At 40.8% G+C, this 72,089-nt stretch overlaps 2 protein-coding genes and 1 long non-coding RNA gene across 4 annotated transcripts; 2 read left to right on the top strand and 1 right to left on the bottom strand.

Annotated features, from left to right (window-relative positions):
- Positions 1-19,428: 19,428 nt before the first annotated feature.
- CTR9 (CTR9 homolog, Paf1/RNA polymerase II complex component) lies at positions 19,429-48,161 on the bottom strand. Its single transcript, XM_050955025.1, has 25 exons — positions 48,044-48,161; positions 46,099-46,197; positions 43,977-44,216; positions 43,249-43,366; positions 41,618-41,707; positions 38,501-38,649; positions 36,007-36,114; positions 35,381-35,488; positions 35,001-35,237; positions 33,833-33,922; positions 33,584-33,712; positions 33,278-33,461; positions 32,724-32,812; positions 32,269-32,454; positions 32,014-32,101; positions 31,608-31,756; positions 28,699-28,815; positions 28,396-28,541; positions 25,110-25,181; positions 23,437-23,572; positions 22,920-23,060; positions 22,375-22,529; positions 21,941-22,037; positions 21,449-21,561; positions 19,429-20,654 (listed from the first exon to the last, which is right to left on the bottom strand). The coding sequence occupies exons 1-25, from the start codon at positions 48,086-48,088 to the stop codon at positions 20,210-20,212; spliced, it is 3,531 nt and encodes a 1,176-aa protein (XP_050810982.1). The 5' UTR covers positions 48,089-48,161; the 3' UTR covers positions 19,429-20,209.
- Positions 48,162-48,286: 125 nt separating this feature from the next.
- Positions 48,287-65,232, top strand: LOC127052026 (uncharacterized). Of its 2 annotated transcripts, XR_007774656.1 has the most exons (7): positions 48,287-49,929; positions 50,685-50,803; positions 51,277-51,366; positions 52,692-52,808; positions 56,268-56,404; positions 62,079-62,894; positions 64,546-65,232. It is a non-coding gene; the product is annotated as an uncharacterized LOC127052026 (long non-coding RNA). The 2 variants fall into 2 exon arrangements; XR_007774657.1 differs by lacking the exons at positions 62,079-62,894; positions 64,546-65,232 and adding an exon at positions 57,075-57,278.
- Positions 65,233-66,950: 1,718 nt separating this feature from the next.
- Positions 66,951-69,527, top strand: LOC127051996 (uncharacterized). Its single transcript, XM_050955131.1, has 2 exons — positions 66,951-67,503; positions 68,507-69,527. The coding sequence occupies exons 1-2, from the start codon at positions 67,135-67,137 to the stop codon at positions 69,374-69,376; spliced, it is 1,239 nt and encodes a 412-aa protein (XP_050811088.1). The 5' UTR covers positions 66,951-67,134; the 3' UTR covers positions 69,377-69,527.
- The last annotated feature ends 2,562 nt before the right edge of the window (positions 69,528-72,089 follow it).

Raw genomic sequence — 72,089 nt, 5'->3', positions numbered from 1 at the left:
CTGACACCCACTGTTAGCAATGGGTAATAGTAGATAAAGCCTAAAGGATGTCGATGCTAGTTCTAGTTTTATCTCAAATCAGAGTTGGAGGGGGACAAACTTTCAAGTGTGTCAGTAAAAATCTTTGGTAAATTAAAGGCTGTGAGGATACAATTTAGTAATAGGATAATTTGGTACAGAATTTGTTGGGGCCAAGGAGGCAGAATTTCACTGGACAGTTTAACAAACCAGTTTAGTCATTCTGTGACTCCTATCTTCAGTCTTCAGCAAGATCTCTGAAGCCATTGATTCTAGTGACTATTGTTTTTTAAAATCTCACCCCTTTCATCTACTCATTAGCCAGGCCAAACTCCCTTTATTAAGATCCAATTACTCTGAACCAGATCCTGTAGCACAAAGTCAGCTTAGCTGATTACCAGAAGAGGTCTCTACTCTCCCAGTATAAGGAAATTTTCAGATAGCATCGAGCCACAACAGTGGTCTCTATGCCACCCTTTCTCCCTATTACCAATGTATGGTTGGAGAAAGGTGAGTAGTTGGGACATCCTGGCAATTGACTGACTGTTGTTACAGCCCTGAGTAACACTGGTCATCAGTGCAGCTTTCACACAACTCTAATCCATAGGCATGGGAACTAGGGATGCAGGGGGTGCTGTCGCATTCTGGGGCTTGGGTCCCAGCTGCCAACCCTGTCCCCAACTGCTGGGCCTGCGGCTCCATGCCGGGGCCCCGCTCATGGGCCCCCATACCCAGGACTCCCCGGCCCTGCACCCAGGCTCGGATCCTGACTGCTGGCCCCAGCTGTGGGGGAAGGGATGGACAGGGGCAAGGGGGTTGGCTTTCAGCACCCCATTATTAAAAGGGTTCCAGCACCACTGCTCTAATCCATGCTGGGTAGGGGCCCAGTACCCAGCCAGCTGGAAAATGGGTTACACATGCAGCACTGCCCTCTTCCACCATTGCTGAGCTGCGTGAGTACTCCTTGGCCACAGCTCAGGATCTGCCCTTAGTTTTCTTCCTCACACCATTTCTGCCTGATACAAATTGGAGGAGGAGGTCTTGAGAGACTAAGGTGCTTAGAGCTTCCTGAAATCAATGGAAACTGAGAGCACTCAGCATCCTGTAGAATCAGTTCTAGAGTTTGGGAATGCTGAATCTAGATGGCTTGAGCTGTGAATGAGAAACAACTAAATGCTGCCTTCTGTCCAACAGTAGCCAGCTTTCCTGATCATTCATTAGAAGAATAAAGACAAGAAAGTCACAGAATAACCCTAAGATCACACTGTCTTGACTGTTTTTCAGCCACTAGCATAAATCCATTGCACAAGAATGCATTCATGGTTTTAGACACTGCACTGACTTCATTTGTTGTACATTTCCAAATGACAGCACATCCATGTAGACTTCATACGCTACCTGTCAGCACTCCTTGCTTTTCATTCATTTTCTGCAGCAGGGATTAAACAACAGAGTTGCTCTCCTTCCTGAAACAGGTGTAAAATTAGAAAGTCAGGCCAGCTCTGCAATTGTACTTCCGTTTTTTCTTGCCAAAATCTAGTCTTCCATTGATGTGTATGCTGTTTAAATCAATATTTTATATTCAATTTTGAATTTTCCAGTTTTCAGGCACAAAGCAGCGTATTGAATAACAGCAAATTAAGATTAGATGAGAATTATTGCCGATCACACTGCTGGCAAATTTCCTTAGGCTAGCTAAAAATATCCACATGGGAGAGTACCCTGCCCATGCAAATGAAGCTTTCATCTCACTGTATCCCATGACAATATGGTATCTACAATAGATCGGGTACCCAGAGGAGTCATACAGGATGTAATTAGAGCCCTTCCAGAAGATTTGAAAATACACTTAATGTAACCCTATTGCATATGATTTGACTAATATATGGGAAAATATGCTGCTAACTCAGTTCTAACTCTTGTTAGTTTAATCTGGGCATTTACATTCTGAATAAATTAACTTCACAGTTTGTCAATGTGTTAAACTGCCATTACAGTGGTTTGAGCATTGGCCTGCTAAACCCAGGGTTGTGAGTTCAATCCTTGAGGGGGCCATTTAGGGATCTGGGGCTTGGTCCTGTCTTGAGCAGGGGGTTGGACTAGATGACCTCCTGAGGTCCCTTCCAACCCTGATATTCTATGATTCAGTTATAACATGACATCATACATGTGTGTCTGGTAAATTAATTCACAGCTGCCTCTTTAGAAAAGGAATTGAAATCCCCAGAGGAGTAAACAGAGTTAGCAAGCTGGATAGACCAGCCATGTGTTCTTTCTAACCTAGCAGCACAAAAAAGGGGGAAGCGCTGAATGCCTCATTTTTACTCTTTCAGGATATTTCTTGATTTTACTCTCTCCTAGCAAATCAACCAGACAAATGTCATCTGATAACTCATTATTTTAAATGTGCACTGTGCCTTCTGACTTAGCATTTCAGATCACTATGAAGAGAACCATTTCCTCCCCAATATTTAGATATCTATCAGCAAAACAACAGAAGATATTCATTTCATCCTTAAATGTGAAGATATTGGTGCGGTGAAGAACTGATTCAAAGCTCAAGACTGCCTATTAACTAATGTCATACAAAGGAAACAAAATATTTTAAATAGAGCCTCTAAGTAGTCAAGCAGTAACAGAAATCACTTTTGGAGAAATACAGACTATGACAGAAGCATCATAAAACACCAAGGGAACTACTTCACTTTAACTTTCTCCCCCTCCCCAAAGTTAGTAAAGACCTGAATAGATGGATGCTCGATAATTAGCCAGCAAAAGTGCTAGATCTGGAGAGGAAGGATGGTGCAGTGGTTAGGGCACTATCCTGGGACCTGAGTTCAATTCCCTGCTCCACCAAAGGCTTTGGCTATATACACATACTACAGCTTATGTCGGTATAAGTTATGTCGCTCGGGGTGTGAATAAGCCACCCCCCTGAACAATGTAAGTTACGCTGACTTAAGTGCCAGTGTGGACACAGCTATGTTAGCAGAAGAGCTTATCCCACCTACATAACTGGAGTAATTAAGTTGACAGGAGAGCTCACTCCCATCAGCGTAGAGTGTCTGTACTAGCAGCACTACAGTGGTGCAGCTGCACTGCTATAAGCTCTGTAGTGTAACTATAGTCTTCCTCAATGTGGAGGAGGGTGTACGCAACTTCTTGCCCCCCTCTCCCCATAAGAAATCTCATAAACTGGATTATAACCCAGAAATAAATTTATTAACTATAACAGGAACATTTTAAGTAGTTAGGAGGTAGCAGACAGAACAAGGCAGATTACTAAAAAGTAAAACAGAGCACACAAACTAAGCTTAAGTTAAAGAAGCTAGTTACATGTAAGTTCTCACCCTAAACGTGGTTCTAATAATCTTCACAGGCCAGACGCCCTTCCAGCCTGGTTCCAGTTCTTTCTCCCAGTTCAGTCTTAGTTGTTTTCCACAGTTATCTTGGGTGGGGAAGCAAGGAAGACCTGACACCCTGGATTACCTCACTCCCAACCCTTAAATAGGATTTGCATAAGGTGGGAGTCCTTTGTTTCGTAGTTTGACACCCCACCGCCACTAACTTCTCGTGGAAAAGTACAGAATTCAAGATGGGTTCCAGTATCAGGTGACATAGTCACATGCCTCTGTAGGGCCCCTGTAGCCATTCTTCACAGGCTGACCCACAGGTTCACAGGAAGACTAAGCTCTTTTACAGTCCATTGTCTCTTGCTGATGGGCCATCAGCACTATCAGGCTTTTTCACTGTTGTACCTTAAGTATCAGCAGTAGGGGTCACCCAAAGTAGCATAGTTGAAATACAGATACATAGTCAATATTCCTAATTTCAGATACAGAAATGATACATGCATACAAATATGATAATCATATTCAGTAAATTAAAACTTTTCCAATGATACCTTACAAGAGTTATCTTGCATAAAGTATATCTTGGTTGTGTCATATTCCCGCCACAAGCATATTTTCATAAAGAATAGGGAGTATAATGCCACAGTAATGTCTGAGCTACTGTAATGGTTAGGTTTGTGGCACTGAAGTAAAAATCTGTCATGGAGCCAGCTAGCACATACAGGACACAACTGCACTACAGACAGAATTGTGTGCTAGGCGGATGGAAAAACATAGGACTGCAACTATGTTGAGAAACAATATTATACTTCCTATTACACTTCCCACCATAGTTATAACATAGATGCTCCTATAACTCTAGGTGCATATGAGATAGTTCATAGACACTGCAAACACTATTTTTCATGCTACACTCAGTTTCAAACTAGATTTAATGAATCAGTTTAAAAAACTTGTTTTAAGTCTAAACCTAATTTAGTTGGCCAGTCTGTATGGATTAGTTATCAGTTTTATAACCAGTATTCTAGCCAAGCTTTAAACTTTGGTCTAAGTTTAAACCATTAAGGGACTATTGCCCGACCCTGATTTCTACCCTAGCCAGCCCAACTGACCTTTCCTTCAGCATCTCGTTGAGTGATTCTCCTCCTCTCCCTTTTTCTCTTTTGGTGTTCTCCATTCATGCTCTCTATACCTCAGTGATGCTATCTATCATCTTCTTACCAAAGAACCCAACTCTACTTCTCCACTTTCCCCTGCAACCCTTTCTGACCATTCGTGCATCTCTTCTTGGATATCCCACTGCCACTTAAAAATCTCTCTCTATAACTGAGTTGCTTCATAATCCCACTTCCTCCAGGTATCCACTCTTCAGGGCTCGCCTTACCATGAGGCAAACTGAGGCAACCGCCTCAGGTGCCAGACGGGAGGTGGGGCATACCACTAGGACCCAGAGTGTAGAAAATTGTATCTGCTGCTGGTGCATATGTATTCTCTCTGCTCTAGATGCACACAGGTGGTGGAGTGCTGTGCTGGAGGAAGGAGGGCACAAGAGACATAACAGGCAGGCAGGAGAAAAGGTGAGAGGGAATAACAGAAAGCAGCAGGAGCTGCAGGGAGAGAGAGGAGGAGGAGCAGCCTCTTATGTACCTCTCTAGCACCCCCAGAAGCTTGGATTGATTAACACCAGCTGTTCAGGGAGCTTCCTGTTTCCTGCTGCTTCCCTGAACCCACTTGAGGAGAACAGGCAGTCAGCTGAAGTAGTGGCAGCCAGTTAGGCCCTTAAGATGCTGATATCTTCCCTCACTCAGGCCCTGCTACCAGCCTGCTTATTTGTCCCCTTCAGCTGAGTGTGGAGAGCCACTATAGCTGGCACAGAACAGCAGTTATGAGCGAAAGAAGAAAACTCCCCTCTGGGGCAGCATTCAGAAAAAGCAAGCAAGCAAAGGAAGCTTTTCTATCTACGCAGGAAGGAGCTCTCCTGAGATACATAGACACAAATGTTCACGTGAGCCTTCCAGCCTCAGTGAGGATGTGAGTAGGAAGGAGATCTTCCAGTTAGTCAGAGTGCAGGTGACCTGGCAGCTCCTGCAGCATCCATATCTCCATCTCAAATGGATGTAACCATGCAATTCCTGAAGAAAAGTGTAGATCAGAGAAGAGTGTGATGGAGGCACAAGAAACAGCTGCTGTTTCTTGCATGGCTTATGTACTCAAAAAAACAGAAGGTTGCAACAAAAACAGTATGCAAACTCTTCAAGTCTAGTGTTCCAGCCATATTCGGTTCTACAGGAACAAAGGACTGGGAAAATCTGGCTAGAAATCTGGCATGTCATGAGAAGGCAGCAAATCACCAGAGAGCATTCCATAGGTGGAAAGAGCTTGAGATGAAACTACGGTTAAAGGCCGCCATAGATGATCAGCATCAAGAGAAGATTGCATCAGAGTCTCTGTACTGGCAAAATGTTCTAAAAAGGCTCATTGCCATTGTGAGAATACTTGCTACCGAAAACCTAGCACTGCATGGCACTTCAGATTAGCTGTATGTGCCAAACAATGGAAACTTCCTTAAAATTGTGGAGCTGATGGCTGAATTTGATGCTGTACTCCAGGAGCATATAAGCAGAGTCACCATCCAAGAAATGTACACACACCCTTACCTTGGAAAATCCCATAAGAGACCCCAAACAACAATTCAAAATTGAATTCTTTAACCAGGTGCTAGATTGTGCAATACAGTCAGTTGAAGAAAGTTTCATGCAGCTCAAGGAACACAGCAGTATATTTGGGATGTTGTATGATATTCCATAACTCCTCACTACACCTGAGGAAGACTTACACCAGCAATGCAGGGCACTAGAGATACATGATGACATGCGCGATATTGATGCGAGTGATTTAGGTGATGAACTGAAAGCCCTTTCAGGATACATTTCAGTTTTTGTTGCACTACACATACTTCAAACACTTCCTGTAACAGTTGCCAGTGGAGAACGCAGCTTCTCTAAGCTGAAGTTAATAAAAAAACACATCTACACTCCACAATGACACAGGAGAGGCTGGTTGGCCTTGAAACTGTCTCAATAGAGCATGAGCTGGCCCAGACTGTGGACCTTCAGGAAGCAGTTCAAATCTTTGCAACCAAGAAGGCACGGAAAGCACCACTTTGATTATTCAAACAGATTAAATGCCAGTGTTTACTATGCAGACAAGAAAAGTTACATTTGCTGTTCAGGCGTTTGAAAGTTAAGTGTTACTTAAAATTTTTGAATATCCATAATCTTTCCTACCACCCCTCATGTGCCTCCCAATCTTTTCTCATTCTTGCTCCCTTCATTTCCTCTTCCTCCCAGTTTTCATGTGATCTTGGACCACTCCCCAACTTCTTGTCTGCCAAGCACTTCCTGTCTTTGCCTTCAGAGATTCATACATTTTAAGACCAGAAGGGAGCATTATGACCATCCAGTGTGACCTTCTGCCTAATGCTGCTAAAGGTTTCTAGAACATCTTTTGAGCACACAGAAAAGAATATTTAAAAAAATCTTTTGTCAAGACCCATGGTACTTAATTGATTGTATATTGTATATCCATGGTATACTAATTTATTTTATCTGTCTGTTTTCTCCTCTTGAGATCTCAGGAACATTGTGTGTTCATCCATAACTCACATTCTCTCCTCTTCTCTTCTGTCACATTCCAGTAAACATTCCCCCTTTTGGCCTCATACTTAGGCATGGTAACTTTCTCTAAAGCCTCTTCAGTGCTGCCTCTTTGCATCATTGAGATACTTCTCTGGAAAACCAAAAGGAAACAAACAATATAGTCATTTTCAGAATAACCATAAAGGCACATCTGTGCTATAAAATAACCAGTACTCTCCCAATACACTATCCTGTAAAATTGCTATTTTTTTTTTACTCTCCCTCATATTTTCAGAGACTACAGTATTGCCAACCCCAAGCTTTCAAAAATCATGTATCAGGCCTAAAATACCCAGGAGACTAGCTGAAAAATCTTGACATTTAAAAAAAAGTAATAAATGTTGGCTTCTTTTTATTTACCTTCTTTCAGAGCCTCTAGAGTGTTCTCTCCTCACATTTTCCAACTTCTCTCTGGAACTACTAGTGCTAGATGCTTACTTTTTAAACAAACGAAAGCTGAGATTCTCACGCAAACCCCTGATTCTGGCAGCTAGGGCTCTTGGGAAAATACACCAAATATCTTTAGACTTATGAAAAAAATCAGAAGAGCTGGCAACACTCAAGCCATAAAATTTGAGTCATGGTTCTTCTCTCATGTACAATAGTGTAAACTAGGAGTAACTCCTGTGAAGTAAACAAAAAGTTACACGAGTGTAAATGGGAGGAGAATCAGGTCCTCAGCCTTTAAGATAAATCACAAGATACACAATACAAAGGTAAAAAGTATGAGAAAGAAAAACTCACTTTTCTTTCAATTCAGAACTTCCCTTCATTCCTTCTTTCAGCTGGTGCTTCATTTAATTCCTTTCATGCGTCAGATGTCTATTTTCTTCTATGATGATTTCTCTCACCATAGTTATTCTGTCTACCTTCATCTTACTTTCAAAGTGATTCTTTTCCACTTGTGCTAAGAGCAGTCACATTGCTGTTAACTACTATGGCAAAGAAAGCTCCCTTTTGTCATTTCTAAAATTCCAGATGGGGGTTTGATGGCAGGTTGTGGAGAAGAAATTTAGTTGTCAGTCACAAGTGCTGTTAATGTTTTTTTTACAAATAATAAAAACTGAAACAAAACAAAGAAAAAACCCTTTAAGTGTCATAAGAATGGCCATACTGAGTCAGACTAATAGTCCATCTAGCCCAGTATCCTGTCTTCAGACAGTGGCCAGATCCAGATGCTTCAAAGGGAATGAACAGAACAAGGCAATTTTGAGTGATCCTGTCATCAGTCCTAGCTTCTGGCAGTCAGAGGTTTAGAGACTCTCAGAGCATGGGGTTGTGTCCCTGACTACCATGGTAAATAGCCACTGATGGACCTGTCCTCCAGGAACTGACCTAATTCTTTTTTTTAGCCCAGTTATACGTTTGGCCTTCACAACATCCCACGGCAATGAGTTCCACAGGTTGACTGTGTGTTGCATGAAGAAGTATTTCCTTGTGTTTGTTTTAAACCTGCTGCCTATTAATTCCATCGGGTGACCCCTAGTTCTCGTGTTATGTGAAAGGGCAAACAACACTTTCTCTACACCGTTCATGATTTTATAGACCTCAATCATATTCCCCCTTAGCTGTCTCTTTTCTAAACTGAACAGTTCCAGTCTTTTAAATCTCTCCTCCACATGGAAGATGGTTCATATCCCTAAACATTTTTGTTACCCTTCTCTGTACCCTTTCCAATTCTAATACATCCTTTTTTAAATGGGGCAACCAGAATTGCATGTGGTATTCAAGGTGTGGGCATACCGTGGATTTATATGGTTGCATTATGATATTATCTATCTTTTTATCTATCCCTTTCCTAATGGTTCCTAACACTTAACTTTTTTTGGCTGCTGCTGTACATTGAGTGGATGTTTTCAGAGAACTATCCACAATGAATGACTCCAAGATCTCTTTCTTGAGCAGTAACAGCTAATTTAGACCCCCATTATTTTGTATGTATAACAGATTATTTTTTCAGTGTGCCTCACTTTGCACTGATCAACACTGAATTTCACGGGCCATTTTGTGGCTCACCCTTAACACCTTTCCCAGACCTGAAGAACTCTGCATAGCTCAAAAGCTTCTCTGTCTCACCAACAGAAGTTGTTTCAATAAAAGATATTACCGCATCCACCTGGTCTCTCTAATTGTGTTGCCCAGTCACCCAGTTTTGTGAGATCTCTTTGTAGTGAGCTTGGCACTTAACTATCTTGAGTAATTTTGTATAATCTGCAAATTTTGCCACTTCACTGTTCATCCTCTCTTCCAGATCATTTATGAATCTGAACAGTGCACATCCTAGTACACGTCCCTTGGGGAATGCTGCTATTTACCAGAGGCAATGTGTATCTCTTGATTGGGGGGACAGAGGGACGAGGGGGACACACAATTTAAAGCTTCTGGGGGTGTACATGGCCACTCCACGCATCACCTCTGGGCCCTTCCCATGCTCCCTGTGCCTCCCAAACCCGCTCCAATCCAGCACCACCTTGCCCCCTCTCCTCTCACAGCTCCTTCCCCACATACTTCTCCCATCGCCTCTCGCTGTGGGCACGGCGTGGACCTTAGCGGGCTCCAGCTACCTACTGCTGAGCAGTAGTAGCATGTATGGATGTAACAGGGGCTTGTCCAAACCAAATCTTTTGTGGTTCTCATTCAACCATTAACATATGCAATATTTGATCCTGGGATAGTAGGTTTCCCTGATAATCTGTGTAATAGGTCAGCTGCCATCAGCATTCACCATTCTCTGAAACAAAGTATCCTTGATGTAAGACTTGTACCCTTCTCTTCAGCTGCAGCGTTTCATCTTTTAAATATCGTTCTCATCTCCTTTTGCGCTCAGCATTGCTGCTCCTGGGCTTGAACTTCTCAAGGTATTTCTCTGCCTCCGCTTGGGTCAGCAAAGCCTCCGCAGTGAGTCACGAACAGAGTTGCCTTCTGCTGAGAAGCATGTAATTTCTGCTTCAGCTGCAAGGGATCCCAAAGATTATATGAACAGTTCTACAACCAGGACTCAGAAACAACTGAAAAACCTGAAGAGAAAACATCCCAGAGACAATTGTTTTAGCGAGGTGCCTTTTCAAGGGAACTCCAGAGGAAGCATCTCAGCTGAAAGATTCAGCTGCAACAGGTTTTCATGCTGTGCCTAGGGTGACCAGAGGTCCCGATTTTATAGAGACAGTCCCAATTTTTGGGTCTCTTTCTTATATAGGCTCCTATTAACCCCCACCCTGCCCCGATTTTTCACATTTGCTGTCTGGTCACCCTAACCATGCCCCACATTCAGCCACTTGGCAACTGGAGTTCCACAGATACAGCCCAGAATCCTTTGTACCAATTCTCTTTGCAGTGCTTCAAAAGCAAGTGTCAGGTCTGCAGAGCTTCAAAGAAGGAAACAATATACTGGTTTATGGCAGTCTTACAAATTTCTCACGCAGTCACTTACCTGGGCAAATTACAATCATTTTAGGACCAGTAAGATATATTTTTCTCATTATAATCATCAAGTTAAAAGGGTACATGCTTAGGAAACTAGATACCTTAGAAACACAGCAAGTAGGTAAATATATTAGATTTATTGTATATGTCTGCACTGTTATATTTTCAGGACAATGTTGCAAAGCTGGTTTTGTTGGTCTTAGTATCTGGGAACCTAATGCAAATCACTGTGCAAATTTGCTTCAGTAGAATTCCAGAAATATCCTGAAATGGGAATCAGTTTATTACCCCCTGGTTTTTCTGACAAGGGCCAGTTTTGCACTGAGGTGGATTGTTGATCTCCACAGCGCTACAGTGGAAACATACAGGATGTAATCAATTTCCCAGAATGTGCAGCTATGAATTATATGAGATTACTGTATTTTTCATTCTCATATTAGGCTCCAATTTGACTGTTCAATGGAGCATTGAAGAGAGACTGGCCACAATCTGTTGTGAAAAACCACCCTTTTATTTGCTACATTTATGCATATTGTCACATTGGATTTTCCCAGAAAATTTTTAGACCATCTCCATCTAGAAATCACAAGCTGCCTCTTTAGAAATGTATCTAAAGGAGGACGCTGTAACAACCACCACATGACCAGGTTTTTCCAAGCAAATAGGATGAACACTAGCCTTCTCCTGCTCCTAGCCTGGAAACTCTTCTAGCTCTTACATAGTCCTCTTCTCTGATAGGCAAGTGCCTAGAACATATTCCAAGTGCTTTAATTTAAAAAATAATCTTGGGTCAGATTCTCTCCTGTGCCGAGGTCTACTTAGCACTGGAGAGGTGGGACAACCTGTAAAGGGGCAGCTATACAGTTCGATTCTCTGCTCTGTTCAACTCCAACCACAGCAGGTATTAGAGCAGTCTAAGCACCGCTGTAATCTATATCAACTGGCAGAGATCCTCAAGGAACCATCCAGAGTAACTCACTCTGGCCCCACTTCCTCCAACCCCCTGTATCAGGACTGGAAAAAGGTGGCTTAGGAGTTGGCCATGCTGGCTTTACAGCAATGGAAAGCTCCTCCATACTGTCAGGGAAAATTCTCTGCTGGCCAGATACAACCGGTCCTCGCTTACAGACAGCCCCCCAACCTGAAGCAAATACTCACCAGCAACCAAACACCGTACAACAAAAACACTAACCTAGGAACCTATCCTTGCAACAAAGCCCAATGCCAACTCTGTCCGCATATCTATTCAAGTGACACCATAATAGGACCTAATCACATCAGCCACACCATCAGGGGCTCATTCACCTGCACATCTACCAATGTGATATATGCCATCATGTGCCAGCGATGCCCCTCTGCCATGTACATTGGTCAAACTGGACAGCTTCTATGCAACAGAATAAATGGACACAAATCTGACATCAGGAATCATAACATTCAAAAACCAGTAGGTGTGACAGACGTTAAGGTGGCAATTTTGCAACAGAAAAGTTTCAAAAACAGATGCCTCAAGAAGCTGCTGAACTTTAATTAATATGCAAACTAGATACCATTAAACTTAGGTTTGAACAGAGACTAGGAATGGCTCGGTCATTACACTAATTGAAGCTATTTCCCAGTGTTAAAGTATTCTCACACCTTCGTGTCAACTGTCCGAAATGGGCCATCTTGATTATCACTTCTAAAGTTTTTCTCCCCTGCTGATAATAGCTTAATTAATTAGCCTCTTACAGTTGGTATGGGTACTTCCACCTTTTCATGTTCTCTGTATGTATAAATATCTTCTTACTGTATGTTCCATTCTATACATCCAATGAAGTGGGCTGTAGCCCATGAAAGCTTATGCTTAGATAAATTTGTTATAGTCTCTAAGGTGCCACAAGTAGTCCTGTTCTTTTTGCTGATACAGACTAACACGGCTGCTATTCTGAAACCAGACAATATCTTATCCCTTTGCACTCACACACAGGAGTCGGACCAGCGGGAGAGAGTTTCTAGACCCTTATGTTTTCAATCTAATCCCAAATTACAAACCACTAAAAGCGAACAAACTGCAAAACAAGACAGTGATATTTGTACCAGTGGAGACAGACAACATGAGAGAGTTCACCTACATTTGCTCCAGGAACCTCTGTGCATTCCCTGTGCCTATGTCAGTGGTTTGTAGGTGAAGCAGTTGACTCAGAGAAATAACTAAAATCACATTTTCTTTTTCTTGTAAGATAAAATCTCTGCTATGCCCGTGGCAAGATGGCAAAGCATTAACTAGGTTGTTTGGACCCTAAGGATGGCATATGCAGCCCTTTGAGGGCAGGGGAGATTTGTTGCAATGCTGATTTTATTTCAAAGCTGCTTTCAAGTTTGGAAAACATGCCTTTCAAAAGGAAAAGGGATTAACTGATTGATGAGAGGGCTTAGTGCTGAAATGAACCCTGAAGACAAGCAACACGTTTAATTTACTAAATTTAAAAAACTCAGCACATCTGGAAATGAATTTGAGGCTTATAAAAAAAGTACCATTTATTTTTCTGAAAGGTGAGTGACTTATTTCAAATAAACTATGAAGATTTGAATTTAAATGAATTATTGCCTCCTCATCACTTCCCTTCTCAGTGATGTGTCATTTAGACCTTGATCCTGCTGTTAAGAATTAATGTAAAGATTTGCACAAAGGAAGCCATTTGCAGAGTGCATATCAAAAAATTGTATTGATCCTACAAAACCCAAGAACTATGCTGTATATTCTTGGGCACCACCTACTAGCACCTTATCTATTAAATACTTACATATATGCAGACATCTCTTGTAACCCCTGTAATGTCTAGTAGCAGATCAGAATTGGAGGGATTACTGCTGCTGATTGGCTAAGATTTGTTCACAATGCTAGCCTGTGCTAAAACATCCTGTTATTTTTGTAATTTCACTCCCGTGCTTTGGTTTAGTTCATTCACGTGTTACATCTTGTCTTTTTTAGACAACAAGTTCTTTGGGGCAGGGACTGACATTTACTGTGTGTGGCTATAGTGCCTCGCACAATGGCATACTGCTTTGGTTGGGGCAATGTAAATATTAAACAATAAATATAATTATGATTAATCTAAGAATAACTAGGCACCCTTACTCATGTTGAGCAGTACTTATCCATGGGGGTAGTCCCACTGCTCCCAAATCAGGGTTACCAGCATGAGTCAATATTACTCAGCAGAGTAAGGATTACAGAACGCAGTTCTTCATCTGCACGATATTTCAGTTCCTTTTGTTTGTTAATTTATTTGAGGCCTCCAGCATACATGGTCACACAATTATACAGCATATCAGATAAAACTACTTGGCTTTTTAAACAAACTATGTACCCTTTCAAATTCTTGCCTATTCAGCCCTAGAGCTGGTCATGGCAAACCTGAATTTGTCTAATAATTGTTTATCCACAGGCTTTTTAAATAACCTTCCTATATTATTTTCCTTTGTTTCTCCCTACACCTTTTCTGTCCAAGTCAGGCAGCAGTCCTGAAGGATAGCATGCTGCCAAAATGTTGAATCTGATCCTTCCTGACATCACTAGTCATATAATATTAATCACTAAAGTTCACAGTGGGGACCTCTATGAAATCAAAGAAGGTGGGTGAATTTTTTTTTAAACACAAGAAAGAAGTTCCCTTTCTTTGCCTCTGAAAAAGATGATTATCAATTTTACAGCAATCACTATTTATTCTATGGTGAAACCTAAAATTGGAGTCCAGCTCAACAGTAAAGGTAGATAACCCTTAGTGTGTAATTCTTTGTAACAAAATCCTGGGTTGCAACATAACTTGTGTTAGTATCTGCCACCTAGACTGTTGCATTTGTTTCCTCCGTTGAAATCTGTTTGTTTTACCCCTTCTCTTCTTTGGATTAGAGCTGTGCCAAATCAGGAACCTAAAATCTGAACCTCAGGGATGTGAGGATTTATATTTGAAGTCTGGGAAGCAACTCTCCCTGACCTACAGGCTCAGATCCCAAACTGAAATTAACCTATTTTCTGGTTTGCACAGGGCAGAAATCTCATAAAAAGAGTTGTTTCATCTGAGACAAATGCCACTAGTAGAAGATTGATTTTCTTTTTTGGTGGTTCGGGTTCTGTAGTTTCCACATCAGCATCTTGCTCTTTTAAGACTTCTGAAAGCTTGCTCCACACCTCATCCTCTGAGATTTTGGACGGCACTTCTGATTCTTAGACTTTGGGTTGACTGCGGTAGCTATCTTTAGAAATCTCACATTGGTACCTTCTTTGCGTTTTGTTAAATCTGCAGCAAAAGTGTTCTAACATGAAAAACATGCTGAGTCATCATTTGAGACTGCTATAAAATGAAATGTATGGCGGAATGCAGGTAAAATAGAGCCAGGGACATACAATTCTCCCCCAAGGAGTTCGGTCACTAATGTTATTAACAATTTTTTTTAATGAGCATCATCAGCATGGAAGCATGTCCTCTGAAATGGTGGCCGAAGCATGAAGGGACATACAAATGTTTCGCATATTTGGCATGTAGATACCTTGCAATGCTGGCTATAAAAGTCCCATGCAAACGCCTGTTCTCACTTTCTGGTGACATTGTAAATAAGTAGTGGGCAGCAATGGCGTAGCCAGATTTTCAGCGTAGGGGAAGCAATCATAATAAAAAAGGCACCCTCCCTTGGCTTCTCCTCTGGCCACGCCCCCGGACTGCCCCCACCCCCACACAGCTTCCCATCCTGCGCCACCACCTGTCCCCGGCCTGCTCCCAGCGCTGGGCATGCTCCACACGGGGCTCGCCAACCAGGCGGCCTTATAGGCACAGGGGCCCTTTTGTCTCCCCCACTCCCGCCACATTAGCAAAGGGTGGGGAGCTCTTGGCTGTCGAGCCCTGAGCCAAGGAGCCGGCCCCCTCTTTCCTCCAGCCGCGTCTGCTGCCCCTGCACGGCTCCTCCGGCTGTGCTGTTGTCAGAGCCGGCCGGCAGGCACCGCTTCCGCGCCGGCCTGACACTGCTGCCCCACGGCTCCGCCAGCCATGCTGCTGGCAGTGCCAGCCGGCAGGTGCCGCTTCCGCGCCTGCCACCCTGAGGAGGAAGCGGCTGCTTCCACTGAACCCCACTAGCTACGCTACTGGTGGGCAGCATTATCTCCCATAAACAAACTTGTTTCTCTTAGCAATTGGCTGAACGAGAAGTAGGACAGAGTGGACTTGTAGGCTCTCAAGTTTTTGGACTTGTTTTGTGTTTGAGTGCAATTATGTAACAAAAAAAATCTACATTTGTAAGTCGCACTTTCACAATAAAGAGATTGCACTACAGTACTTGTATGAGGTGAATTGAAAAATAGATTTTAATTTTTACAGTGCAAATATTTAATAAAAATATTATGAAGTGAGCACGTAATATTGTGTTATAATTGAAATCAATATATTTTAAAATGTAGAAAATCAAAAATATTTAATACATTTCAATTGGTATTCGATTAAGTGAGATTAATTGCAATTAATTTTTTTAGTTAATTGTGTGAGTTTATTGCGATTAGATTTGTACTAGGGTTGTTGACTATCTTAGCTCTGATGTACACAAGCTCATCCACATGGGTTTCCACAAAGCTGAGCCAGCAGTGAATTTGGCTCCATAAATATAAAGCACTCTCCTTAAAAGAAGGGTTGACTATATGTAGGCTTGGAAGGATTAGATTTTTTTTTATCAATAAACATCAATTTTAATATACACACACACCTATTTTAAATACTACTAACCTAAGTTTACACAAAAAAAGAAAAATGCTGCTTGAGTACTTAAATCAAACTAAGTATATTCACTGTACATTTTGGAATATGATGTTGAAAATTAGTGTTTTAATGGTTATAAAGCTAACTTCTTGAATCTCAACATCTACTGTTCTTAAATGATTATCTGCCTCCCCTATAATTTCCCACAAGGGTGAAAATTTAAAATTTATAAAAATTGGAAAAGCTTAAAACCCATAATTTTTTGCAACTGAAAATTTAAACTCAAAAATGGAAAAAATGCTTAAATAGAAACATTGATATTACCTGTCAACATAATAATAAAAATTTAATTCTGCCAAGCCTAATTGCATGTTGGTAAGTTGCAAGTAGTTACTTAAGGGACTAGCTAGTCAAAGGTCTTATCTAGCCTGAGAAATTATATTGTGTTAGAATATGACCGAGTTATGGTTACTGACATGTTAAATATAATGGACTACCTACACAGAGTGCTAAGTTGCATTTAGCATTAGGTTGCAACAACTCCTCAGGGTTGCATCTAATGTAACCTAATTACCTTGTGAAGAGAAGCCCAGAGGAAGGAGTTGAGAAAGGTTGAGACATGGGATTTATTTTTTTAAACCTCATTAATGTTACAATTAAGTAAACATTTTCTGCATTTCCTTTCCCTTCAATTTATGACTGCTAAGTCCTTAACATGCAGGTAGCTGCTTTCTCTTTCATTCCAATCTCTTCTGGCCCCAATCTCCTCTGCTCCTGGTCCTTACCCCAAAAATATTTAAGATTTTACCTTAAATTGCTCCTTCTCAAACTTTTTCCTGCTGTGCACTATTTCTCAAGACAGAGATCTTCTCTTGGACTTCTATTTCTCAGCCACTGTACCCATTCCAAATCAACACCTTCCCTGCAGCAACTATTGTCTTCGGTTATATCATAATAAAATATTAGGAAAGTGATAGGGGAGACTTGATGTGAGGACTGTGACTATTTGAGTATGTTCCCTCTATTTTGTATCCATGGTTTTTATTTCTTCTCTCTCATGCTGGAGGAACTTACATGTTCATATCAATTTTTTTCTTGCTGAATACAGCTCCAGTACGCTTTCCAGGCAACTTTGGCATTTAATGCTGGTTTTCCATGTGTTTGCTACTGCCATTGAATTTGTAGATCAGCACAGGTTCCACAGCACTAGAGCAATGCCATCTCAGGGAAGACCAGGCAGGTCCCTTGCTGTAAGTCACATGAGGCAAAGAACCTGCAGCAGAAAGTGCAGGGCAGCTTCACTTGAAATCAGTGGGGGCTTTTTTCCCCATTACTGTCTGAGCACACTTCAACCTGAAGCAGCATGTGCAGCTATTCCGTTAAGAGTCTTCAGCTCTATTCTCCCCCATGGAACATGGTATTGTTGAATGTATCTGAAGCCAGAGAGACCCAAAGCCAAGGCTCAGGGCAGAAGGTGCACCTCAAAAGTTGCATACCCACAAGGTGCGTTTTCTACTTGAACTAGCCCTACTAGCCTCAGGTACATTAGTACTAAGTCAGGGGCTTAGGTACCATATCATCATGCTGATAAATTCCTTCATATGAAGGAAGACAATTTGCATATCACACTTAGGAAAAAAAGGAGTCATGGGGATTCTCAAACCCATAACTGTTGGTAGAAATTTAGCTGCTGTCTCTGTATTTATGTTAGAAAAGGCAAAAAAAAAAAAAAAAAAAAAATCAAAGAAAGGTGCTTTGCACTTGGAGCAGAATGGGGTAAGGTCTGTGATGGCCTTTAGTTCTTGGAGTTCATTTCACAGTCTCTGATAGCCCCGAGAAAATGCTGTCTCCAGCACTGACGGGCTTTACTCTTATTGTTGAGAGTTCCATTGTGCCAGAGGAGCATAAACTGCCTATCACAGTCTTCAGAGCTTTTAGATATCCTAGGCTCAAGCCCTGGAGAGCTCTGAAGATAGGGGCCAAGACCTTAAACTTGATTTGAGATTCTATGGGAAGCCAATATACAGTGTAGAGGACAGGTCTGATGTGTTTGCAGTAACCTGTATTGCTGAGGAGAAATGCTGCAGCATTCTGTATTAGATGGAGTTTCCCCAAGTGATGAAGAATTTATACCCAGATATACTGCATTGCTGTAATCCAGGTGAGAGATGACGAAGGCATGAATAACTGAGACCAGGGTCTTAGTCCACCAGACTAAGTTGGTAGAATGTTACTTGGTGATGCTATGTGAGAGCTCAGCATCGGTGAAGAATGCATGCGTACTCCAACACTATGGACCGAATTGACCAATCGTGAGCGTCCATCTTCAACCAAGACTGCACTGTGTCTACAACCTCTTCCAAATACTATCCAAATACTGTCCTCTGCCCACCAGCGTCACCCTTGTCCTGCCCAAGTTCTGCTTCTTCCAGTTGCTTTTCATCCAAAAACTGCTCTCATCCAACCACTGGGCCATCTTGGTGGGAGTGGTATTGTTGTATGTGGTGAAGGATAGGTACTGCAGTGTATTATCTGCAAATTGCTGGCACCTGAGTCAGTGTCAATGACCAGTTCACCTAGTGGTTACATGTAGATGTTGAAAAGGACCAGAGAGAACTGATCCTTGTGGAACAACGTAAATGAGGAGTCTAGTGTGGAGGTGCAGTTTCCCATCACTACTTGTTTGGTACATCCATCCAGAAAGGACTCAAACCATTTCAGTACATTACCCTGGACCCAGCACTTCTCTCAGGCGATATAGTCTAATATTATGAAGTTCTATACAATATACTTTGAGTGAGTGCCCATTTTGAGTAGGCCTTTAATACATGGTGAGGTTAGGGAATCAAATTGGTTTCCTTTTCCAAAGGATAGCTCAGCTCTCAAGTTTGGCAAACATTGCCACAACAACTAGAGTAGCAGATTGAAAAGTCTGCTTTTAGTGTCTACATACAATTTGGTTTGTACATGGTACAGACAATACTAGATGGAGCGTTTTTAAAACTCTTGAACGTGGGGGCCATCTATTAGAAATTAAAAATGACTTTAAATATCTGATTGCTGGCAAACTTAACTACATCTGAACTTCAAGATTTTCTGCTGCCACCATCATAATAGACTGCAGTGTGTTTGTTTCAATACTGATGGGTTTGGCAGATAGGCGTTTTTTTTTTAAAAAAAGAATGAAGTAAAATAGATCACTCCAAAACAGATGGTAGTAACTACTTTTTATTATTGCAACATTGGCAGATCTTTTCACTCTACCAAATAAGAATACGGAAAGTTTTCTACATCTTTATTTTTCACCTGTCAACTTAATATATTTGCATATTATCTACATATATGTAATGTTATTTCATAAACTTTTGTTTAAACCTGCATCTTTGTTGCTTTTTATTTATTTTTTTAAATTGGTATATCAGGAAAACAAGCAGGCACAAGAAGGAAAACTTTCAAAACTTAGGAGTTGCATCACAGTAAACTTATCCTCTAACAGAAAGCAAAAAAAAAAAAAAAAACCCCATTGATCTCTATTCAGAATGACACAAAGAAATAAATACCCAAAGTTCTTTGCACCATTCAATAAGATCTCATGAAGATTGACCTGTACCTATTTTGCATGTGGAAACATGGAACAAATACACCACAGTTTTAACCAACTCTTTGAACTTGGTGTTTTTGTTCTGCAGCGTTTACATACACCCCACCCTCATTGTGTGAGTTTATTACCACACACTGTACAGCATCTGTGATCTTCAGCTATGTTAGCTTCAATGTAAAAATACACCATATACACCAACACAAACAGCCATTAATGCCTAGTCATGTACAGCTTGATAGAAAAAAAATCATATGAAGCAAGTTTCACAACGGTTTTACTAAAACATTAAGCTTTCTTTAAATCAGTTTTCAAATATAAAAATTGGATTTTCCTCCTTATAACTGAAGTATATTTAAAAAACAATTTTTAAAAAATGGCTGTAATTTAAATCTAATCGCTATCATCTGATCCACCTTCTGATCCATGTTCAGACCCCTCAATGTTGGATGCCTCTGGTTCAGATTCATTGCCAGACTCTCTGCCAGAGCCCTCGTTGTCAGATCCTCTATCAGAATCTCTGTCTGAATCACCACTGTGAGAAGCTGGACGAGAGTCATTCTCTGACCCACCGGAGTGACTTCTTCCCGACTGTACAGAGTGGCTTCTCCCAGATTGCACAGACTCATTGTCAGACTGTTCTGAATCTGACCGTCTCTTCTTTCTGACTGACCTGTCACTGTCAGAATCCTCATCAGATGGATGAGCACTGGACCTCCGTGGACTACCTACCTCACTACCAGACTTGTTTCTGTTATCTGAATCACTGTCCGACATGATGTGTTTATTGCGCTGCTGTTCAGCGTCATCAGAATCACTGTTGCTGTTCCTGGCGTTTCTGTTTTAAAAAAAAAGCAGTATAATCAATTATTAAAGCCGCAAGCATTGCCTTACTATGATCAAGCGAGAATCCTGGATTTCACAGAGATGTTGACACTCCCACTGAGAAGGGAGAAAAGAAAAGGACACTCAAATAATTCAGAGAGGAAGATGGTATCTTGTATCATAGTGAAGTACTCACTATCTTCCCAAGTGCAGTGATTCCTAGTTTAGCTATGAAAAAGGGCATTTGGCAAATCTGTGTGGATCACCAAGGAAATATGGTAGAGAATGAAAGGTGAAACACAAAGAACACATTTAGACTAACATGATAGTCCTGACTTGCTGAGATTGGAACCCTCCACTTCTCTGACATCACTGAAGCAGCAATACCAAAGGAGACACGAGCATATGCTTTGACTGAGAATGTTTTTCAGACCTCAAAAGTACACACTTTTTGAGCACAGTATTTCAAAGTAATGACTGTTGAATTTTTGTCTGTTTAACAATAATTAGTTTGTTAATTTGAGGAGTGTCAACCCTATAGTTATGTGAATTTAGATTTGGGACTAATATATACTTAGTTTTATTTTAATCATCATCTTCAAGCATGGGTTTGCAACCTCAGGGACTGGATGTCAAGGGGTCACGATCTGCCCTTTACATATTGCTTATTTAGAGAATGGTGTCAGTTAACTAGGAAGGGTTGTCCCAATATGGCAAAGGTTGAAAGCCAATCTCAGAGCTTTTTCCAATCAGGTAAAAGTCAGCATTTGACTTTCAAAATGTACAAAAATCAATAAAGATTCATACCCATCATCAGCAATTTTGAGTTTATCCTCATCAGAAGAATCTTCACTAGACGAAATTATGGCTTTTGATTTGATCTTTCCCTTCATTGAAGGAGGCAGACGTTCTGGCTTTGCCTGTATGGGGAAAAAATGTGAAGTAATATTGCTTGTTCACTGGAGTAAAACGGATATCAATAACTGAGAGCTTAAAAGTACAGCTGTTCTAACATAACAGATAGCTGTTAGAAATAAGTCTAGTTTTCTACATCGATTTATAAATCTGGTCACAATTTATGTTCTGATTTCAAAATGGAAGAGGAGAGCTTCAGAAGCATCCCTGTAGCTACTGCTATATTAGGAGACATAAAATAAGGGGAAAGTATGATGCATGTTTGCCGCAGGAAGTATTTTCCATACTTCCCTCTACAGCAAATGTCACTTTACTGAATGCAGTCACACTGTAATCTTCCAAATGTGAACAGGCACTATCAAGGCATTACACTTTTAAACTTACAGCCTTTTTCCTCTCTGCTTTGGGTAGACGTCGTTTTTTAGGTCTTGGGCCATTTTCGTTTTCTTCATCATCAGTTCCATCATCTCCTTTCTGGGGTCTTAAAACACAAAAATCAAGTCAGAATTAATATTTAATTCCTGCATAAACAGTGTATTATTTCCAACAGTGTCAAAGTATCAATATGTTAACCTGACATTTCTTGTATTATAGGAATATGAACAGTTAGCATTTTGCTAACATTTACGTTTTATAACTGATGTGTATGGCCATTTACAACTGGGAACTTTCTTTTTTAAACAAAGTTGTAAGGGGGAGGGGAAAGCAAATCTACTTGGTCTTATTCTAACACCATCTGCAGGCACTTGTGTAAAGCATACTCTAAACCGATACTACAGAGTTACAAAAAGAATCAAAAAAGGTTTAAACTTAGTTACCTCCTCCTCTTTTTCTTCTTCCTCTCTCCATCTTCTTCTTCTCCATCTTGTTCACTACCACTGCCTTTCCTCCTCTTTTTCTTTCTAGACACAGGCAGATCTTCATCACTCTCATCATTGACAAACTCATCAAATTCTCCTCCTTTTCTGGAACGCTGCAATAAATTAAAAACCCATGCCATACCCGATTATTTGTAATCTGGTAACCAATCAACATATGGAGACTATAAGACTTTTCACAGTAATGCCCCAACTGTCCCATTATCTGTACAGACTTAGCACTAAGAAGCTGGTTCTTAAGATGAATATTAGAATATACAATTCCACTCACTGCTGCTATTTGTTGGATAAAATATTCATTTTTGGTACTGTACTCTTGGAGCAATATATAAAATTTACCTTCCATCTCAAAGGTGTCTGCATGTCATTCATGAGCACTCTATAATGCCCCACTAAATGTCAGGTGCTGATTAATTCCTGTCTTAATTCTTGTCACAGAGTAACTCTACATTATAAAAAAGTGTGGAAAAAACTCCATTCTGTACCCTTCCGCCACCACGTTTCTTCTCCTTCGATCCTTCTACTTCTCCAGTGAACATCAAAATATTCTTGGTCTTCTCCACATACTGGGCTCTTTGTTCCAGAAGTTTCTTCTGTTCTTCTTTCTCTCTGAGGCGTTTTTCTTCCTGAACGAATCAGAACAAACTGATCATTACCAGGACCCTGCACTGGAGGCATGGAGAAGCAGCTACTGCTAGTGTAGTTCATAGATCACAGTGACTATGGATAGCTTGGGGTGGGAGAGGGAGGGGTGAATTCTGTTCTCCCAAACACCACTTTCACCCTTTCTTCCCCAAAGCCCAAATGAACAGGCTCCATAGAGGAAACAATTTCACCCCTTTTTACATATCCCTAAATTTTCAACCCCCTCTTTAAGTGCTTACATTAAAAAATTCACCTTGAATATTACTCCCCGAACAGTTTCTAGGTATCAACACAGAGCTATGGTGGAAAGCATACCCATTTAAAACACATACACACAGTACTACAGGGAATATAAACCTGTTCTTTAAGCAGTTTTTGGCGGAGCAACTCCTTTTCTTGCTCTTGCTTGGCACGCAGTTCTCTCTCTTCTTCATCCTGCTTGCGTGCACGAGCCACATGATACTGAGCTTGACTCAGTAAATCAGAGCACTGCCTATAACATTCAATGTTTCCAATTAAAGGAAAGGAAGTTTCTAGGCACATCCTACATGCTAGAAAAAGAAACAGTTATAAAAAGAACACACATCACAATACTAAAGTTGTCCATACCACTGAACAAAATACAAGCCATTTGAAGTAACGTAACAACTAAGTGTTTAAATAATTCTATATACAATATAGATTTTTCCTTTTAAAATCCATTATAGTGGTATGACTTTTACTTCAGTTTATTCATTCATCTTCTGAGACATATGGATTTTCTAGTTAGCTTTTTTAATTTAAGCCTGAGGAACATGTTTCCTCACAGAATGCTACTCAAAGCTGTCTTGTTTGCTAAAAAGTTGAGCTACTTCAGTAAGAAAAAAATCCTTAATATAAAGAGGAAGAGTCTTGAACTCATCTGCGCAGCTCCACAAATACCCCTTACAAAAGCACCTTGTATTTAAACAGCTGTAATTAACCTAATCCAAAAATATATTGAGAAATTAAGATTGTATGTTAAGGGCCCAGATTTTTTAAACTGATTTAGGACTAAATCTCGGTCAAAGTGATTTAAGCATATTAGAGCCTAAATTCCATCAACTGTCAATGGGATTTAGGCACTCAGGTGCCCTAAATCACATTTGAATATGAGATTTAGGCTCCTAACTAAATCAGACATGGCAATGCTGAGTGCAGCCCTGTCTAAATGCCTTTAAAAATCTGGGCCTAAGTGCTCAAACATCAGGAAATGAAGTAGTAAGGGCTCTCAGTTCAACCCCCTTGTAAACTAGTGTTCATTGTGAAGTGACCTTTAATATTATGTTGACAAATAGTTTCTCAAATACAATGCAAAATATTTTTCTGCCCACAATTTTAGACATACCTATAACTTCTATTTGGTACTGTGGTCTGCACACGACAATCTGTGAAAGGCCTGAATTTGTAAGATGTGCAATGAATAAAGCCAAGTTTTGTCATTCAGTGTGCATCTTAGATATCTGTTTACTGCACACCTAAGCTAGATGGGCTCATATGCACAGTACTATATTATTTAACTTGGAGCACTGGTAAAAACAGCTAAGAAGCTGCATCCAAAGTACTGCGATTGCATGAACTCATTTTGAAGGCCTAACAACTTTTCAAATAACTGGTTTCACCAGCACTCAAAATGACTTCTCAGTGAAAGGTAGTTAGCTGCCAGATTTCATCATCTTCTGATCCCAAGCCCCATTTAAAAAAAAAGTCAAAGAAAGGGGAAAATATTTGCCATTTAAAAAACCCCACAACTCATTTTCACAATGTTTTGCTCAAGCTTCTCAAGCTTATAAACAAATATTCCACCAGAGGGCAGACACCAGGCCTGGAGAGTTCTAACCTCTCAGCAGTAAATTTTGGAAGATTATGAGCAACTGAAAAAAGGAAATTCTAATGGAAATGGTCACAGAGCCTTATCTATAGTTATCACTATTCCCCCATGATGATAAACTGACAACTGAGTTTAGTTCTGGAAAATACTGTTTTAATCACAAAAAAGGAATAATTTTTACCTGGCTTCAGTAGCAGCAAGAGCCAAATCAAATCTCATTTTATCTCCTACTTTACTTAAATAACTGAAGTATCTGGAGGGAAAATGAAAAACAAAAGCAGATTGAAATAGTGACATTTCATCTTCTATTCCCTGTTTTGTTTTACTTAAACACTCACCTAAACCAAAAGGGAACATGTCACTGCAAAATTTCATAACACTACTAATGTGATACGCTGACTTCTATATCTGTACACTGTGCATGGGCATTCTAGTACAACAGAAAGCTACTATATTGAAATTTAAGTCTGATATCCCTAAAAAACACTCTTAAAATGATCACTACAATTATTATTGCTCTTTTCCACCTTTAATCCAAAAAATTCATAAAACACTTTATAGGCTTTGTGTAGGGACTGATTCACTCAGTGAGTAGGAATGTTTAAAGTGGAACATGGCAGTCTTCTAATGCTGCTGACACTATCAAACTGTTTACAACAAGTATGAAAAAAAGAAACTTCAGCCAATTGAAACTGCTGGGAAAATGTAGGTAAACAGAAATTTGGCTGTGATAACTCAGGTGAACACCCTAACTATTGCAAAAAAAATATGAGATAGCATCTTTTCAGCACAGCTGGCTTGGTTCTATTCTATTTTAAAGTACTCAAACAGAACTACATCTAACAATCAAGTCTTAGACCTTTTTAAATTTAAAAATTAATTCTTAGAACTCCCATTAATAAAAGGCCAAACACAAATTCTCTATTTGCTTCTATACTGGAGGCAGGCCTAGTTTCTAGACACAGATGTGTCAGGTAGTTCCTATGTACTGTAATTCTCACACAGAAAGAAACTGAAGTCTCAGAAATAGAGATCTCTGTTGGAGACAGGCTTGAAAATAATCTCTCCCCCCTTACAGATTCCCTCAGCTTTCCCAGGAATCTCAGTATCGGCTTCTTCTGCACCTGGCTAACCAGTCCTGCTACCCTGCCATTTGTAGCCTCTGCTGATGACATCAACAAGAAGGAGTCTTTAAAACCTGCTCTGCTGGCTCCTGACTAAATGTGTTGTTGGACTAGTCACACTTATCTGTTTTTCATTCTACTGCAGACTGTGGTGACCACTGAAACTGCAATGAGAAAGGGAGGAAATAGAAAATATATATTTTTTCCTGCTAGATCTCTGCCCTGGCCCAATTTACATGTTCTCAACAGAAGCACAGTTCTCAGAAGACGTAGGAACGCAAATGAGTGAGGACAGAGCTACAGACCTTTAGAGGTTTTGAGGTCTATAGGTATAGCTTCTGGAAGGTATGCAATAAAGAAAGATTTCCCAACCCCATCCAAGATAACTTCTCAATCTGCAAGCAAGGATTTGTCTAGGTTTACTTGGTTTTGCCTCAGCACTGAGGGCTGGGCTTCATGATTTAGGAGTCCCTTCCAGCCCTACCTTTCTATGATTGAGAGGATTTCTATATTAGAACTTTTTTTCTGTGCTAGCATTCTACTGCAAAGGAAAAATAAACACTTTTTTTTCCATAAGACACACAAGATTCAGATTCCACCCTCAGGTTTATCCTGACAGACATGTCATGAAATGTGCTGGAAGTCTGAATTCCCCCAGATTGGGGCATCAACTCCACTTAAAAAAAAAGAAAATCTGGCTAATTTATGGGTAATCTTAGAAGGACCGTAATACTTTAGTGAGTACAACCAAGCAGAACAATTTAAATTCCACACCAATTCTGATAATTCAGTCATGTAATGCAAGCCATTTTCCTCAAGAGAAGAGATTACAGACTTTTTTTTTTTTTTTACAGGATTTCTAAATGGAAATTTGACTGGATTTTTGTATTACAGCATGCAATACAATTTTGAAGTGATTGCTTGTGTAAATAAGTTTTTTACTTTTCATTTGTGAGCAAAATAATTAGAAGCCTTTATCCTGATGAAGTGTTTTGGTCAATACTAGGAGCAAGATATTTCTGGGCATGAATGAGGAAATAGGGCAAAATGGCTCAAAGTAAGTTCCTGCTATAATAGAAGTTTGAAAAGAAACATCCACTAGGCAACTTTGCCTTGCATTTCAGAGTTGTGCTTAAGTATATAAAGCAAGTGACAGCACAGACTGTTTGGAAGTATATCAGAATCCCTCATGCCGATATGACTGGCTGATCTTCCTCTAGTTGGTCTGACTGAGCAAATTCAATGGAAATTGATTAGTAACTATGAATGAGATCAGAATTAGAGATGTCCAGTGGCAAAGTGAAGCCAGGACTAGTAAAAAAAAAAAAAAAGGTACTCAATTTGTAACATTGGTTGATACCTGTAAACAAATTGCTATCTACATAAATGTCTCACTTCTGTAACTGAACAAGTCACTTTGATAGGTATACAGCTTAAAAGTGAAGAAACATTGCGGTTTGTTCAAACAAACAAAAAAGTAACAAAAAGTTTGCCTGCCACCCAGTGTTTTGGAATTTAAGGTAAACTGCTCCTTGAGATCTGTGACTGGAGTAGGTTGGCAGGAAACCAGGATATAAAACAAATGACTTCATCCAAGATTTTACAACCAGAATCTGCACTGGGAAAGTGGGCAGGAAGAAAAGAAAGCTGAGGAAGGCCAGCATTAGTTACCAAGGAACAGAATTAAGCCTTAATTCCTATGGCATGTTCAACTGATTATGCTCACAAGTGCTGACAGTTTGATTAATCTAATTACACACAGTTCTCTTTATTAAAAAAAAATACAGTTTGTAAGATAACTCATGAAGTCTGATTAATTAAGAGATTTTGAACAAGTTCATGAAATGGTTCCAAAGCTGGTAGTTTTGTTTTGTTTTGTTATTTTCACAATTTCTGCTTTGGTTGCAAATTTTAACCAAAATTATTTATTTTCAGTTAATGAATAGTGGTTTGTGATAGATTTCCCCGCCTACTTCAATTGTGATCTTCTCCCACCAGAATGAACTACATAAGGTGGAGACATAAAACAAAAACAGAACTTCTTTGGAGATTAACTCATTAGCGTATCAGGATTTATGACATCAAAATTGGATTTGGAGCAAAGATTGGCAGAGCATTTTCAACTAGGAATGTAGAGAGAGATGTAACTTTTTTTTTTTTTTTAAACACAAGATTTTTACAGAAGACACTTTCACTCGTATCAAAATTGGAATTTAAGATACACACTGAGTATTTTCTAGAATAAAGTATTTTCTTTAATAACATAGTTAAGTAAAACATACTATAGCAATTTAAAAAAAGGTATAAAAACTTTTTTTTTTTTTTTTTACTGCATATTGTTACCTGTGGGCTAACTCCAGTTCTTTCACAGCATTTAGTACTTCCTTCAGGTTACTTTTTTCATCTTTCAAGACAGAGGTGGCTAGTCTCTGTAGCACTAGAGCCACATTAAACATAAGGACTGTATCACTGGGAGCTACATGTCTAGCCTGTGAATGAAATGCACATCTTTTAAATCGCAGAAAGTTATCAATGACATATGGATGGTAAGCAATTAAATGTACATTAATAACCCAATGATATGAAACATCATGCATTAAAAAATAAAATTACTTTAAAAACTGCAATATACATACATATTTTTACCTTCAGCAAAGTCTGTTTGCATTCCTGTAATTTGCCACATTTGAAGAGTGCTCGGGCCAAGTACAGCAATACTTCAGTATTCTGATGCTTATAGAACTTTCTGAGGCAGTTTTCATACTGAAATGGAGAGATCAATTTACTAAAAAAAAGAGATAGTGGCATTTTAAAGAACTCTTGTAGCGCTTTTGTATTGCAGACAATTCCAAGTAACTTGGGTTCTATTCATGAAAGAGATTTATTTCATTATTATTATTTTTTAAATTACATCATACTGCGTGGCTCTCTTCCACTTTGTTTACTGTATACCATTTTGAGTTCCCAGTTATTGTAAAAATTTGTAGGTCCCTCAGGACTCCTGCAAGTCCTTAGCTTAATACAATAGGATCCTACACATTTTGGAACGGACAACATTGTAAGCATGTACCATTCATTTACAGCAGTGGTTGCCTGGGGGTACAATGAGGTCTTCCGGGTGTACATCAACTCATATAGATATTTGCCTGGTTTTACAACAGGCTACATAAAAAGCACTAGCGATGTCAGTACTAACTAAAATTTCATACAGTGACTTGTTTTATACTGCTCTATATACTATATGCTGAAATGTAAGTACAGTATTTATATTCCAATAATTTTATTATATGGTAAAAATGAAAAAGTAAACAATTTCCAGTAATAGTGTGCTGTGACACTTTTGTATTTTTATGTCTGATTTTGTAAGCAAGTAGTTTTTAAGTGAGGTAAAACTTAGGGTAGGCAAGACAAATCAGAATCCTGAAAGGGTACAATAGTCTGGAAAGGTTGAGAATCACTGATTTACAGTAACCAGAGTAAGGGTACAAATTGTGTAAGAAAAAGAATTGTTGTAATAAGCATGTTCATTTAAGTTACGAAATTTGACATTCCCATTTTCTCTGTCTCTATTCATGTATATGTATTGCTACCATAACCTGAAATATACTTGATGTACCTCTTTCACCCTCCTGCCCCTTCACTATAATTTGTGATGAAAAAGAACAATCAGTTTTAATAAATGCTTATCAAGTTAGTTCTATCCAGCTAATTTAATATTCTTTGGCACAGTAACTTATCTAAGTGTTGCTGAAGTGTAATGCAGGTACAATCAGCCTACAACTGGGCTTCATGCTGCATTTAGGGTTTTATTCTCTGTTTCCCCTGGTCATTATCACCCTTTCTTGATCCAGTGGCAGGCCGTCATGTAACATGCCATTTCTCTTTTTCCCCTGCACACAAAAGTTATGCAGTTTTTCCTTGCTGTTTTTTTTATTTAAAAGCCTTGCATCATTTCTGATCATTTGCGGGAAAACCATTTGATTTGAACTTCTTCACTTTTGAACACTGGAGTAGAAAGCGTCTCAATCTCTATTAAATTGGCAGGAAGCACTACCCTCTGGGGTTGGACAGTGCTTTGTTTCTCAATTTCCACCTGTAGTTTATGGCCAAGGATTCTATATTCAGTGAGAAAGCTACCTTGGCTTTGCATATTTTCTGTAGAGAGTCAGCTACTGCAATAATTTTGTGGCTGTAGTAGGCTAAGTTGTTATATTTGATTTGCTCTTCCATAGACACCAATACTGGTGCTCTCTTAACGTGTTGTGCATTTTTAGTTCTGGGTGGAATTGTTTGTGTTGGCAAGACCACAGAGTGATAATGCACTTCTATTTGGATACGATCTTTTGATCTCCCTGTGCTTTGCAATGGAGGAACTCTGCTGTGCTGCTCTTAAGTTTAGCGTTCTTTTCTGCATGTTAGAAGGATACAGGTAAGTGACCCCCCCAGTTTGTCCCTGGAGTTCTAGTGCTCATAGAATACCTGCAAAAATGTTGAGGTAAAGATTCTATTAAGATTTTTGTCCCAAACAATACAATTGTCTGTTACAATAGGCTTGTGACTTCACTTTCATATAGTATAATTTGACTCCTACTGCTATCAAATAGTTTTATCGGTAGTTTCAATGGAGGAGTGTATCTAGTAGGTTTTTTTATGGCATATTAACTATGAAACCATATGGCATCGCTGTATCTCGTAATACTTTTATAGCCATTCTGAAGCTCCTGGGTGTGTTTATTCTAATACCCACGTACACACAATTTAAGGAGAGTTCTATTTCCATGTCTCTAATAATGTTTTTGTTTGTTCGGAGCTTGTCTCCAAAATATCATTCAGTTGAGTTTTGCTTGTTTTTGTTATTTTAAGTTTGACTTGTAGGGCACATGTTTTACAGTAGCAGTTTTCTAGCAGATGGATGTTTCTTTGGAAACAATTTTGTTTAGGCCATAGTTTACTAGATCCCCAGTATACAAAAGGCATTTTCTCTCAATTATTTAGTATGACTCTTGAGTTTGTGGATTCGGCCAAAATAGTTGGTAGGATCAACTGTGTGTGTGTTGAAAGGGCAATGAAGTTATAAACGTTTTCCTAGTAGTTTTGAAAGTGTGTCACATACACATAAGCAGTCACTCTGGGCCATGATTACAAAACTTTGTCATGAAGGAAAGACAGCAAACTGTACTTCTCTACTTCAGTTAGGTTCTCTTATAAATGACATAAAAGTGACTATGTTGACTGAACTACACACAATCAAAAATGCCTCCGAGTAGACCAAAACTCTAATCTATTTATATCTTAACTCTACTTAGGACAGTATAGAAAAGATAAATGTACAAGTTGATACATCCTTTGTTACTCTTGTCCACAGTTGGCAGTTCACTTCTAAATCTAGACATAAAATAGAAGTCCTTTTAGCTGCCAGGTTATTTTGAATAGGATCATAATTTGTTAAAACAGAATATTATTCAGAATAGCTGAAGCTGCCAGCAACGACCTCTAGCTATTCCTTTGCTACCTCATTCCAATATTTTAAATGGTTCAATGGTTATAGAGGTTACCATCTGCACAGCACTGATGTACTGCTTCTGTTCTACGTAGATGTGTGCCAAATTCAGCCACACATCACTGATATCTGCTGTTGCCTCTCTCACTTGGGCAAAAACATCACGAGCCTCACGGAAATATCCTTTGTGTGCCAATACAGCTCCTAAAGGGAAAGTTAAATGTACAGTGTAAGCTTCCAGGTTTAAATACTATCAAAGTTACCAGAATGATGTTAACAGAGAATTGAGACAATTAACTGCATGATATAGCAAGACATTCCTCCAGAGATCAGTTATGTATAGCCCCTGCAAAAAAACAAAAATGATGCTTGAAATGCTCTACAGATTATATAGTAAAAGAGCTAAATCCAAGAACCACCACTAGTAAATTACTAAAGGGAATTTAAGTGTAATAAATCACCTATGCCATTAGCAGCATACAAATTCTTTGGATCATTTCTAAGTACTTGCTTGTAGATTGCTAGTGCACGATCTTGATGACGCTTTTCCTACAAACATGAGTAAGAAAAAGATTAATCAATCATTCATCTGTTTGGTGACACAGTGCACCTAATATTTTACAACTGATGAACTTCCCATACAACATAAAATACTTGCGCCAGGGAGGTCAAAGGTTAATGGCATACCAATGCACTTCAACCGGTGTGAAATTTACCTTCTCTCTATCCCTGGTGGGCTGATGCAAAGTTTGCAACCAGACATTACCAAGAGCCAGCATGGAGTAAGTGTCATTTTGCGTGGATGGTTGTTTCAATATCCTTTCAAATTTCTTCTGTCCTGGACCCCACTCTTGTTTAGCCAAGTGAAGATTACCAATTAAAGACCAAGCATCCGGATGATCCTGAAACAAATTCCATCGGAAGTAACTTAAGGACTGCTTTCACTTATTTGGGTTAGACATCTAAATACAAGCCTTAATCCTTGTATTATTACACATGTATTATATGGAAATAAATTACATTTTTATGTACAGAAAACAGAGCAGAGGAAGTTAACTAGAAGAAAGGACTACTTTGGAGAACTTACATATATTCATAAAAAGAGACAGTAATCCAGTGAATCTAATTTGAAATTTTAGTTCTAAATTAAACATTTAAGAGTCTCACTCACCTGATTTATTTGAAGTGCTTCTTTAAACCAATCAGAAGCCTCATAAAAATTGCCTTTATCTCTAGCCATAGCTCCTAAGCGCAAATAGCCTAAAAACAGAAAATGACTTTACATAATCAGCTCGAATAGAATAAATTAGGTCAGGCATGAATTTCACAAACTATTTTTTTTCCTGATACATTTAGGATATCAAGCACCTAAAGACATTCTATATTTTTATTTCTACATATGGACACACATTACATATGATTTTTATTTAAATGCTGGAAAATATCTTTTGTTGGAAAGCTTATTCTATCTCTGACTATATCTTTTGTAAGTGTTAATAGTTAAAATTTGAACACACTCTAATTTGACTTATGAGCTATTCACTGAATAGAAGAAAGAAAAATTTAAAAAAAAAGGATACATCAGTTACACAAGACAATTGCTCAGCCTCCTGAAGTCTGTTATAAAACAAAAATCTCACAATACAAAGGGGCAAATGAGGGCCTCAATACAAAAATCTTTCAGTTTGAAGAGGATTGTTGAACCAAAATAGAAGAATTTCTTACAGTCAACATAGTTAGGATGTTCTCTTAAAATGTTTTTATATAGCTTTTCTGCTTCATGGAATTCACACATTGCCTCATATAATCTGGCAAGATTATAGGATGTTGTTACTGAGATAGCATTGTAGTAATGCTCATCATGTTCAGCTTCTGCCTTAGCACGATCCAGAGATGCCAAAAAGTATTTCTAAGGACAAAATAAAAAGAGAGGGGAACAGAATGCTTGGATGATTAAATAATTTAAAAACTCAGACTTTGGATAATTTCTTAAAATTAGGTTATTTAAAAAGTAGTAATGTGGTTTAGTACCTTTGCTTCACCTAGGTTTCCAAGCCTAAAATGGAGAGCACCCACATTATTCAAAATCTCTGGTGGCACATCAGCCTGCACTTTCTCCTGAAGGATGCGTGTTGCCGTTCCATAGGCTGAAAGGGCACCCTGTGCAATTGTAAGATTGAAGAGGTGGGAAGGAAATAGCAGGATGAGTTCTATGTATCACTTTGTAACTTAAATCAAGTGTACACGTTACACAATGTTTCCATTTTACAGCATTAATACCTGTATGTCAGTCTGCTCAAGGATTTGCGCTAGTTCAATCCACGCTTCTACGTCATCTGGATACTGTTCTGTGACTTTCTTCAAGTGACCCTGAGAAAATCCAAACATTACTTATGCATGCAAAAGTTTAATATAAACTGTCAAAAAATGCACCAGAGTTGGTTTTTCAACGTGTTTAGGCTTGAAAGCAGTATATTTCTCTTCTGTAAAGATATAAAACCTCAAATGTATGCATATGACTGAGCATGTTAGGCAACGAAGCCAACCTAGTTCATCACTTAACTCAACACTATGTATTTTCCACCCTTCCCGCCCCCGACATTTAGTAAGACATGGGGAAAGCCCTCAGGGTTCTAAATATTCAGAAGGAATATAAACTTCTTCAAAACTACCACATTCCAATAATTGAGAAATTAGCAGACTGATTTGCCATGAAACTTATTTTCAGTTCAGTCCCAATGTCATGCTTGTCTGTTTTCATTAAAGCTCAGCTCTGGGAAATGTCTGTGTTCCCTACCAAAAACATAGTATGTCATGATAGAAAGATATTATATACTGTTAAATTACCGATCAGTAAACCAAACCATGTTAACATACTGCCATTCAAAACTTGAGGGAAAAGCAGTGCTGACTAAATGCAAAGAAAATCAGTAGGAAAAGATCTAAGCATCAGAAAGATAAACAGACTTAAATTTAAAAAAATGTTGTATTAGTATGTGACAGTGTCCTTTCAGAATGTTAAACTGGGAGGACAAGAATATTCCCAGATATTTGATCTTCAAGTTGTCATTTACAGGCAAATCACCTTTTTTGTGCAGAGGAAAACGTGTGTTTTTCCATAAGCAACAGAAAACAGAATGGTTTTGTTAGCTTTAGTTAACAGGTCTCCTAGTGTGGTCCCACTTCTGTTCAGATGACATTACCTCCTTTGCAGTTAATAACATCTGCCATTTGGAAAAGTGATTGACTTACTAAAACTATCACACACCCAGTTCTATTTTCACAGCAAAGTAAACCTGATTTTTAGTGATACCATAACTCATATTTTCAGGGACAAATTTTTCCCTTGGATGCATGAATGAGGCATCAGCTGGAGTGACATACATTCAAGGTCATCAAACAGGTAACACTGAGATCCAAAGTTCAGCAAATAAATATCTGAACATACTTTTGCAATATCTCGTTTGTCTTGGTCTTCTGAAGCAGCATAAAGAGATCCAAGGATTTTCATAGTCTCATAATTGTTAGGATAGGCTTTCAAAACTTTTTCAAAGCACTGTGATGCATTCTCCTTGTCCCCCCGATAAATGTACATTTGACCCAATCCAAAAAACGGTAATACAAAAGAGGATGAGGCAAACTGTGTGGCTTGGTAATAGTATTGGAAAGCTTGATCATAATCTTCCTAATTTAAAAGAAACAAGAAAACAAAGAAGATGAATTATTTTCTTAGTGTTCTGTTTAGTTTTTTTTAAAATGTTGAATATATTTGAATATTACAATGTTCAAAATGTAATCTAGAAGAGGATTTTTAAAAATTCATTCTACCTGTACGTGAAAAGACCGGGCCAGCTGATAGCAACTCTCTGCCTGCATAGCTTCAACTTCTGTATTATGGAAAGCATGGAGAGCCAAGTGCTGGACTTTACCATAATCCTGAATGATGAAAATAAAACTCAGTTTGAAAAATCCCAACCCATTTATGGTGAAGTTTATACACTTCTGAAACAACAGGCCTGGACTGATTAATGCAGACAAACAAGCAGTAGAATTTGGTAAGTTAACATCAGTAGATTTAGTTTGACAAGTTACTGTTCTTTTCTCTATACCCCAGTTTTAAAAGTAGCAGAAAATAAATGTCTTCAGGAAACATAAGTAGGTTTAAATTAAGAAAAAAGTGTGTGCACTTTCTTGGCAGTCTTGAGAAAAAAGTAATAAGGGATTTAAAAATTGAAACTTTACACTTGTCTAACTATACTAAAAATTTACTCTGACCCTTTGGCCTTATGAAAGTCACACGATGGGTAAAACATTCTTTTAACAGCTGTACTTTAATACCTTTCAAAATGTAGGATTTAAAATGATTTTTGGAAGGCAGAAGCAGTAATGAGTTTGACACTGGAGCTGTTACTGTTTAGAAGGTTATGGAATTTTCCATTCACGTATTTTCTTACCTTTTTGAAGAAGAAGTGATTAGCCAAGTGGTTCAGCACCATTGGGTTACTGGGATCAATTGTGTAAGCTCTAGAAAGGAGTTGAACACCATTTTTGATAGAATCAGCCTAGATGAAATATTGATAGATATTAGCATTATATTTCAACATATTTCCTCAATATAACATCTTCAGAGCTATTCTTCTCACAAGTTCCAGGAACTGTGGCTCAGATGGGTCTTCCCATTGATGGCCAGAAGCAGCATCAGGACAGACAGAGATCCAGCCAAAACCTCTTTACTCCCCCCAGATTCACAACAGAGAGTAACGAGCCCTTTCATGGGTGGGAGAAAGGGGGACAGGACTTCCTGAGGTGGAGGTTTCCCCCTACCTCCTCACAGATCCTCTCATGGCTGGACTTCCTCTACCCACTATGGTACCTTCCCTAACACTCAACTACCTTGTTCCTGTTTACTCCCCCAGCCACTCCCAACATTCCCTTTCATCCCCACTCTGGCCACAATTACTAAAAGAGGAAACACCATGTATGCTCATCCTCATCTTGATTGTTTTGCTAATATGTTGTATCCTTGTCCCACCCTATGTGTTTTTATCTCTAATGCGCAAGCTCTGGCCATGTGTTCCTATGCCTTTGTACAGCAACTAGCACACTGGAGCGCCAAACTCAACTAGGGACTTTGAGCACTAGTACACTATAAAATATTAGATAAGCATTTGCTTTTTATAGTCTGCCTTTTACAAAACGAACGTTACATCATTCCCTTCCGAAGGGATCTCTTAATATGCAATAATTTAGTTTTCCTGAATACAGACACAAACTTTATTGTAAGTCAGAACCCATGACAAGTACAGTAACTTGCAAGCTGGCACAAATGTGAAATTGTTACAGGAAAGAAATCTTATCTCTAATTCTATTTTCTGCTCTACCATTGACTCAATGTATAATTTCTGGCAACTCATTTAGCATTTACATCTCAGTTTATCCATCATAAAAACGGTAAAATACCTAACTGAGATTAATTTTCATGAAATGCTTTCCGATGATCAGATGGAAGGTGCAACAGAAGTGAAAGCATTTTAAAGTCCAAAAATATATACGGCCTTTCCAAAGCTATCATAGCAATATCCCTGTGAACTTAGTTTAATGAATCACTTACAATCTCAGGTTTTAGAACTTTGTTTGGTTCTATAATTTGAACAATGTAAATTCTCTCATTTCCATATATGTTTATTTATACTGTAGATAAAGTTAAATGTGCAAGTGCAGGTTTGAAGGGATGCAAAAGGAAAAACCAGACAGGAATAGAATTACTATTTGTATTTTCAATGCACGCTACGTGAGGCTACATCTTAAATTTATATGAAAGCTAGAAACGGTGCAGAAGGTAGTCACATGTTAGTAAGTAGGGTGTCCAATTGAGAGCAAGGCCTGGTCTACACACAAAAAGTTCTATTGGCATAACTATGTTGGCACAGGGTGCAACTTTTACTGATGCTGTTATTTGGGTAAAAGCCCTTGTGTAGATGCACGTATATCACTTTAGCTCATTTTGCTTTGCCAAAATGGAATAACCTGTGCATGCAGTTATACCAGAGTAAAAGTGTATCAACACAGGAGGGTTTTGCCAGTGTGATTAAAGTGACAAACCTTTTACTGTGGACAAGGTCCATGTGACATTTGTGCTCCTGAATCTACAATAGTTACATGCAAACTTCAGACAGATGTTAAGGTATTGGTTTGGACTTATGAAGTCTGAATGGCCTGGGATCAGGCCACCTGAGAGACTGCCTTTCTTACCAAGACACTCTGCTACAACAGCAATCAGTGGAGACACCAACAGTAGATTGCTCCTTGATACAATGGTGAGGGAGCTACTGGTATAGCATTCTCCCTAAAGTATCCTCCTACACCAGACCAATTTTACTTGAGATTTGCAGACTTTCAGAGTATACTAAAGGACTTGTTTTTAATGCCTGGCCTTTAAAGAGGGTAAGGGAAGAATGCAGCAGTGGCCAATGTGTTGCATTGTTATTTGTATTTAGAGGTGCTGCTTATTGAAGGTGGTGAACTAATTAAGTTCCAGAATTAAGGACACATTTCAAACAATTAGCAATGTACTCAGACTGCGTACATGGGCACAGTTTACTATTCTATGTTAATAAATAAATATAGATACGTACATACACACACCCCCACATATATATTTAACACACCACTACAATTTTGAATTCATATCACTTAGTGTACATTTCACTTCTTAGAGCCGCTTGCATTTAATAAGCGCAGGAGAGATTAGCATTATTTACTTTGCACTCTTCATAACTATTCAGAATTGCAATACCATCAACATCAGTGATGTTGATTAAAGTGATTCAGGTAATATATAAAATGTAAAAAAAAAAAAAAATGATTTTCAGACTGTTGTGAGGCTCACTGTTTAACTAGAAACCCAATACAGCACTTCACATTCTCCTCATCCCAGCTCACACCTACCTCTTTGTTATTGAGTTCTAGAACAGCCAATCCAACCAAAGCCCCTACACATTTCGAATTGAGCTCCAGAGCCCTGCTGAATGCCAGACGAGCTTTTTCCAACTTGTTCAGTTTCACGAAGCAATGGCCCATGCCTAATCGAACCTCAGCTAGGAAATAAAAGCAAGTCATTCAGAATGTCAAAAATCAAAACTTTTTACGTGTATGTTTTTTACTCTAAACAGTGAGCTGATACAGGATTGATATCTTTATTATTTGATTCACACTGTATTTAGAGATAGTTATAAACAAGGCCCCGTGCTCAGTAGAAAAGATGACATTAATAGTGTGGTAAGACCCTGGTTTCTACTCTATTCCAATGGAGTAGGCTTCTATTTCTGAAGTAGTTTCAGATAATTTTTTTCATTAAATGAAATATGAAAGATTAGTGCAGTCAGTGTAACATTTATGCTTATTTAATATCACTTTTAATCTATTCCTAATAAGTAAATTTTTATTGTGCTGCAGAATGACATTTAGAAAGAACAGTATTACAGAATTGTGAAGCAGGAAAGCTGGAGGTTTGATCAGCTAGTAAGGGGACAGTTTTGGTACCTCACCAAGGGTATGAGATGGTTTGGGATTGAGGGATAAGCAATTAAGCTAGGTATTTCTTCTAAAATGATTAGAAGTGAAAGAGTTAACAAAGGCTGCTTAAATCATCATCCATTGGTATCAAAGTTCTCACACAGTTCAACATAAAGGGAGGCGTTCACACTACAGACATTGTTTCAGGCTCCCTGCAGACTCAGGAATAAACAGCCACATTTGTTTACAGTCATTGCACATTTAGAAGTTATCCTTGTAAGTAGTAAAAAAGTTTAAGAAAAACATCACTTCAATTTCTGAGCACATCTCTGCAGAAAGAAGTCAATTCTGCAGCTAATCCATAGCTAAAGAATCAAAGATTACATGTGGCTCTAATTATAACTCATGTTTAGGACAGAAAATGGTCAAGAAGCTCCTGTAGGTGTACCCCATCTTTCAGTGTTTTATTACACTTATTCCTCTATTAAAGGAATATGTGACAGCCTCTTCAAGTACTTCTTTAACTTCTAAACACTGCATATATAACTTCTGCTGCCTCTGGTAGTTTCCACAGAATTTCAGTAATAAAAATCCCATACAATACAATACAATGAACGATTAGCTCATCAGATATTTTTGTATCATTTGACACATCTTAGACAAATTTGACACATACATCATTTGTTTTGTTCAGAATTCTGTGACATATCCATTTACCTCTGTCTAACTTCATATTCAAAAACCTTAGAGCTAGTTTCTGTAATCCTTTTTGGACAATAGTCTTGATTCAGACATCCCTTTTGTACTTTCTGCACTTCTTTAATGGCTTTTAAAAAATCTATTGGTCAGAAATGTATGAAATACTATTTTGAACTTGGTCTCCTTAAGGTATGCCTACTCTTTGAACTAGAAGCATAAATCTCAGCTCAAAGAAATATATCTGCACCAGCTCCCTTTAAGCTAGCATACTAAAAATGGGGCAAAGCCACTTTGGTATGAGCCACTAGTCACCCCGAGTACATACTTGTCTGAGATGCTAGGCACATACTCAAGGTGGCTGGCCCTTCCCACTGGCAAAGCTATCCTCCTTTTGATGAGTGCACTATCTCAAATCATAGCCAGAGAAAGTATGGCCAATGCTCAGATATCTACCCTAAACTTATTCATCTGATCCTCACCCAGACCAAATTTTACATTCAACAACAAACACTTCAACCAAACCATGGGAACAGCCACTGGTAGTAGGATGGCTCCTCAATATACCAGCCTCTTCATAGGACACCAAGGAGAAGAATTTCTGGACAAATGCACCATGAAACCAATGATATACTGGAGATACACTGACGATATTTTCATCTTCAGGACAGAGGACCTAGACTTCCTCAGATTTCCACCACAACTTCAATCCTCCCCATCCATCCAAATTCTCTCTAGAATGCTCCCACACCAGCATCAACTTCTTGGACACCACAATCAGCTTCAACAACAGAACACTGCAGACAAAACACACAATAAACCCACAGATCACACCTATCTTCACAGATCCAGCAACCAACCCAAACACACCAAGAAAACTTATCTACAGCCAGGCCCTCGGATTCTCTTCGGAGCATATTCTGTGGTAAGTCTGGGATATACACTTCAACACATTTAAGACTGCCTTCATCAAACAAGGACACTCCATCAGAGAAGTACATCACATCATGTAATAGGCCACCCAAACACCCCAAGAGAACCTGCTTCAATACAGGAAAAAAAATCCTTCTCCAACTGCACATTTCTATTTGTCACTTTCTGCTCCACACTGGAACCCCTATGGGGTATCATAAAATAATCACAACCCATATTAAATGGGGACCACATCCTGAAAAAAAAAAAATCTTTCACAAACCCACTCTTCTGGCCTTCAAACAACTCACTAAACCTCACTATCAGAAGCAAGCTCCTCACAGACCAAAACACATGAACTCAGGGTCTGGGGCCAGACCCTACCATAACAGATGCAAAACCTGTACGCATATTTACATTGCTATGATGACCAACATCTCCCACACACCTTTCAAGATACATGGATCCTACACATACCTATCACAACATGCCTACCTCATGCAGTGCACTAAATGCCCCAATAATGTGTTAACTACCTATGCTAAACAATCTCTTCTGCATTATATTTAGCTGTGACACTGAGTACCTTTCCCTGAAGAAGGGCTCTGCGTAACTCAAAAGCATCTCTCTTTCACCAACAGAAATTGGTCCAATAAAACAAAATTACCTCTCACCCATCTTGTGTCTCTAATATCCCGGGACCAACATGGCTACAACAATACCGCAGACATACTCGTAATCATTTACTCAGTTAGCAGCTATTACAGAGCCAGCAGAAAGCAAATCTGTCCTACAAGAATAAGAATTTCATTTGTGACAGCATGGATTTGAAAAAAGGAATTATAATAAAGCCCATTTTCTAACTGCAGGAATTTTAAGGACATTTTAGGTTTAAACAACTTAGTAAGATTGGTTCAGTAACAAAGATTTTCTGTGCCTTACCTGGACAACCTGGGTTGGTTCGCAGGGCTTTCTTGTAGTAGGCAAGGGCTCCTCTATAATCTTTCTTGTTGAATGAAATGCATGCTTTACCTGTTACAACAAACAAGTTACAGAAGTTGCTATAGGTTTGCTGTTCTGTAAAAGGTTTGACTTTTTCAGTAGTTAATGCTGGAATAAATGGAATTAATGAAGGCTTGGATGCTGTCAGGAACATTCACTTGATTATAACTGCATTGTGCGTCTTGATGCCAATCCTACAAGTGTCAAGTATCTCAGAAAAAGTATCAGAGGGGTAGCCGTGTTAGTTTGGATCTGTAAAAGCAGCAAAGAATCCTGTGGCACCTTATAGACTAACAGACGTTTTGGAGCATGAGCTTTTGTGGGTGAATACCCACTTCTTCAGATGCATCTGAAGAAGTGGGTATTCACCCACGAAAGCTCATGCTCCAAAACGTCTGTTAGTCTATAAGGTGCCACAGGATTCTTTGCTGCTTTTCAGAAAATAAAATTAATAAAGGGCAATAGCAAACATAAAAGTAAGGTTTTAAAATAATTTTTAAATAACTTTCATTTTCCTTTCTTGGTTAGGACGTTTGGATGAAAATTGCCCTAAGCTTCACTCTAGAATACTGACTGAAGGGGTTACTGCTTGCTGACTCTTCACTACTGAAAGTGTCCTGACCACCATAAGTGTCAGCAAGAAAAGACTCATAAGTAAGGTGGACCGTCCAGGTGATCGGCCTCTTTTAGAGTAAAGGGTCTGCCCCACTTGTGCCTCACTCAGCTCTCCTCCCCAAATGTGATTAAATCAGGTAGGTCATGTGACTAAATCAGTCACATCAGTATACATCAGTCACAGGCTTAGGAATAAAAGAGAAGCCTCCAGAGAGCCAAAGAAGGAGAGAGTGAGCAGACAGCTTGAAAGAGGCATACCTGCCTAGCGAAAGCAGAACTGTGCATCTGCCTGTTGGCCCTTCAGCCTACTGACCTTTCACAGACCTGGGGGAAAGGACAGGAGTAAAGAGGCTAGCTCAGAAGTTGAGTGGTACAGCCAGCCTGTATTATCAGCACAGACCCTAGGAGGGCTGTGAGACTCCTGACCTACAGAGAGGTAGCCTATAGGAACACTCATACAGAAGCCTAGAAGGAGGGCTGTAGGAACCCTTAATCAAGGGGAACAAGGACTTGATTTCAGGGGTTAAAAACTAAATTGATACACTATAAGAGACATATTAAACATACATGACCCCTCACAGAGGAATCTCAATTTAAAATATTTTGACCTGGGAGTTGCTTCTCATAAGAGCCAACAAAGGGGGAAGAAGAGGTAGCACATCTGCAGAATCAAGCCGTGTTACAAGGGTGGACATGTACATAACCACACAGGCATTAGCATACAGTTGTTGATAATGCCCCCACCACACCAGCTCTCTTTTCTGCAGGCACTTCCTGAATCCATCTCAGAATCTTAAATGCTTATTACCCCAAGACAGATCTCCCTTCTTTATTGCAAGGCCTACATATGTCTCTACTTACACGAATTTGGACAGACTGTGAACATGCATTTTCTACAAGTCCTAAATGGAGATGGAGAGACTGGGTTTTTGCAGAGATAGTCACAAAATTCTTACCAAGGAGGGCTGGAATATTATTTGGAGACTGGTTGAGCACAAAATGAAACTGTGCGTCAGCCTGGTCCATTTTATCACCCTCCAGCAGACAGAAGCAGGCTCTTCCCAACAAGTGATTCTAGATGAGAAACAGATTTCTAAGATATTATTCTTTGCATTTTTATACAAAATACTAGGATTTTTTATTTGGGTCTCTCTTTAAAAAGTTATAAAAATTAGACTAAAGGAAAGAGTGTTAAGGTACTACTTTAAACCTCATTTTGGCATTTTAGGATGAATTTGATTCTCCTGCATCAACGCCTGTGGCAATACCAATGGTCAGACTGTAGGTTTCCACAATTAATTTCTACAAATCACATGCCATCAAAGTAGGAAGATATATGAGCAAAATGTTTAGGCCAACAAAAAAGGAATACACAGGCATAGTTACATTAAGACGCTTGAGCTAGTACCACTTTTATTCTAGGCAGTGCTATGCAAGTGCCAATTTAATCCAAATGTTTGTGAAATCAGTAGTGTAACACACACTAATGAGGTTATAAGGGCTTGCCCATCATTGGCTACCTTCTCTTTAGGGAACAATAATTAGGTATCTGCTTCCTTTCAAAAAAATGTACTTTGAATCCAGAGTTGGAGTATGGATACTATAACAAAGTTACAAACTAAGTTTTATGACACAGTTTGTATAAATGGACACAATCATAGCTATAAAGAAACCTTTTTTTTACCTGATCATACATGATAATTTTGTCAGCCATAGTATACAGCAGGGTAGCTTGCGTAATGAGCTCCTTCTTGTTGTCTTTATTCTTTTCCTTCCGTGCCTGCTGTACATAGTATGCTGCCAGAGTATCCAAGCATGTCATCTGATCTTTTTCATGGTCTCTATAATCCAAGTTGCCATCTATTCGTGCAGCTTCCAATAGTTTCACAAAATCTTCTGTTTTTCCTTGTTTGTAATATTCCAACTATAAAAGCAAAAAAAAAACATTTTAAATGCTACTTTTCTAACTATTCCACCATGATATTTTTTCCAGTTAATCCACAGATATTCACTTACATACTAATGTAACATGTTTCAATATAGCTCCTTCAGTACTTTTTCTTAGTACAAAAGAGTAATCAATTGAGATGAGCTATGATTAGCAGGAGAAAAAAAAAAACCTTTTTTTAGATTAGGCTCTTCCTGTTGGTATGCATACTTCCACCTTTTCATGTTCTCTATATGTATAAATATCTCCTGTCTGTGTGTTCCATTCTACACATCCGAAGAAGTGAGCTGTAGCTCACGAAAGCTCATGCTGAAATAAATTTGTTAGTCTCTAAGGTGCCAAAAGTACTCCTGTTCTTTTTGCAGATACAGACTAACACGGCTGCTACTCTGACACATACACAAGTACAGCAGTTGTTAGAGCAAGTGCTCTGCTGTCCACAATAATTCATTCATTCATTCATACAAACACACAGAAAATTATTCAAAGATGAAATTGTTGGACAGCGCACAAGTGATCTGCTACTCCTGTCCAAAAGAGCTCTGGGATCCTTAAGTGTTCAACTGGACAACCAGAGACTAAGCAAAACAAAAAAAAAAGTCAGTTTGAAGCCTGCCTGCAATGCAACAAATCTGAGACTGCAGAACCTACTAGTAGTGTACAGTAGTCAGAAGAGGGTGAGCATCCTCATGTAGGACTTCAACCCCACAACCTTCTGGTACAGAAGTGAGCATCCTACCAGTCAGGCTGTAATCATTCCAAATTAATGAATTAATTCCTTCCTTCCTCTCCCTCTCTGAAACAGGTTATACAGTAGGAAGAATACAGTAACCAAACATTCATGTCAGTTACAGCAAGTTAAGGTCTATTAAAATGGAATGTTACTTTACACAGAAAATATCCAGGATACCAAATTTCAACTATACTTACACTGCTAAATAGCAGTACGCCAAGACAGTATAAACATCAGACAAGAGTTTTACACACTGAAAATTGAAACAGCACATAAAATACTCGGAGGGTTAATTTTATTTAAAGGAAGTGAAATAACTATTCTAGGGAGCAATAAAATTTCTTCTCTTAAGAAGGAATAGAGATATATTTGGTTATGGAACCATTGAAAAAGCTATATATAAACCGGATTGCCAAATGTGATAGAACAGCTTACATTCACAGTGTTCTAAAAAACACTACATACTTTTGGAAAACACCTTTGGAAATTTAGCTAAAGCATACAGAAGTTGAACTTTACAAGGAGAGAGTTCAGGCCATTTAATCCTAAAATTCTATGTTGTTGATTCTTTTCACGTTCATAGTCTTTTACAACCATTTTTCCTCCATTCACTCTTTTCTTATTTATCAAAGCACTTCCCTGGAAACTGTTCAGATCTCCCTTCCAGGCAGCATAAACTTGATAGGGTAGTTACATGAATATTGCTAGCACTGATCTTACCTCATTATGATGCATAGCCTAGGTAGTAACTTCTGTGTTATAATAAAATCTCTCTTAATTTAGTAAGCACAATCAGAGAGATAATTTTATTTTTCTCCAGTCACCAATGTATTTTCCCCACTATATTTGAACACCCTTTTCTTAGAACCAAGTTTTTTATTTTGAAAAACCAAAGCTGAAACAAAATGAAGTGTGCAATTTTTAAATATAGTAATAGAAGCTGCCAAAAATGGTATAATTTAATTACAAACCTCAAGTTGTAGAGCCTCTACTTGATATTTGCAATATCAACATTTATATGTAAGAAATATCAAGCCCAGAATTAGTGACCTAGAAGAATAATTTAATTTTGTCTGATAACAAATGCAATATAACAGAAATTAATTTATTTGCATAAATACTGACCGCTAAAGCAATCCATATGTGCAGCTGAGTATGTTCCTGTTTCAGGATACTTATAACTTCATCCCCCTCCGGTAACTGATCGAAGTCAAGTTCAATGACCTAAAAGCAACAATAATATTCATGTTAAGTATTAATTCATGTTATCTACTTTTTTAAAGTTTCATTTAAAGTCTATATTTACAATATTTATAATAGAAACTCAACAGAAACCCTAATCCTCACTCTACCTAGCATGCCAGAAGTTAGATTAGACAACCTACAAGTGTCTGGATTTTTCACTTGAAGAGGTTTTCTCCCCCACCGCCCCTCAAATAACATAGAAACTACTGTATATACTCGTTCATTAGCCTGTTCGTTTATAAGCTGATCCCTCAAAAATAGCAAAAACTGTATGACCCTTTCATAAGCCGACCCTATATTTCAGGGGTTGGAAAACTTTGGCTCCCAGTCTGTCAGGACAAGCTGCTGGCAAGTCAGGACGTTTTGTTTACTTGGAGTGTCTGCAGGCCTGGAGCCCCTCAGCTCCCTGTGGCTGTGGTTCGCCATTCCCAGCCAATGGGAACTGCAGGAAGTGGCACCACTTCCCAAACCATGGCCACAGGGAGCTGAGGGGCTCCATGCCTGCAGACGCTCCGGGTAAACACAACAACAATGTATTAGATCAGGGATCGGCAACCTTTGGCAGTTCAAAGAGTTTAAAATCATCAAATTTTGGTGTAGACCCATTTATAAGCCGACTCCCGCTCTTTGACGCGTCATTTTTTTACCAAAAATATAAGCTCATTTGGCTTATGAACGAGTATATATGGTAAATATCTATGGGGTTGGGAGCAAATACTCAGAACACTAATGGGCACAGTGGTCAATAGAAACTGGACATTTCAGAGAGCAGAATATAATCCATTTTTTTTGCAGTCTATGGGCAAAGGGAGAAAAGAATAAATCTGTCCTATTATTTATACAACACTGACAATGTGCTCTGTAATGTAAAAGACATAAAATGAGTCTCTCTCAAAGAAGTTATGATCCAGAAGACAGATATATGGAAGGAAGGTTGGTCCAGTGGATAAGGTGGCAAGTTTCAAACATAGTAATAGCTAATTACAGTGAAAATTTTTTTTAAATAAGTATGTGTAAGAAGTATCTAGTAAATGACTATAACTGCTTCACCAGTTTAAGGATTCATCTTCATACAAGATTTGTATCAATATCAGTTTTAAATTGATCTAATTATACTGGTTTAAACACCTGTGGCACTCTTAAATCTATATATCCCTATTGTCAGTTTAGTTTATGTTGGCAAGGAACCCCTCGTAACCCAACTTGATATAAATCAGCTTTAAACTGAATTAGGAGTGGCTACACAAGGTTTTACATCAATTTAATGAAGCAAACTTTAAAACACACTTTTAGCTAAGCTGGTGTGACTTTGTACATAAAACAACATGAAGTTTAACTATTCCATGTTATAGGTGGACAGCACATGGGCAAATGAAAGTTACTAGTCATCAAAAGAGTTCGGACTAAGCACCTTAGTGTCTTTGTAAGAGGCTTACATGTTTATTATTGAAGGTTATCTTAAGGGAACGAGGCCATCATTCTCTTCCTTGTGGTGCGTGTGTGAAAACAACCACTACACCTTGCGGCCGGCCGAGGCTCCGAGGCTGCATTTCCTAACAGCTGCTGTTTCTCACCCCCATGAAAACCGGCCAGGCACAATCCCGCTGGACCCCAAGGAAGGACAGACAGGCCCGGGGGGGAAGAGGTTCAGGGGAATGAGGACGGCTCATAAGGCCCGGGGGTGTGTGTGTGTGGGGGGGGGGGGGGTTCACAGTTATGAGGCCACCTCCCCCACTCTCACACACTCCTGGGGCCCCCCCGCACGCTGCCAGGGGACGGGACGGGGAAGGAACCAGGCCCGGGGCCTCCGCCGCGTCCCCCTCACCTCGTCAGTGTCCCGGAGGGGGATCTCGATCGAGCCGCGCGACATGATGCTGCTGGCGCTGGCCGCAGCCGGACCGCTTCAGCCTGGCGCTGCCGCTGCGAGCTCCGGGGCGGCCGGCAGCCTCCGCCTCGCTCGGCTCCCGTCGCCCCGCGCACCCAACCCCGTCACAAACACGCCCTCTGACCCCGGAAGGGCTCCGGCGGAAACGGACCAACTTCAACCCGCCTCCCCCGAGACCCCGCCCCCAGCCCAGGCCGGCGCGGGGCCGCAGCCGGCACCGCCCATCCCCCAGCTGCGAAGCCCCCCTCAATTTCCCCCTCCCTGCGCCCGCCATTTCCCCGGGAGCAGCTCACGGGTGTCCGAGCCGCCCCGTGGGGAGCAGCGCCCGCTTGGGGAGGGCCACATTAATGGGGTGACGCCCCTGGCCCCTCGTGGGGCCTGGCCGCGCTGGGAAACAGCCTCGCGGGCAGCAGTCTGGCTTAGCGCCGGGAAACCGTGTCAGTCTCCGCCACCGCCGAGTGCCACATCGTGCCAGGCCCGGTCTCCGGTGGAAACTTGCTGCCCGGGCGGTAACGTTAGTGTGGTTGGGGGTAATTCGTATCTTCCCTGGCGTGTCGCTACCAGGATGTGCCCTTGGTGGCGACTCAGCTGTAGAGACACAGAAGTCCGTTGCTGGTATCGCTTCTTTCCCTCAGGCAACAGGCCTAAGGCGTCCCAGCCAAAGCTCTTTTTTCACCTGTATACGCTGTGGCCGACTGCCAGCAGCAAACCTCTCCCAGTGTAGACAGATCCTTAGGGTATGTCTACACTGCGAAGTTGTCAACACAACTTTTGTCTTTCATGGGTACTTTGAAAAGTCGTCCCCCAACCCGGGCCTGCGAAAGGCAAAAGTTTTGCTGAGGCAAGTGGCAGTGTAAACATGGCTTTGTTGGCAGGAGCATTCGCCTGCCAACAAAGCTAAAGCTGCTTGCGGGGCTGGAAGTATTTTGTGGGTAAAAGTGCCAACAAAAAGTGTTTACACACGCTGACTTTTAGCAACAAGGCTGTGTACAACCTTGTCGCTAAAAGCTGTGTGAGGTAGATGAGCCCTTAGTTGGTATGTGTTATAGCACAACTCTTATGTGCCTCTTTAATGGCATGTTCCTTTAACCCTTTCTTGTGCAAATAGCCTGGAAACACACAAGTACACTGTTATTCGCTTGAGTAAGGCCTGTTCATGTGATTAATAGTTGCAGGAGTTAGCCCTAAATTAGGTCCTGATTCTGAAGCTGACTGCACAGCAGACTCCTGTGCAGCATCTCATTAACTTCAAGGCCCTGATCAGATTTGTGTAGATAGGTTCCCATTCCAGTCCTCAAAGAATCTGATTTTGTTTTAAGCAAGAGCTAATAAAGTATTCAAAAACCTTTTCCTATCATTGGGGAAAATAATTTGCCAATAGAAATGTTTATTATTTGACTATATAAGTGATGCAATAAAGTAATAAAATAATTTGGCCACATATGCTGTACTGTACATGGGAATCACACTGTGTACATGCATATACCCACAACTACACTTGTGCTGTTGTTACATGGTGTTGGCACTACCATTTCAGGGGTTGTATCCCAATGTGCTATGCATCACTGCAGACACCCTAGGAAGTTCCTTGCTGTGTACTGTTGGTGCTGTTCCCCCCTACCATCACACATTTGCTGATGACAGTTCCTGCTCACCTCCTGCCAAACTGGGTGGAAGGCAGGGAGCAACTGGATGATGATCTGGTTCTGCTGCTGCTTCTTATTGCAGTGCAAATGTTTATGTGGTGGCATTTTTGATCGGTGAAATACAGGATGAAATCTGGGCTGAACTTTCTGACATGGTGAAGACAACCAACTATGACAGCAGTAGGCAACCTATGAAACGCGTTCCGAAGGCAGCACACGAGCTGATTTTCAGTGGCACTCGCACTAGCCTGGTCCTGGCCACCGGTCCGGGGCCTCTGCATTTTAATTTAATTTTAAATGAAGCTTCTTAAACATTTTAAAAAACCTTATTTCCTTTACATACAACAATAGTTTAGTTATATATTATAGATTTATAGAAAGACACCTTCTAAAAACATTAAAATGTATTACTGGCACGCAAAACTTTAAATTAGAGTGAATAAATGACGTTTCGGCACACCACTTTTGAAAAGTTGCTGACCCCTGAACTATGAGGAAGAGTGACCATTCATGTCCCCTGGACAGATATGATGAATGCCAGTAATGGCAGAGGCCTGCATGGCTTTTTAAGTTGTGTTTCATTGTTCTGTATATGAGCTAAGCCATAAAAATATCAGAGAGGTAGCCATGTTAGTCTGGATCTGTAAAAGCAGCAAAGAGTCCTGTGGCACCTTATAGACTAACAGACTTTTTGGAGCATGAGCTTTCGTGGGTGAATACCCACTTCGTCGGATGCATGCATCCAACGAAGTGGGTATTCACCCACGAAAGCTCATGCTCCAAAACGTCTGTTAGTCTATAAGGTGTCACAGGATTCTTTGCTGCTTAAGCTATAAAAATGTTTATCTACTCATTTTCTGTGTTGTGATTCTGGTGTTTTTAAAACTCCCAGTGCTTTCTGTGAGCGGATAATGTATTTTCCCCATTCCTCCCAGGTATCCTTAGGATTTTGGATACTTCTTAAACTGATGCAGGGATTGTGGGCATAGGATGGACAGAAAAGTGTTTGCAGTATGATGGCACCAGTCAGCTACATCATTCCAGTTCATGTTCTGTGAGTTACATGGCATAATACCGAATCTGAAAACATCTTTAGGAAGGAGCGTCCACACACAAGTCAAGGAAATTATCACATTTATTAAAAGTAGTATATGGAACGTGTAACTGAAATCAGGGTGGATTTGATCTAAATCAAATTGATTTTAATCATGATTTAAATCACGAGTCAGGAAGACCCGATTTAATCATGGATTTCTACATAAAAGTCCATTCTTGTTGGTTGTTATAACCGTAATACATATTTTCACAACTCAGAGATAGATGTATGTTTCATTTTTAGAAGATACACACTATATGTTTTTAAAGTGATTTATTTTGAAAACTTCAGATTAGTTTTACAGCTATATCAGAAAATGAATGATTGGTTATTTCATTTACCAAAGGTAATTGAAGCAGATATTTTTGAAGTCACTGGGAAGTGAACTATCTCCAACTCAGAAAGAAAAACAAGCTCTCCTGCTTTTTCAGGTCCCAAACGATTTCTCAATTTGGAATGAATTAGTCCAGAGGAAGAAAATATTCTTTCTACACCGACAGAAGAAGCGAATGCCATTAAAAGTGAGATTATCACTTCAACAGTCTGAATCCAAGTGCTTAAGTGACTTCCACCAGTTCTCTGGCGTGACTTTCTTTAAAACATCATCAGCAAACATACATTTCTTGAATGGTTCACCCTTAGCTCTGAAGTTTATTATAGTTGGCATTATGGAGGGATGATTGCTGAATGTCCATGTCATAGCCAACTCCTCTTCTTCAGAAGAGAATATTGCAAGAATACCAAACATTGAGAATATTTGCAAGAAAATGAGCTGGAGATTGTGCTTGTTCCGTTCTCTTTTTTTTGTAATTTCTCTTTCTCTTGTAATTTAACGCTGTCACTGCATATTTCTCTTTTTAAGATCTCACTCAGTTCCTTCCAAATTTCAACAATATCAGCAATAAAACAGCTATTCCCCTGCATTTTGTTCACGGCTACAGAAATAGACTTCAGGGTACTCAGCATGTGTTCAACATTTCTCTTAAACCCAATGTTGAGAACTTTGGCTGTGACAGTGCCATCTATTTTTTCATGATTTTGCTCACAAACTGTCATCAGATTAGGCCAGTTTTTGATATAGTGCTCAAAACAGTCCACTACTGAGTTCCATGGCACGTCTTGTGGACAGTTAGCTTGGTTTCTCCCACCTTTTTCAGAGCAGCCGCTGCAAAGTGGTTGTTAGGAAGTATTTTGCAATTTCAACAACATTAGCCCTTATTTCTGGAACACTGAAGTCTTTGGCTAGGAGGTGCATCAAATGAGCACTCCAACTGTATGTTGTTAGTTTCGGACTCTCTTCACTCTCTTCTAAATTTCTTCTCATCTTGGATACATTTGCATTGTCTGTGACCAAGCTGCATACTAGACATTAGAATTTTTTCCCACAGTTTGTTATAGCTCTTACTGCTACTTATTGTAAGTATTCTGCTGTGTGTGCTTTTCCTGATGTATCAATTGTTTCTGTAAGGAAAACATTCCCTTCCTCTGTTGTCACACGAGTACATACAACTGGATCATTGTGGACATTGCTCCACCATCAAGACTCAGGTTAACAATTTCACTCGCTAGATCTTTTGCACACTGCTCAATTTCTCTTTCATACACTTTATCCAGCAATTTGCCTGCAACATCTGCTCTGTTGGGTGGACTGTATTCTGGTCTTAATGACTGAACCATGTTAATGAAGTGTGGGTCCTCAATCATACGGAAAGGAGAGTTTGCTGCATAAACAAACCGGGCGATTTTTTAATCAGTTACCTCTTTTTTGTAATTTGCTGGTTCTTGTCACAAATTTATCTATGGTTGTTTCTGGATGATGGAGATTGTCTTTTTCTTTTTGCTACAGGTGATATACTGTGGCTGTGTGACATACATGATGTGACTGAAACACTGTCATTGGCAGATAACTCTGAAACTATAGAAAATGATGGTGATCTTGAAGGTGGATAGTCTTCAGAATCCTGTATGTTGAGGATAGATTCTCCTAAACAAAATACGTCAATACAGTTATTTAATTATTATTACCATACTGCTCATGTAGTATTACTCATTGCATTCACTGACACTCGGTACTACTTTAAAGGTGAAATTGTAAAAGGAATATCTGCCTATTTCAGCTATTTATTTTTTATCACAACTGCATCTGAGATGATAGTACCATAGAGTAACAACTATATTTTTTGCTCAAACATGAGAATTCAAGAATAGTCCAGAAGAAAGACAGGAAGTCCTTAAGAAAGAAGTATGAAATAAAAAAGTTTACCAACCTAAAGATCCTGCATGTTCAGACATGTTCCTTTCATCATCTTCAACGCAGCTTCCTCCTGAGCAGAAACACTTCTCATGATGTTGTTTCATTCGGGCAACCAGGTCTTGCATTTCTTTGTTGCACTGTTTGCATTTTGGATGCATGCCTGTCTTACCCACAGGTAGAGGAACTTCATTAAAATATTCCCAAACTGGGTCTCTTTTACAGCCTGCTGCCATTATAGGTTTTCACTTCAAGTGAGAGAATGGTATGGTAGATCTCAAGTAAATGAAGGCTACACTCAGAAAGACCTCAAGATTTCTGGAATACACTGCTCAAAGTTTCACTTTTGTGTCTACTGCCTGTCCCTCCCTTCTCACATTTATCTCCAGATTTCTTCTCCTTGTCCAGATCTATTCTGCCCTGAACTTTTAATTGAACTTTTTGAAACTTTGCACTTTTAGAGAGAGGTAAGGGATTAACTCTGTGTACACAAATTTGCAGAGGGACAATAGGGGTGAGCTCTGTTATTTCTCACCTCTATATATTATTTATTTAGAAACATTTTTGCTGTTAATGAGCATGTTATCTCTGGAGACACAAATCCACAATTTGAGAACTGCAAACTAGGCATCTCTGATGGTATGTTCTACGCTGAGCACTGAGTCCCAATGGGTAGATAGAAAGATTAACCTAAATAATCTATACAGAAGCCTGTGGAACCCCTTAAGATTGAGTCCCTAATCCCTGAACTTTTGGAACTCATTTACAAACTTTTCTTAAACATTACATGAATATATTGTCTCATACTATAGAATTAGAATCTATAATCCCTATTCCATGGTGAGATATCTTTGAGCTATAATTATTTTAATTAAAACTACCTTTAAATCAGATTTTTTTTCGATAAAATGCTTTTTGAGGAAAAAAACTATTTAAATAAAAACCGATTTAAATAAAAAAATCTGATTTTTAAAATTTTTTTAAAAGAATCTTGATTTTTATCCAGCCTGACTGAAATATTTTTAAAAGGAAACATCAACCAAGAAAACATAACAGGGCCTAGGGGGAGGGGGAAGAGGCATGGAGGCCTGGGATGCCAAAATACATGTTTGCCCAGAGTGCCATTTTCCCTAAGGCCAGCCCTGCAGCTCAGTCCTGGCTGCAGGATATTTGCTATGGGTTATTCTGAAATGAAGCTCCCTCAGTCCCTCCTGTTGAAGCTGTTGCACTCTGGATAAATGATGAAAGAGTGGTTGGAGCACAGGGACTGGACCTGCAGTCTCCCACCTCCTAGGTGGGTGCTCTAACACCTAGACTACCGGGTCATTCTCACACTTTTTCTTTCTCTCTTTGGGCCAGACAGCAACTAGCCACTGGGCTAAAGGTTATAGGGTGGGAAGCAGCACCCCACCTCTTCATCTGGCCAGATTCTGAATGGGGCCCAATCCAGCTGGTAGCTTCTGTGTACAGCTTAAGTGGACAAATAAGGGCCGCCCGGGGGGGGGGGCAAGTGGGGCAATTTGCCCCAGGCCCCGCAGGGGCCCCCACAAGAGTTTTTCAGGGCCCCTGGAGCAGGGTCCTTCACTCGCTCCAGGGGTCCTGGAAAACTTTCGCTGGGCTCGGGCCCCTGGAGCTTCTTCCGCTCTGGGTCTTCGGCGGCGGGGGGTCCTTCCGCTCCGGGGTGGAAGGACCCCTCGCCGGTGAATTACCGCTGAAGCAGGACCCGCCGCCGAAGTGCCAGGTCTTCGGCGGTAATTTGGTGCCAGGGGCTGCAGGTCTTCGGGGCACTTCAACGCCGGGTCCCGGAGCGGAAGGACCCCCCGCTGCTGAATTACTGCCGAAGTGGGAGCCCCCTGCCACCGTAGACCCCAGGCCCCCTGTATCCTCTGCGCGGCCCTGGGACAAATGCCTGTCTTTACCTGTGAATTGCTGTGAGGTTTAGGTTAGAGAGAGGTGTCAGGACATTTAGAATGAGGCAGCAGTGGACATGCCCAGATGCAGAAATTTAGGCCTGATCTACACTTAAAAGCTAGGTCAACATAGGGTAGCTAGGTCAACATAGCCTGGAGCAGTGTAGTTATTAGTCCAACTTAACCCCAGCATAGATGCAGCTAGGTTGACAGAAGAATACTTCTGAGTTGTACTATAGTGCTCATAGTTCTAAGTGGCTAGGGACTTTTACCCTGAAAAGATAGGCACCAAGTGAGTTTTGGAGCCTACATGGTTCAGCAAGAGTTTTGTGGATAACAGTAGAGCCAATCTGGGTTTTAGGCACCTAAACTCAAGACATAGGGCTAAATCTAGGAGTTAGGCACCTAAGTACCTTTATGCATCCCACCCTGACAGCCATGAGTAGCATTTGAGACAAGTCATGTCAGTGAGCATTACTCTCATTAGTGTTTGCAGGCTTGAGTCCTAGGTAGTTTTTATAATATTTTTCAAAGAGATGTGTAGAGAAATTGAAATGCAGAAGATAAAAAGACACAATATTGTTCTTAATTGCAACCCATGAGTTTGATCTTGTGATCCTTATTCAGACAAAACACCAATTTACTTACACCCTGATTCTGCCACCTGTGTTGCTTGGATCTCTGTGGAGCTTCTTGCTCCATGCAGATGCATGAATCCACCTGTGAAGAACAAATTGCAGGATTGGGCTCTTAAATTGGTATTTTGCCTCCATTACAACTGTCAGGATCAACTCAATATGCACAATAAAGGTACTGGAGTTTCAGTATAAAGTATACAGTGGGTGGTAATTTACTATAAAAAGAGCTGCTACAGTCACCTAGTTTTGAAGCAGTATTGAAAGAACAAAATGACAAGGCAAAAAGACTTTTACTGAAAAGAGAATCATAAGGATCAGTTAAAAGAATACCTTTTTAAAAATATATTTATTTCAAGGAAAAATGTATTTCATATATAACAAGGGAGCCCATCTCCCCTTACATATGTATGTCAATTGAAATAGATATGTTGAAATCATTTAATTTTAAATAGCTGTTTTCATTTGCATTATCTTATTAATTCCTAGGAAAGTGGTACATCTGATAATTATAAGGTTTGTTTTGTTTTGTTTTGCAATACAGGGAGAATGGAAACTGATACACTAAGAAAAAAAAACTAGACATTCTGATTCGAATGTTGACCAGTGCATTTTAATCAATATAGATTCTGGGTGAGATACTTTTTCAGAAGATATACATCTGTCACCAGAGGATAGTAACTCCCTGTTGAAAGACTCTGCTGAAATTTCAAAGCCTGTGCTTCCTTCCTCTGTTAGACCTCTGTGTTTTTTACCACTGAAAGTAAGTATGCAAATTTTTTGAAGTGTGATAAGTTCTGATTGCAGATACTAATAAAGGGCTCTCTTGTGCTATGGAGGCATTGCCCTATGTTTGGGGCTTGGAAGAGTAAATGGTCTTCCCAGAGCATTTCCAATTTAGACAACTTCTGCCCCATCCGCAATATGGTGTTGTGCACATAGAGGCTGGAAATAGGGTGCTTCTGCTCTTTCTGTTTATATAGAGTGTATTACAGTTTGGTTCAGTGGCTCTCAGCACCCTCTATAAAAATTGTTCCAGCACCCCTGCTTGTACATAAATGGACCAAAGAAACCCTTATCACTCCCTCTTCATTGAAACAAATGTCAGTACATTGTGTAGTGCTCTAATTTCTAACAGTATTGGCTTGTTCTTTCCTTCTGGGGGTAGTTTATGGTTGTTAACTTTGATTGATTGTTTAAAAAACTATATGAATTGGGGCCTAACTACTTGAGACCATCTCTATCAATGTGGGGCCACTGCAGTTGGGGTCAGCAAGGTTGTGCAAGTTAACAAGCCATAATTTAAAACATCTGGGTGCTGTTGGATGGTGTTTTCAATAGCAGACTGTAGAATTTGCTTCTTTTGCTGCTCTGATAGAGCAGGCAACTATTGGCCTCTAAAACATAATACAAGTCAATTTTTTTTTCTCAAGGGTTTGCTAGAAGATGTGATGGCTCAGGTTGGAAGAGACTGCTTTTGGGATTTTTCCTTTTCTTTATGAGACTTGGGGAAAACAGCTTAAAAGTGGTATTTTTTTTATTAAATGATTGATATGTGTCCTGAAGCCATAACATAAGATATATTTTGAACTTATAATATTTCCATTTAGGAAATACTAGTACTGCTGTCAATGAAGGCGTAGAGTCAAAGTTAGAATCAGGACTCACAATTTGTCAGACCACTCTGTTTATTAGCGCAGCACTCCGCCAATAACATTCAGAATATGTGAGTGGCCATGCAAGGCCCAAACAGTCTTATTTATACAGATAAAAGAGCGGGAATTTAGACAAAGGGACAAAGAAATCAAAACAGTAAAATTCACCTGGGGCACAGCATGCATATCCTATTTCCTTACTAACTGTTATCGATCTAAGGCTAATGCTTCACCAATTGCCCTTAAACGGTGCAATTGTTTTATGTTAATGTCTGTATTCCTGACACCTGGTTGCAACATTCCAACAACTTTGCTTAAAAGGTACAGACAACATTTCTTTAATCCTTTCTATTCTTACTATATAATTCATTCTGCTTTCACAATCCCTCCTTTTGGTCAGGCGTACGCCATGACCAACCCTTACTGAGTTCCACAAATTAACCGTTCCTTATCTCTTAGTTCATCAGCGATATTGAAAATCATCATATTAGCACTCTGTTTTGGGGCAGCCATCTGGGTGACACAATTCTGGATACAACAGGAGATTAACTGAAAGCATACAAAAATCACTAAGATTCCAAACAGGATAGTTAGGGCTCCCTGAAACAACCCAGTTTCCTATGCCAGATAAATTGAACAGGTTACTTAGCCACTTCCATAAAGAACTCAGCTCTTCATGAGGAAGATATGCGATTTGTTCTAAGTGGCTAGCGTGATCTATTACCTCATTGGTATTGTCAGGTATAAACACACAACATTCTTTTCCAATGAGAGCACAGGTCCCTCCTTTGGCCGCCAGCACTATGTCTAATGCTTGACGGTTTTGGAGGGCAACCTGTCTGATCACCCCTGTTTCTTTGGCCAGGGTTTTTAAACTTTCTCCGGTTTCATTTGCCATTATTTCAACCACTGCTTGTAACCTTAGGAGTCTTTTTGCGTGGTGTATTACTCCCCCAAGTGGGATAAAGGAACTGCCAATAGCCTCTTCCCAGGTGTCATTACTGTTCCATATTGTGTTAAACGGACAAGGTCCTCCAGTGAGGTCTGGAGAATTGAGTGGGATAGCCAGGACAGGAACACCAGTTTGAGAGTGGGCTGGGATGTGGCTGCAGACCCAGCATTTAGAAATAATAAGGGTCTGAGCTATCCACACTTGCTGCTGGATAAAAGAATTGTCATTGTGGACTCCCCAGACCTTAAGACACCAGCATCTGAAGAACAGGCACCACCAGAGGCGCATGTTGGAGGCAGGGCCCTTCTGGTTCTGACAACCTCAACTGAGGGTATGGCTACATTTGGAATTTCAAAGCGCTGCCGCGGCAGCGCTTTGAAGTGTGAGTGTAGTCAGAGCGGCAGCGCTGGAAGAGAGCTCTCCCAGCGCTGCATGTAAACCACATCCCTTACCCCGCTCCCAGCGCTGCTGCCCTGATTACACTGACGCTTTACAGCGCTGTATCTTGCAGCGCTCAGGGGTGTGTTTTTTCACACCTCAGTTGCAGCGCTGTAAAGTATGAGTGTAGCCAAGACCTGAGGGAACTGCAGTTACAGTTTTAAGTCCACCAGGCAGCAGGCGCTAGGCTCACTACTACTTCTTCTTGGGCCTTGCTTTATGTAGTCATCTGCTTCTGGCAACCCTTACGAAAGTGTAGATTGTAAGGTATTGCAGGCTGTTCCTCTACGTCTTCTTCTGGAGTCAAAAAAATTGACTCTGCGTGGTCCTGAGGTGGTGGTTGGTTCACTGGGGGTGGTGCATTCTTACACTTTTTTTATTAGTTAGGTAATTTGCATCAATACAGGCTTGACTTTTGGATTTAAAGCCATCAGCAGAGCTCAGAGACTTTGTTTTAACACACAGGGATCTGAAAAAGAAAAAAAACAGCCTATTGCGGCTCTTTTTGGAGCCCTAATAGGATTTTAATTCAGCAGCATGTTTTATTTGCATTTCTTTTACCCCTTTTTACAATATACACCGCACATGTCCAAGGGAAAATGCACATTCCTTGTATACTATAACTTTTTAAAAACATTAGCCATATCAATTTTTACATGAGGTGTAACTGTTTCTTTTGTTTGTACAGAGTTTTCATGTATCCTTATCAAAGTAACAGTCTGATTTCACAGAGCCATTTTAAGGCTCAGTGTTTTTAACATTGCTTCTTTTTGTTTTGTGCACCTCACCTCTGCTGTTGCTTTAGAGGGTCACTGTTAATTTCTTATTCTTTCACTACAGCTTTTATCTGCTATTGTTACCAAAAAAACAAACCAAACAAACAAACAGGCTCCAGAATCTTTACCTATTCTCCTGATTTTGACTGCCCTATTGCAGCCATGACTTGGTCTTTATTTAAAAACATTTTAATTTTTGTAAAGAATGAAGTTACCCCTTAAGGGTTAAATGCTAAATCCCAAAGCCAAACAACACTAATTGCCTGTGTCTTGCAAAAAGGTCTGTCAGTTTTGCAACTTTGAATTAGAGTCAAATGAATTTTTAGTGGCATTAAAAACAAAAAACAAAATCAATTTATCTTACACCTACAAAACAGGAGTTTTACAAACCAGATGTGCTGGTTTAGATTCTTAGAACTTTACATATTTTCACAGACAAATAGATACATACACTTTTTTTTCCTTAAAATTTCTTTACACTACTTTGTTTTTACATAGCTGTATATATATTTGGATGATTTACAGGCATTCTTCTGGAAAAGGGCCCATTTTCCCTTCAGAATGGCTGCAAAGAAACCAAGAATTCTCTCTTTAACATAGTCCTTTTTAACATTTTCCACAAAGTTTAACTGCTTAATTCTCTCCAGCCTCTGTAGAGTTAACTTTTCACTCTCTTCCCTTAAATCACTTGTTTATGTCCCAAAATGACACCTTTATCACCTCAGATTTCACCATTTTAAGTATTGTTCCAGGGATTCATGCCTGCACTTACTGCTTTTTTTACTCCTGACACTATACCCTTAGGGCTTCCAACCTGTTTTTCAGTTTCTTTATCTGTTGCTTGCCTGCTTTTCTGGGCCCGATCCTGCTTTTTTTTCCAATGAACCGTTTGTGAGTGCTATTGTGGTCACTTCACAATTTTGAAAGAAGTGTTCAAGGAAAGGGACCAGGAAGGGTGGGGGCTAGTTGAGGAGTCCCCCCTCTTGCTGAATTGGTAGTGGAACACTAACGAATCAGTTTCTGAGGCAAACAAAGGGGAGCAGAACAAGGAGCTTTTTGTCCTTTTTACAATGAGATGGGAGTATGAAGGAGGTTGGATCGATCCGGGGTTTGGAGAACGGGGTAAAGGGGAGCACTCGGTCTGGTGGTGGGAGAGGAGGCTTTTAATAAAGCTTTTAACTTATTATCTGAATAATTGAGAGAGGCCAGTTTTGATTTTGTCCACCTACAATTTGCTTCTTCCCACCACTGCATGAAACAATTAACCTCTCCTTTAGCCAATTTAGTTTTAGGTTGGCCGAGTTTGTCCTTTAAGACGTCCACTCAGTCTTTGTTCCAAGATTTTAACAGTGGCCACTGAGTTTTGGGATCCCCCTGAGTTAGCTTAGACCATTTTCCCAGAAATTTACAGGAGTCTGGACCCTTTTTACAGGAGTCTGGACCCATCCTAAATACATAAAATGAGCTGGCGTTCATTTAGGGAACTGTCCCAACTTAGACGTCTGGTTACCCATACAGGAGGACTTCACACACCAATCACACAAGAAGGAAATTCGGGTTTGTCAGAGCGATGCCCAGTGCAACACACAAAAGGAGCCCACAGACTACTGCCTCAATCGCCCTTGCTTTCACACCAGGGGTTTTACCCAAAGTGCGGTGCGGCTGCGATTGTGCAGATTCCACTCACTCAGACCGCGGGGACAGGAACCCCTTGGTCGGCCTATCCCTGGACGGAGACGGCACCCAGACTCAAACACTCCACAAGAGGACAGATAGACACAGAGACAGGACAGTCCTCAGTCCGGACAAAACACAGAAATAATTACCTGACCAGATTCCTGATGTCAGATCCCGGGATCCCTACCAGAACAGAGTGGGAACCAACGGGTTCGATGGCGTAGACCTCACTGTGGCTGTGCACCTTTCCGCTCTAGTGGGGGACCGCTTGGGCCAAATGCCCAGGTGCTGGCTGCCACGGTCATCCTACAAAAACAGTCAGGAATCACACAGTCCCAGTGAAGACGGTTGCCATCTCGGTGGAACCTCCAAATTGTCAAAGTTAGAATCAGGACTCACAATTTGTCAGACCACTCTGTTTATTAGCGCAGCGCTCTGCAAATAACATTCAGAATATGTGAGTGGCCATGCAAGGCCCAAACAGTCTTATTTATATGGATAAAAGAGCGGGAATTTAGACAAAGGGACAAAGAAATCAAAACAGTAAAATTCACCTGGGGCACAGCATGCATATCCTATTTCCTTACTAACTGTTATCATCTAAGGCTAATGCTTCACCAATTGCCCTTAAACGGTGCAATTGTTTTATGTTAATGTCTGTATTCCTGACACCTGGTTGCAACATTCCAACAACTTTGCTTAAAGGTACAGACAACATTTCTTTAATCCTTTCTATTCTTACTATATAATTCATTCTACTTTCACAGTAGCTAATAATATAGTAAAAGTTGCTGGTTATGCAGAAGATGATTTGATCAATGTTACTTTTGAAGCTTGCAACCTTAAGGAAACAGGTACTCTTGTTATACTGGTACTCAATCAAAATAGGACAGGTAAACATATACTAAACTGTGCTCCATATCACTGCTTTTTCTACAGGACTAGTTCCTGCTTCTGTTTTTATAAAATATTTGGAAGATGTGACAGGATAGAGCCATGAGAAATGCAGATTATTAATCCTCTACAATATGTTAGACCCTAAAAGGCAGAATATCTTTATTGCTAGAGAAACATTTCATGCTACTATGAAAAGCTGGATTACCACATGCTATCATGACTGGTAACTGAGTTTATTTTTATTCAAACTGTTTTGACTTGGTTATATTTGATTTGTATGCATGATGGATCTAATACTGAAGTCAGTGGTTGTTTTGCCTTAATGAGGCTCTTGAGTATGTCTCCAAAGTTTACTACGCAAAAAACAAATGTGAAAATGAAGAAATGATGATAATTTTATGGTTAAGGCACAGCATTCAATGGCATAGCTGGCTTCTGTCCTAGCTGTTCCATTGACTTCCTGTGTCACATTAGGCAAGTTACTTAGACCTAAATCCACTCCTGAGTACCCAGCCTGCTAGATAAAGCTCTGCCTTCTCATCTGTTTTATCTGTTCCCTACAGCTACCCATCTACCTGCACAGAAGAGGGAGTAGCAGCCTTATGTGGGTTCCCCTCGCCCATTTGTTTTGTGACCTGTGGGGAAAGTAGCTTCACTTCATGCCCTCTTACTCCTCTTCACAGGCATGAGGAGCAAGAGACAATGTATTTCTAACTAATTATAGAGCAAATCTCTCACCTATGGTGTTTGATATAATTCTGGAAACTACAGGAAGCAGACTTTTCCACAAAGAAGAAAGGAAGATATGTGCAGTGTTTATTTTGATCTTTTTAAATAGATGGACTTATAATGCTTTGGGTAGGTCTACACTACAGGATTATTCCGATTTTACATAAATCGGTTTTGTACAACAGATTGTATAAAGTCGAGTGCACGCGGCCCCACTAAGCACATTAATTCGGTGGTGTGCATCCATGTACCGAGCCTAACTTCGATTTCTGGAGCGTTGCACTGTGGGTAGCTATCCTGTAGCTATCCCATAGTTCCCGCAGTCTCCCCCGCCCATTGGAATTCTGGGTTGAGATTCCAATGCATGATGGTGCCAAAACAGTGTCGCGGGTGATTCTGGGTAAATGTTGTCACTCATTCCTTCCTCCGTGAAAGCAACAGCAGACAATCATTTTGCGCCCTTTTTCCCTGGATTGCCCTGGCAACACCATAGCATGGCAACCATGGAGCCCATTTTTCCTTTTGTCACTGTCACCGTAGGTGTACTGGAAGGCGCTGACAGAGGCGGTACTGCAGTGCTACACAGCAGCATTCATTTGCCTTTGCAAGGTAGCAGAGACAGTTACCAGTTGTTCTGTACCGTCTGCTGTTGTCATGGGTGCTCCTGGCTGACCTTCACTGAGGTTGGCCGGTGGCGCAAAGACAAAAATGGGAATGACCCCCCCCGGGTCATTCCCTCCTTTATGTTGTATCTAAAAATAGAGTCAGTCCTGCCTAGAAAATGGGCAAGTGTACCAGAGAACACAGCCGCTCCGTGTCAGATCCCACAGAAATGATGAGCTACATGCCATTCTAGGGGGTGCCCCTGCAACAAGCCCACCCATTGCTTCCCTCCTCTCCCAACCCTTCTGGGCTAACGTGGCAGTCCCCCCATTTGTGTGATGAAGTAATAAAGAATGCAGGAATAAGAAACACTGACTTTTTAGTGAGATAAAATGAGAGGGAGGCAGCCTCCAGCTGCTATGATAGTCCAGGCAGGACATTAAACGGTGGGGGGGAGAGGAGCCCAGCATCCCGCTGATATGATAGTCCAGGCAGTACAGAATCTTTTCTTTAGACATGAAAGGGGTGGGGGGGGCTGATGGAGTTCAGCCCCCAGTTGCTATGATGAGGGTGGTTACCAGCTGTTCTGTACCATCTGCTGGGAATAACCAGGAGTCATTCCTATTTTTACCCAGGCGCCCCTGGCTGACCTCACCTGAGGCCAGCCAGGAGCATTCACGGGATGATGATGAGGATGGCTACCAGTCCTACTGCACTGTACCGTCTGCCACTGGGGAAGGGAGGGGAGAGGATGCTTCTGTTCAGTGCCCCAGCACCATGTCTACCAGCAGCATGCAGTAGACATATGGTGACATTGAAAAAAGTCAAGAAACGATTTTTTCCCCTTTTCTTTCACGGGGCGGGAGAGGGGGAGTAAATTGATGAGATGTACCCTGAACCAACCTGAACAATGTGTTTGACCATACCGGCGTTGGGAGCTCAGCCAAGAATACAAATACTTTTCAGAGACTGTTGGGGACTGTGGGATAGCTGGAGTCCTCAGTCCTCCCTCCCTTTCTCCATGAGCATCCATCTGATTCTTTGGCTTTCCGTTACACTTGTCACACAGCACTGTGCTGTGGACTCTGTATCATAGCCTGGAGTTTTTTTTCAAATGCTCTGGCATTTCGTTGTCTGTGACGGAGCTCTGATAGAACAGATTTGTCTCCCCATACAGCGATCAGATCCAGTATCTCCCGTACGGTCCATGCTGGAGCTCTTTTTGGATTTGAGACTGCATCGCCACCCATGCTGATCAGAGGTCCACGCTGGGCAAACAGGAAATGCAATTCAAAAGTTCGCGGGGCTTTTCCTGTCTACCTGGCCAGTGCATCCGAGTTCAGATTACTTTCCAGAGCGGTCACAGTGGTGCACTGTGGGATACCGCCCGGAGGCCAATACCGTCGATTTGCGGTTACACTAACCCTAATCCGATATGGTAATACCGATTTCAGCGCTGCTCCTCTCGTCGGGGAGGAGTACAGAAACCGGTTTAAAGAACCCTTTATATCGATGTAAAGGGCCTCGTTGTGTGGACAGGTGCAGCGTTAAATCAGTTTAACACTCCTAAAATCGGTATAAATGCATAGTGTAGACCAGGCCTTTCTAAATTCAGTATTTCAGATGATGAAGCTGATGAAAATAGATCAACAAGTAAAAGGAACATGTGTAAAAATAGTAAGTCTCTTTGGTCGTGCATGTTTTATAGAATGTCAAGCACATTTTGGGCATTACTGTAATATGCTATAAATAATAAGCTTTATTGCATGTCAGTTTTTGCTGCATATAATATAGCATTTGATTAGGTACTTAAAACACTTAACCATTTTATGAGTGACATGTTAAAGCTGTACATTTCTCTTCTTTCAAGGAGGAAATACATCATTCCTATCTAAGGAAGACCAAGACATTCCAGGGAACAGCTGAAGACATATGTTTCCTATAGTGTATTGTTTAGAAATGTGTGATTGATTGCAGTGGGGTGGAGAATTATTTCTTTTAGACATCTTCATGTATTGGGGGGGTTTACCTATTTTGTGAGTATTTATAATGTTACATTTAAGGTATGGGCATCTTCTATTCCTGACATGTTACTATTTAAAATGGCAGAGCATAATAAAAAAATAGCGCCCCCTTCCCCCCCACACACACACACACGCAGTGTGTGTCTCTATTTCTCTCTCTGTCTAAACTGGTTCATTCACCTCTGGAGTTACTTGATTGAAATCAACATAGTTACCCCAGAGATGAATTTGTCCAACTGCACATAATTAGAAGAGTTTTCATTTAATTTTAGATTCAAGTCTACCTCTGCTGACCTTGTTGGGTGTTGGGTTTTTTAAAATTTATTATATATGCCCCTTTGTTCTAGAAAACTAAATGTTGTTGTTTTCAATGCATATTTCCTACCTCCTCCAGTTAGGGCCCCTTTTGTGTCTTGTAAGTGAACTCTCTCTCTCATCTAACTTACCCAGATATATATAGAAAATATACTTGAAATGTCATAGCTCACAAATCCAGCTGGATTGTCTCTTCTGAGGAAAAATCCCATGAGAAATGTTCAAGGGAAGGAAATTTCCACAAGAATGCTTTTTAATGGGTTCTCCTGTTTTTATCGTGGGAGACAGTTGAGCCACAGGCCATGCGTGTCAAGCACCTACCAAATTTGGTAGAGTCCCAACTCCCTATAGGCACTGACTTTTTTTTGTTTTTGCCGATGGGTGCTTTTGAAGAGAGGTGTGGGGAGCACTCTGCTAGTTTTGGGGGGAGGCTATTTTCAGCATATTTATACTTTTTTTTTCATATTCTAGTTATTGAATGTGTCTATCATTGGTATCTTAACAATTGAATCATTTATTAGTAATGAACTACATAATTACATTATCATGAATTACAGTATATTAAGATCCTAGTAATCACCTACAAGCTGTCTTTAGATCTCACTGTAGCTTTCTGGATAAACTGTCAGCAATCTTATTTACATCTAGGTTCTCTGGTATTATTTTGATGCACGTTAAGGACAGCTACATTATTCACTTGCGTGTGTTCCATTGACTGGAGATAATTTGTAAGTGTTCTGAAGCAAAAGAATGAGCATTCCACAGTTCAGGATGATACAGGCATAGTGAGAAGGATTCTTATGAATTTACAGTACTCTGGAAACATAGTGCTTCTGGAGTACTGCAAATGACTCGAGATCTTACAAAACGGTGCCTAAATCAAGAATAAATTGTTGGGATTATGTTTTGCCATGTGCATTACTTTGCATTGAACATTGAATTTCATCTGCCATTTTGTTGCCAAGTCACCCAGTTTTGTGAGACCCCTTTGTAACTCTTTGCAGCTGTTTTGGACTCGAATAATCTTGTATCATCTGCAAACTTTGCTACCTGTTTACCCCTTTTTGCAGATCATTTATGAGTCTTTTGAACAGCACTGATCAGAAGGTATGGCTACACTTGCAGCTGTACAGCGCTGGGAGTTGCAGCTGTCTTCGTACAGCTGTGTAGGGAAAGTGCTGCAGTGTGGCCGCATTTGCAGCGCTGTTGGGAGTGGTGCATTATGGGCAGCTATTCCACAGAGCACCTCGTCCCATTTTGGCGCCGTGGGTTGTGGGAAGGGATGGAAGGGTGCGGGTCATTCCACTTCCTGTCCCAACGCCCCGTGATGCATCGCTTCACATCCCAGCAGTCACTGTTTTTCTGTACACGTTTGGCGCCATTGTGACTCTCCCAACAGTTTCTGTGCAGCACGATTTCTGTGGGAAATGGAGCCCGAGCTGCTGAGGAGTATGCTGATGAGTCTCGCCAGCACATCACATTTGGCAGTTGAGCTATTCCTTCAGCTCCAAAGTGACAGTGAGGAGTCCGACGATATCGAGTCGCCTGACGCATATGACACTAAATTGCTTGTGGCATTCACAGAAATGCTCAGCACTGTGGAACGCCGCTTTTGGGCTTGGGAAACATGCACTGAGTGGTCGGATCACATCGTCATGGAAGTCTGGGATGACGAACAGTGGCTGCAGAACTTTCGGATGAGAAAATCCACTTTCATGGGACTGTGTGCTGAGCTCGCCCCCACTCTGCGGCGCAAGGACACGAGATTGAGAGCTGCCCTGCCAGTGGAGAAGCGGGTGTATTATACCAATTATATTAGACCAGTAAAAACCAGCAGGATCTTATTAAAGAGGACAAGGCAAAGATGCCACATTTATTATGATAACAATTTATGACTAATATCTTAATTCTTATACACACACATTATACCTAATACCTTTACATACACACATACACACATTCACACGCACACACCCACATTCATCAGGTGTTCTGCAGCTGCTGCATAGTTACCAGTACACACACATTATACCTAATACCTATACACACACACACACACACACATTCACATTATACCTAATACCTACACGCACGCACACACACATCCACATTCATCAGGTGTTCTGCAGCTGCTGCATAGTTACCAGTCCTGAAGATAGCTTAAGTTCATGGCTTGATTTTGCAGCTTGGGTTCGTAGCTTGTGGCAGCTAACTGGCCAGGAAAGCTGGGCACAAGGCTGAGCTGGATCTCTGTTGGGCAGGCACCGATGTTCTTCCATGTTGGCAGCAGAGTGTTACCCATCTCACCCTTCTTTTTTATAGGCTTTTAGTTTGGATTCAAAGTCTATGGGTCTTTCTGTGTCACGCTGCCTCTGGGTTTAGATTGATCACCCATCAATTGCAGGCGTGACTTTCAGCGTTGGACCTGGCTTTGATCTTCCTTCTGTTGTCCTTTTCTTTTTAGGGTGGATGCTTCTTACTTTGTTTAGGGCTGTTGTCTAGGTCTTCAGCCGTTGGTATTTGAACTTTATCTCATCAGGACAGGCTGGGGCTGGAGGTTGATTCCATCATTCATACATACCTCATTCACACATCTAAACTAAACTAAAAGATTACAGCAGGGTTTGCAAAAATGAAGGTTGGAGGAAGCTTTTACAAAATGGAGTGAGTGTTTTAAAATGGGGTTTGAATTACAATGTGGAACAGAAGTTACAGTATAGGCAAGTGTAGTGAATGGTGAACAGAAGTTACATTAATAAAGTGAACAATTGAAAACAATTTCATTTATCAGTTCTATAGGTGACTATTGCAATCTGGAAGCTGGCAACTCCAGACAGCTACCGATGGGTCGTGAACCAGTTTGGAGTGGGAAAGTCGACCGTTGGAATCGTGTTGATGCAAGTTTGCAGGGCCATTAATCGCATCCTGCTAAGAAGAACCGTGACTCTGGGGAACGTGCAGGACATTGTGGATTGCTTTGCACAAATGGGTTTCCCTAACTGTGGAGGGGCGATAGACGGGACGCATATTCCTATTCTAGCACCACCCCACCTAGCATCCGAGTACATTAATCGGAAGGGGTATTTCTCTATGGTTCTCCAGGCGCTTGTGGATCACCCTGGGCGTTTCATTGACATTAACACAGACTGGCCTGGAAAGGTGCATGATGCACGCATCTTTCGGAACAGTGGCCTGTTCAGGAAGATGCAGGCCAGGACTTTTTTCCCCAGACTGGAAGATCACAGTAGGGGACATCGAAATGCCCATTGTAATCCTTGGAGACCCCCTTACCCATTAATGCCTTGGCTCATGAAACCGTATACAGGGAAGCTTGACAGGAGCAAGGACTGGTTCAACTACAGGCTGAGCCGGTGCAGAATGACTGTGGAGTGTGCTTTTGGCCGTTTAAAAGGGCGCTGGCGATCTCTGTATGGGAAGCTACACTTGGGGGAAAGCAGCATCCCTGCGGTTATATCCGCGTGCTGTACCCTCCATAATATTTGTGAAGGGAAGGGTGAAACATTCAGTCAGGAATGGATCTCCGAGGTTCAATGCCTGGAGGCTGAATTTGCACAGCCAGAGAGCAGGGCTATTAGAGAGGCCCAGCACAGGGCTACAAGGATTAGGGATGCCTTGAGGGAGGAATTTGAGGCGGAAAACCAACAGTAATCTTTGGTGCCTTGCACGGGAGTGAAGTGCAGTGGTTACAATGTTAGTAGGAATCTGTTTTTCCTAAGCTGATTTGCAGTGCTTGTTTCTTTCCTGGGCTATGGTATCTTTCACTTTCTGCAATAATAAAGACTGTTTTCAAAGCCAAGAATTCATTTATTGAAAAGAAAATAACTTTCTTGACAGACACACAACATTTTGGGAACCCAAAAGGGCAGGGGGTTGGGGTGGTGAACTGTACAGTCACAGGTTTGAATATGTCCTGCCTGGAGTGCTGTGCAATGACTACTGCACTTCAGGATGAAAATACTGCATGGTGATGGGGGTTGAGTGCAGAGGGTAAGGGTCGTAGTTCTCAGGGCTGGTGGGTGAATGTACAGGTGTTGGGGGCAGCTGGTGGTGGTAAGAACCTGGATGCTGGGGAAGGGGGTTTGGAGCTGACATTGGGGCACAAGGGAAAGAGCTTTGGGACTGGGGGGGACCGGCACAGTAGTGCTCTGCCTGCATGGCTACGAGTGACTGGATAGAGTCCGCTTGGGAAGCCAGGATGTTTATCAGCTGCTTTGTGCTTTTCTTCTTAGCCGCTGCTTTTCTCTGGTGAATCCTGCTTTCCCTTTCCCTCCAGTCCTGCAGTTTTTTACTCTCTCTGGCAGAGTGATCTATAACTGCTTTCAGCATGTCATCTTTGCTTTTTCGTGGCTTCTTCCTGAGGTTTTGTAGCCTCTGAGCAGTCAATGATACGGGTAGTCGAATAGTCAAGGACACTTGTTTCGAAAGGCAAAAATGGCAACAGTTAACAGAGGCAGCATTGTTTATAATCTCACCCAGACAATTATTCCCACACAGTGAAGGAGTTTACAGTCTTCACTTTAGCATACTTTTCCCATACCAAACAGAGCACACATAACCCACAGGAGCCACGAAATGGTGAGTAAGGGGGACTGATTGCTTCAGGGATGTGCAGGGGTTTCTGTGCATTGGGGAAAGCAAACTGCTGCAGGGGGCATCTACACTGAACAGTCTCCCAACATTTTCCACAGGAGTTAATCCTGGAAGATATCTCGCTGCTGCGGGTCACCTGGGAAGAGCGGGAGGATCTTCTACAGCAATGCGGATTCCGCCCTGGCCCTTATGCAGCTTGCCTGTGTGCAGTAATGGTCCCCCCACCCCTCGCGGCACAGTGGTGCGGACGCGTTTGCCTGACTGGGACAAGGACCACAGTGGCTCTCCCTATAAACTTGCACAAGTGCATTGCCCACGCTCTGGCTGAAACTTTTTGAAGAGATTACCAAGGCTGGTTACCGCAACGTGACAGACCACATCAATGGGCTATTCCACATCTAGGCATGCATGTATTCAGCCCTGACCCCCCCCCCCCGAAACATTTCCATCCTGAAAATAAAAGCCGCTTACTGGTAACCCGCTCCTCTGCTTGTCCTTCACCAAGTACCGGCTGCTGTGACTGGTTACCTTCCTCCTGGCTTGAGAAGAGCTCCTGGCTGCATGCCTCCTGGGACTCTGGGGTGTCTCCCCCCACCCCAGTACCCTCAGTCTTGGTTTCCTCCCTCCCTCCTCCTTTCCCTCCTCCTCCTCCCCTCACTCCCTCCCCCCCTCCGAAGTGTCCATCGTGGTCATCGGCTTGGCAGTGGAGTCACCCCCAAGTATCGCATCTAGCTCCCTGTAAAAACAGCAGGTCGTGGGGGCAGAGCTGGAGCAGCAGTTTCCCTCTTGGGCTTTGCAATAGGCACTCCACAGCTCCTTCACCTTAACCCTGCACTGCACCATGTCCCGGTCATGGCCCCTTTCCAGCATGGCCCTTGAGATCTGCCCATAGGTATCATAATTCCTACGGCTGGAGCACAGCTGTAACTGCACAGCTTCCTCACCCCAAACACTGATGAGGTCCAGCAACTCGCCATTGCTCCATGCTGGGGCTCGTTTGGCATGTGGAGGCATGGTCACCTGGAAAGATGCATTAATTCACTCCACACCTGGCTGAGCAAACAGGAAGGGGATTTTTAAAATTCCCCGGGGCATTTAAAGGGCGGGTCACCTGAGGCCAGAGCAGTAGAGTGCGAACTGATGAGCAGAATGGCTGAACAGGCATCCTGGGATACGTCTGAATACCTCTGGAGGCCAATTACAGTGCTTTTGGTGGCCACACTGGCGGAGCAGCACTGCATCACCAGCGCTGCAATTGTTATACCCCAGGCAAAGCAGGAGTACAGCCAGCGCTGCAGCCAGGGAGATGCAGCGCTGTATGTGCCTTGCAAGTGTGGACGGTGAGTAAGTTGCAGCGCTGTAAACCCACCACCAGCGCTGCAACTCTCCAGTGTAGCCAAGCCCCCAAACCAGTACAAGTCCCTGGTGAGGTGGGGAGCACCTCTATTCTCTCCATTCTGAAAATGGACCATTTTATTCCTACCCTTTTTTTCCTTTCTTTTAACGGGAGTGCCTGGAAACGCTTTCAGGATCATCTAATGATCCTTAGCAACTTAATTTAATGACAAGCCTTTTATCTTAATCACCTTGACTCTGTTTATAAACCAACTCCTTGTCCCAAGGGCGGAAGTTATTAGCAGTACAGAACTCATCAGATTCAACACTCAAGCTCTGATTCCTGGGTGCTGAGCCCTGGAACAACTATGGGGCAGCGGCATAGCCAGGTGGAGGGAAGAAGGGGACCAGGGGAAAAGAAAAGGCGCTACCTGCT

This window comes from Gopherus flavomarginatus, chromosome 5 (genome assembly GCF_025201925.1).
Source record: "Gopherus flavomarginatus isolate rGopFla2 chromosome 5, rGopFla2.mat.asm, whole genome shotgun sequence".
NCBI lineage: Eukaryota > Metazoa > Chordata > Testudines > Testudinidae > Gopherus > Gopherus flavomarginatus.
Note: the sequence above shows the minus strand (reverse complement) of the source record. Positions and strands in the feature narration are given on the sequence as shown.

What these genes read in the sequence shown, in the direction of transcription:
- CTR9 (XM_050955025.1), bottom strand. Translation starts at nt 48,088, where the DNA reads ATGTCGCGCGGCTCGATCGAGATCCCCCTCCGGGACACTGACGAG. An exon ending in AAATTATCATGTATGATCAG is followed by an intron (nt 43,367 to 43,976) that starts GTAAAAAAAAGG and finishes TTTCTCATCTAG; the next exon opens with AATCACTTGTTGGGAAGAGC. An exon ending in ATCACTTCTTCTTCAAAAAG is followed by an intron (nt 35,489 to 36,006) that starts GTAAGAAAATAC and finishes TTCATCATTCAG; the next exon opens with GATTATGGTAAAGTCCAGCA.
- LOC127051996 (XM_050955131.1), top strand. Translation starts at nt 67,135, where the DNA reads ATGGAGCCCGAGCTGCTGAGGAGTATGCTGATGAGTCTCGCCAGCACA. An exon ending in CCCTGCCAGTGGAGAAGCGG is followed by an intron (nt 67,504 to 68,506) that starts GTGTATTATACC and finishes TCAGTTCTATAG; the next exon opens with GTGACTATTGCAATCTGGAA.